Source organism: Bidens hawaiensis, unplaced genomic scaffold (genome assembly GCF_021521415.1).
Source record: "Bidens hawaiensis isolate Kalapana, Puna unplaced genomic scaffold, B.hawaiensis_p1.1 tig00025206_1, whole genome shotgun sequence".
Taxonomy (NCBI): Eukaryota; Viridiplantae; Streptophyta; class Magnoliopsida; order Asterales; family Asteraceae; genus Bidens; species Bidens hawaiensis.
The window spans coordinates 251,278-315,076 of record NW_027494021.1 but is presented as its reverse complement, the minus strand read 5'-3'; the positions used below and the strand labels follow the sequence as shown (position 1 = coordinate 315,076).

Below are 63,799 nucleotides of genomic sequence, written 5' to 3'. Positions count from 1 at the left end.
TGTTTTCAGGAGAGAGAAAATGTTATATTTATATTTACATTTTTTATTCACTTTAATTGTGCACCACAAGATTTAAACATTAATTAAAAACATATGGTTAAGAATGGGTTTCTAGAGTTTTTACAACTCAAGTGGGTTTTTATTTTATACTTAGCCTAATATATATATATATATATATATATATATATATATATATATATATATATATTGTCATACATGTTACGTAGAAGAAATAACATACCACGGATATATAGGTATATTCCTTTAGTATTCTAGTCTTCATATTCAAGCTAAAGAAAACGAAATCGACTTCAAAATGTTTTTTACGGATAACGATTGTTATAATTCAACACAGTAGTAATATTTTCTATGTTATAGCAATAAACTATTGGAAGTTAACCCTAAAAACGAGCTTAAAATAAAGTGAAAGGGTTTAAGTGAAAAGTTTATTTTATTTTATTTTATTTTTTTTTGTTTATTTGGGTTGGAGTTAGAATATAAGTTTATTATTTAAGGGTTTCAGTCATAGTAGGATTAGATTTTTGTTACGTGTTAATCAAGTTTTTATTAGTATAAATAGAGGTAGAGGGTTTAGGGTAATTGTAATTTGTGGTTTTGATTATTAGTAAAAGAAAAGAGTCATGGGTTGTGTTTTCCCACAAAATATCGTGTTCTTGATCCATTTATTCCAAACTTCTTATTTGTGCTATTTTAGCAAACCATTAAGAGAACTCTTTACGGTAGTAATATTTTCTTTTATTTGCTACAGATCGATATAACTTTTCATTTTTGTATTATAGTACTCACGGGGTTGTAAAGGTGCTAAAACCGTGCTGAACCAGTAACGATCAATAGACATGTACAAAATTGTCTTTTATCTCAAACCGGTTGAGGTTTAAAAGCGGTTCGGTTTGGTTAACCCATGGTCAAAACCAGTTTAGATTACAAAACGGGCCAGGTTGGATACCGGTTTACCAGGCCCAAATCGTTTTTTCTTTTTTACATTAACAATCAAACTAGAGCAACATACTGGGTTTACCTCACTAAACTTTGAATGGGGTGGATCGGCCCGACTTCTTGTATAAGGCTGAAAATCATGGGCCAGGTGAATCAGTTGTAGGAACTTGGAACGGACCCTTGTTGCTTGCCTATTTAAATTTAGTAATTTAGTCATTTTTTTGTCTTTACGCTAGAAAGTTATGCTCTTGTGGTAGCACAACGACTGTCAAGTGGTAGTCGAATAGTCGAATGTATGGTTTCCCTGTTGGACGCCTAAGCCAAAACACTTAAACCGGCATGGGCCTGGTTAAAACAGCCTAGTCTGGTCGAAGTGGGGTAACGGAGCTCTCCAAAATTGGAAAGTGCGGTGACCTAACACACAAGAAAGTCGTTCCAACAAAAAAAATAAACTTTAACCTTTTCAATATGCTGAAATTAACCTTATTAATTAGTAAACTTATAAAACTATTGAAAATTGAAATTAACCGGTTCCTATGTGATAATCTCTAATGGTACCTAATCTACAGTTAATATCGTTACAAATCGGTTTCTATTATAACGATTATTAACCGTTTTTGTTTAGGTCGGTTTCGATTCAGCTAATCTATTTGGATTTGCATTTCGATATGCAGCCATCCAAATGGTTTTGAAAACAATCATAAATGAACGCTTTTTTATGTGAAGCAGAAATGGCGAGGGCAAAAATGGGGCCTGGTTGGATACTAGTTTACCAAACCCAAATATGAACGCATTTAGTGAAATAATCTTGATGGTCGTACTATCCCGTAGCTAATTTTGTGATGAATGGAACTAAACAAAAACTTTTAGATAGTTTTTTAAAAGTTATCGTTCGCAATTTGATGAAAATTTTTGTAAAGTTTTCTAAAACAATAACCATACGGTTTCGGTTAATTTGGTTCGGTTATCAACCGTTATACCCAAACTTTTAACACGGACAAAATTTTTGTTCACCTATGTTAAGAATTTTACTAAAATCATAATCATAACCATTATAAACAATTAGTTCTAAAATATACATAAAGGGTTACTCATAAACTTATTTTTAAGTTTTAAGAGGTGAAGAGCTACCATCAAAGTCATTGTATAAAAGAATAAATGCAATTGTCATTCAAAAAGAATCAATATATGTTACTAATTGAATGAGATATCCAAGATCAATAATACAATGGTCAAAGAAAGTTTGATAAATATCATTGTGAAGTATTGGAACATAATACTATTAGAACAAGATGATTGCTACGGATAAAAGTATTAGTTAATCGGTTCGATTATTAAAAAGGGTTAACCGAAAAAATCGGTTATTCAAAATATCAAAAGATTAAGCGCTGGTTAATGCTTTGATTTAGTTTTTTTGTTTAATTTGGTTTCAGTTCGATTATTTGGTTTTATGCTCACTCATAATATTCATCAAAATCTTATCTTATTTGTTTTCCGTTAATACTTTATAATTTAAAAAAACAACTAGAAGAAGATCTATTGGCATAATAAGACAATGTGTAGTGGGCTATAAATTTAAGTGATATTTTAAGGGAACCTCCCCCTCCCCCCAGGCGATAAGAGGGGCAACAAGGGGTGAAGGCAACGAGAATTTGTCGTCGGGTTTGTTTGTTGATTTAATACTATTAAATTAAGTATGTGTGTAATATATATATATATGTGTGTGTGTATGTATGTATGTATGTATATATATATGTGTGTGTGTGACGGGGCTATAACATCATTGCACCCAAAAATAAAAATCGCCTCTCTGCTGACGTGACGTCACGTGTCGAAAATCACCCCAATTTTATAGTTCTGTCCTATACATAGCCTAAGGGTGGTGCTTTTGCACTTCAGGCTTTGCTATATCACCATCCTTGTTGTAGCCTCGCCGACCTTTACGTCCCTTCACACACGAGATTCACCTAAGGTTTCCAAAGTAAAGTAGGTTAAGCGGCATCCCCACCGGCTTCAATGCCACAGTTGCCTCTCTGATCCCGTAATCTTCTCCACACTTTACACCTTAATGATTATAGACAATTAACTTGATAAATATTTTAATATTTATACATGAAAACATCGTGGGGTGGGGTGGGGTGTGGGGGGGGGAGGGATGGGGTTGGTATTGATACTACTCCTTATACATTAAAAGTTTTGAGTAAAAGTAAGAGACTTAATTAATTGATTTAGTAGTAGTTATATATTTTTAGTAAAAATTATATGAATGTGATATGTTTTAAATAACTGAAAATTAAAAATGAATCATAGGTTCATAGGAAATAAATTTATGCCCCTTAAATCAACATAGACGTCACATCACCTACTTTACCCCATTTTACTCCATCTCTGATGTTCGGTTTATTGTACATATTTTAGTTCGTTAACTTAGTTGTTTATTCGTTCAGTTTAGGAACTTTGGTACTTCATACGTATTTATTGTGGTTTAGATAACAGATACTTAGAGCGCTTAATTTGGACCTGTACGAGCACGGGATGAAGACCCGAGATGTCCAACACGCGAATCGAGAAAGAAAAATAGGCTGCTGACTGAAGCCACCCATCACGCTACGCGATGGGTGTGGAAGGCAGGGCATTGCGCTACACGATGCCTTTTAATATTTTAAAAGGCTTTGATTTATGGTCCATCGCACTACGTGATGGACCAGAGAGGAAACCATCGAGCTACGCGATGGTCCCCGAAATCGGGAAAGTTAGGGTTTGATTTTATATTATGTTTTGACGACCTTAAACACCCCTCCCCTCTGTTTTCAGGCAGTTTCTAGAGCAGCAAGGAGGAGAACCATTGATTTCAATCATCTCAAGGCCTTGTACATTCATCCGTATCAAAGCCCGAGAGATGCCGAAACGCGACTAGATCCTTTGAATTATACCCGGGATGTATAGTTTGTAATCTTTCAGTTTATTTCTCATGTACCAGAACAACTAATTGTAATTATCTTGATGTTAATCTATGAGTATTGATGTTTAGTATATCCGTTCATTCAGTCGGTTTAGGTTTTTATCGATCAGAACGATTAGTTTGTCGATTGCTATAAAAATTGCTTGTAGAATTATATTGACCAGTTATTTGCGAGAAAGCATACGTTTGCCCTTAGTTGAGTCAAACTGACAGGGACCGTTTGATAACCAGTGTCGTGTGTTATCAATCGTGGATGCCTAAGGTTTAACCTGTTAGTCAGTCTGTAGTTGACACAAGATAGTTAATCTATTAAGATGCATTAGCTTACTGTTAGTTTGCTTACTTGAATTCTCGGGTGTGATTTGCTTGTTTAATTGATTAACTCTTTGATTACTTGTTTGTTAATTATAAAACCAAATCAATTGCTAGTGTGATCAACACTTTGAACTAGTTCATTTCATAATAGGAATCGATTTCACTCTACACTGACCACATACTTCTCATGGTTCGACACTCTACTTACCCTAGCTTGCTTAGGTGATTAGGACACTGATTTAATAGTTTTTTACTAGATAGCGACAGTCTGGCATCAATATCATCTAAAGAAAATCGTTTAACCCCGCTTAGTTTAATTTAAAAATAATTCTTAAATTATTGTTTGTGAGTGTAAAGGATTTTAAAACTTATGAATACTTTTACCCAGCTTGTCTTTAACGCCCCTTAACCCATGAAGAGAGTGATGTCCCACTCTTTAACCTTTACCAAATTAGATTTAACGCCTAGACATTAAAATATATCCGGGATATAATTATATATTATATAATTAGTAATAACGGAAATAACCTCAAATTGAAACTGATATATAATTATATTATATTATATTATATCACATGTTTTCAGTAAGACAAGACGCCCGTGACATAAATTGTTGAGTGAAGTGAGAGAAAAAGAAATGAATCAAAAGTTATAATTTGTCTATACATGCAAGACACGTTGTTAAGGGCTTTAATTTGACATCTTTAAATGTTATGACTCATATGTCACTTTATTTATAATATTTAATTTTAATGGAGTCGACCCTACACCTACCTCAACTTTTCTTTTGATATTTGTTATTTAGGTTTTCTTTAAAGGAATGTTTTACTTTAATGAAATTGAATCTTTGATATTTTATTGAAAAAATTCGTAACACGTTCTTTACATGTCGTGAAAAACGCGTTGAGTCATAACACGTAGTTAAAGATATGTTTGTAGGGGACATTTCTAAATACTTTTATTTAAACAGATAGAAATAGAATCTCTCTATATTAGACCATTCCCATCCTATCCTCTAAATTTGTGTGAGGAAGCTTTGTAAATTATAGGGTAGAGTTTTGAGTGACTGTGTGTGTAAATTATAGGGTAGAGAGAGAAAATGTAGTAATTTTTTGTAAATTTGAGGAAAATGTAGTAGGGTGAGGATAGAAAACTGTAATGATTAAAGAACAAAAAAAATATTATTTAATTAAACATAATAGAGAAATATAGTGTGTTTTGTATAATTATAAAAATATGAATAGAGAATAGGTTAGGAATACTATTATGAGATATTTTAAGAATTTTCCCATTTTTATTTTATAGCTACATTACAACCCAATTATAATGATTGCTCGTGCATCAATTCTTGAACTTGTCACTGTAGTAATATTTATTTAAATATTATAGTTAACAGTTTTGCATATTTTAAAGTAAAAAAATAAAAATCTTGATTTAATGTTTTTAGTTAGGGGGGCATTTACATATATAGTTAACAATTTTACATTTTTAAAAGTTTTTTTTTCTTTCTTTTCTTACTATGATTTGCCAATTTCAAATTTTACTCTTCCAACATTCTCGTATCCCAACTCCTTTTTAAAGTAAAGAAAATATCTTTATGCTAAAAAAGTTGTTATTGAAATATTATTATCAAAATATATTATTTTATATTCATTAATCAGAAATTCATATATTTCAATGTTTACAAGAAGTTCAGGGAAGTGGTTAGCATACTCCATAGTACTTAATTTTTACTTATAATTTCTACCTCAAGTTTCTGTTTGTTAAATACAATTTAAACCTTTTGTTTTGTTTTTTATTTGTCTTTTTACAGTCTTTTATAATAATAATGGTTATAACAATGATTATAATTATTGTTGGCGGTGATGGTGTTAATGTTGTTGTTGCTGTTATCAAATTCATTTATAAGGACGGGCCTAACCTTTAAGCTTGAGTTTAATTATAGGAGAAACTCTACAGAAAGATTTTCCTTGCTTGCTTTCCTATGGTAATTCAGTTTAATTAATATAATAGGGTTTTACTTGAGTCAAGTTACTCTTCAAAAAGGGATAAAAATGAGAAGGACGAGAAGGATTAATAGTCACACAAAAAACCCATAAAAAATCATAACTCAAAATTTAATTAAAAAAATAAAAACACAAAAATATTTCCACCGTCTTCCTTGTTAAAAAAAACACATATACACACAATGTTTTTTGTTTATTTTCGTTATTGATTGTGTATTTTTTCCTAGACATTATGCATTTTTTTCTTGAAATTGTGTTATATTTTGTTCTGCATTGTGTTATATTTTGCGATTTATTGTGTTAGTTATAAGTGTGTCTTTTGTTTATTTTCATCATTGTGTCTTTTTTTTCTCGTCATTGTGTCTTTTCATCGTTTTTTTAACGAGAATGACGGAGGAAACATTTGAGTGTTTAAATTTTTTTTCAATTTTTATTTCTATTTTGTGTTATGATTTTTTTTTTATTATTTCTTTGAATTTTTTGTTGAGTGGGTTGTTGTCTGGCCACAAATCCTTCTCACACTTCTCATTTTTATCTTTCTTTGTATTTTAACATTTCTCTCAGCAAATGCCCTTTGGAAGTCTTGTGTAATTTACTTGCAATATGTAACTTCTCGGATTTTTTGAACCCGTATTCGTTTGCATAAAACCGATTCGGGAACTTATTTGGATCTTTATTATTATTAATATCAAGTATTAGTATATAAAATTAGTATTTTCATTTTATACCCTTTACATTTTTCATAATGTCCATTTCTTGTTTTAATCATAAAATATTCAATATTGAGCCTTTTTAGGAAGTTCAGGGACCAAAATTGTCAAAAAATGAAACTCCTCCTCCCCCTCCCCGGAGCGCTGCGCGACGGCAACCACCCATGGTGGCCACGTGACGCTATGGGTGGTCTGAACAGATTCGTTTGTTGATTTCGTTTCCTAGTTCGTTTTTGGCCTGAAATCGCATATTTTAGGACCTAATCTAGTGTTTTAAGCCCCAAGAAAACTAATTAAGCTTAGATGCATGTCCATATACATTACTGCTTGTTCAAGAACGAATTTTAATAATTATAATATTGATTTTTCCTTAAAAGCTTATTCGGTTTCCTAAACGAGTAAATTAACTAAATATAGTTCTTTTAGTGTTTCCTATATAAACAGCTCTTATTTTCTCTGCCATAAACTTTACCTAAACCCTATTGAAGCATTATCAGCCGTCACCCCTCTCTGTGCCTCATAAAATACTTCGGTTTTTGCATTATTGTTGAAGATGCACGCTTAATCGGTTGACTTTGCTTATGCACCGACCTTTGATTTCATCTCTTGATCGATCCTTTCACTTTCCGGGTAAGTTGTAAGCTGTGAAATCGTTTGTACATATTCCTAGTTAATTACCTTCAATGAGTTTCAGTGGTTGAAGGGTGTTGACCGTTCAATTCGTTTAAAACTCGTTAAAGGGCAAAACAGTCAACAAGTTTGACTATGCGTTTTCTCATGCTTCTAGTCGGATTTAATATTCGGTTCATAAGACTTTTATTCTCGTAACGAAATTTTAAGGCTATTGACAAAAACCCGACTTTCAACTCGCTGTTTGGATTCTGGTCAGTACCAGCTCACTTAAATCTTTAATTTAACATAACCGGAGATCTAAACATCTGTTTGGATCGATTCCCGCGGCATTGAGTTCGTTTTTACATATATTATCTTATCTCAAAGTTTCAGGTTCTGGTTGTTTATCTCGTTCGACGCATTGTGGACGACTCGCTTAATTATAAACTCGCTTAACATTAAATTATTTACTTGCCTTCGAATTAAGGTGAATTTTATCATTTCCCTATTTTACTAATTTTTCACAAGTTTTAGGGACATATGCGTACATATTCGTATTTCGTATTATATATATCTAAAAAATAGCAAACGTGTGATTGTGTGTGATTGATTAAATTTTTGTTACATGCTTACTTGTTTATGTGCACATTCGTATTCGGAGAGGTCCAACATATTCCCTTGTATAGGGTTCTCATATTATTTACCCGCGCCCGATTCATTTGGCAACGGTGTTATTATTATTTGCTCATGGTTAATTTCCAACACCCGATTCGCTTGGCAATGGTTAATCGACACCTTATTTGCTCACAGTTTGATTTACTTACCGCATTTATTACGTTTTGCTTATTTCTTTTTTTATTATATTAACATTATTTTATTACAAAAACTGGTGCTAAACTCACTCAACATGTGTTGTTGACAAACTCCATTTTCTACTCATATGCAGGTTGCCATTGAATTGAAGTTGAAGTATGGATACTTAGAAAGACCTTAGGGTTCTAATGAAGAAAATTATTACTTAAGACTTATTTGGTGTACATGTTTTAAACTATTCATTTGTATTTTGAATATTTATGCACTGTATTAGGAAATAATTAACTTGATAGATATTGTCACATTTTATTTATGATAGCATCTTCGAGCTGTGAGCAATCGGTTTGCACCCCGGCATTTCCTTCTTAGGTTTGGGTGTGACAGATTGGTATCAGAGCCGAAGGTTTTAAGATAGGTCGTTAGAAATTGTCCTAGACATATGCTTAGGACCCGAGATACTCCAACTACTTATATTTGATTTGTTGATTTGATATTTAGTTGGGTCAGTTAAATTCCATGTAACGCTCATGGTCCGACCAACTCCATTGACTTGATAATTCGTTAATTACTTTGGTCAGTTAAATGCCATGCAAACGCTCATGGGCTGACCAACTCAATTGTTTGTTGTTAGTTATTTTAATTGGGCCAATAAATTGCCATTGAATGCTCATGGGAGGCCCAATTCACAAAATTTATGTCGCTTTATTAAGTTGGTCCATTCAAATTGCCATGGAAAAGTTCATGGGAGGCCAACTCATTGAACATGTTTCGTTATTTAATTTGGGTTCACAAGCTACCATGGAAAGCCCAACCCAATAACATTTTATTTTTGAATTTTTTATAAACATTATTTATTTAATTAAAATGACTCAAAAATTATTCACATTATTTTAAATCTCGACTCGTCCTCGAGTCATCACTAGCACACTTTTATTACACTTCTCTATTATCTCACATCAACTTATTCACACAACTTACCCATCATCTCTTGAAATTTCATCTTTGGTCCTCATAGAATGTTTTCCTTTGAGTTCATCATTGTGATCAATGTCGTTCATCTGCTTCACACGATCGCCGTCTGACTACTAGAATCGCCAAGGAATTTGCTGCTGCTCTCTCAGATGACCATGTTAGGATGAACATTTTCTCGGAAAGATTCTATACCTACCTCTGAAAACTCCAAAACCAAAACCTCAACCGATGCTAAGGCCGAACCTAAACCCACTCCGCACAATAGTAGCCCTTCTCACCACAAACGTAAACCCAACTACCAAAAAAATGCTGCTAACCAAACCAACCCTCAACCCTCCAACCAAAATGCTCCTAACAAGAAACCCTATTCCGGACCTTTCTCGTTATGTTCTATTTGTAACTACCATTATCCGCCCCAATCTCCATGTCGCGTATACACCAACTGCGACCATTATGGTCACCTTGCTACCACTTGCCGTGTACCGCTCGGTACACAAAGCTGCTCCACAACAATCTGATTCGCCTACCACTAGAACCACTACTACCCCATATGCTCAAACCGGTGTTCCTAATACCCATACCTGCTACCATGTGGTGATCCTAGTCATCTTCGCAATATGTGCCCTCAACTAATCCATGTTCACCAAGTTCAAACTAGGAATGCACCCTACTACACTACTAATGCTTATCAAGTCCAAACCCATTTGTCTTACGTTCTCCAAGCTCTTCCCGTCAATCAAGATCTTTTTTACTTAGCTCAAATTTATCAAATCCCGTACCCGCAAGCCCAAATCTACCAAGCTTACACCACTCAAACCTCACTAGTGCCATCCTTTCGAGCTCAACATACTCAAACTATTCCAAATCCATCCACCTCGACTGCTTCAGTTACGGAAGATTCTCGAAGACCCTGAAGACTCTTGTTGCTTTCGCTACATCTATCTTAAATTATCCGGTCTTTTTTGTTTATGCATTGTATCGACTCTTTAGTTATTGTGGTAATGGATGATTTTAATTTGGAATATTTTGAGCGTTTCCTCTCGTGAATAAAGTTTCTTTCATCAAGGTTAATATATTAGAATCTTGTACCTCTATCTTGTCTCCTTTTTCTCGATTATCATGATTCATAACAACGTCTGCTTCAAGAAATTGTTTCCTTTGAATCTCCAAAGTTTTACTTTTATAAGCAAAAAGTGTTTTATAAATTTCACGATTTTCTCAATCCCACTCGAACATTTATTAATTATCTTCTGAATTTATATTTAAAATTTTTAAAACATTTGATGTCTCTTAAAATTTTGTTTAAATGTTTTATAACCCACATTATGGAACGGATTATGTGGACCATCCAACGATGAGAGTAATTATGGTCGCGAACATAATTATCCAAGTCCTCGCATGAAAATCATGATATGTAAAATTGTGTGTCATAATCTAGAACCGAAAGTAGTTTAAGTAACGATACAAATGTTGAGATGATAAGGACATGATGGATACGCCGCTGGTACATCCTTTATATAAGCGCCCTTATCAGATTGTCATTTGAAGCGTTGCTTCGATTATTAGAAGTTCTATGTTATGATATTTTCCTTAAAAAGTTTAATTATTTTCAAAACGATTATGTTTTAGTTTCCCTTAATTTCGGGACGAAATTCCCTAAAGTAGGGGTGACTGTAATAATGTCCATTTCTTGTTTTAATCATAAATTCATAAAATATTCAATATTTAGCCTTTTTAGGAAGTTCAGGGACCAAAATTGTCAAAAAATGAAACTTCTCCTCCGCCTTCCTGGAGCACCGCGCGACGGCAGCCACCCATGGTGGCCACGCGGCGCTATGGGTGGTCTGAATAGATTCGTTTGTTGATTTCGTTTCCTAGTTCGTTTTTGGCCCGAAATCACTTATTTTAGGACATAATCGAGTGTTTTAAGCCCCAAGAAAACTAATATAGCTTAGATGCATGTCCATATACATTACCTCTTGTTCAAGAACGAATTTTAATGATTATAATATTGATTTTGTCCTTAAAAGCTTATTCGGTTTCCTAAATGAGTAAATTAACTAAATATAGTTCTTTTTAGTGTTTCCTATATAAACAACTCTTATTTTCTCTGTCATAAACTTTAGCTAAACCCTATTGAAGCATTCTCAGCCGTCACCCCTCTCTGTGTCTCATAAAATCCTTCGGTTATTGCATTACTGTTGAAGATGCACGCTTAATCGGTTGACTTTGCTTATGCACCAACCTTTGACTTCATCTCTTGATCGATCCTTTCACTTTCCGGGTAAGTTGTAAACTGTAAAATCCTTTGTACATATTACCAGTTAATAACTTTATCAATTTCGGTGGTTCAGGGTGTTGACTGGTCAATTCTTTTAAAACTCGTTAAAGGGCAAAACAGTCAACAAGTTTGACTATGTGTTTTCTCATGCTTCTAGTCAGATTTAATGTTCGGTCCATAAGAATTTTATTCTCGTAACATAGTTTTAAGGCTACTGACCAAAACCCGAATTCCGACTCGCTGTTCGAATTCTGGTCAGTACCAGCTCACTTAAATCTTTTATTTAACATAAACGGATATCTAAACATCTGTTTGGGTCAATTCCAGCGGCATTAAGTTTGTTTTTACTTATATATTTTCTCAACGTTTCAGGTTCTGATTGTTTATCTCGTTCGACGCGTTGTGGACGACTAGCTTAATTATTAACTCGCTTAACATTAATTTATTTACTTGCCTTCGAATTAATGTGAGTTTTATCATTCCCCTATTTTACTAAGTTTTCACAAGTTTTGGGGACATATGCATACATATTCGTATTTCGTATTATCTATATATCTCAAAAATAGCAAGCGTGTAATTGTGTGCGATTGATCAAATTTACTTGTTACGTGCTTACTTGTTTATGTTCGCATTCGTATTCGGAGAGGTCCCACATATTACCATTAATAAAAAATATTATCACTATAACAGTTATAACATTTAAGGATCCTCCATAGTGTTTTCATAAGACACAACCTGACATAAAATATTGTACGCTAAAAGGTCTTACAAAGCTTCGCAAACTTTAGTACTTACTAAATGTTTCTTTGCAAAATTATTATTATTATTTTTCTTTTTCCTTGAGTTATAAAAAAAACATCACATTTTTACAATTGATTTTCACAAATTTAAACGAAGCTCAACAATCACTTCTTTTCCTCTTCCTTTTCAACGCCAACGAGCTTCGACTTAATAAGTCATACAATCGCCCCATAATACTTTTCATACCGCAATCCATCTTCAAGAAGACAAGCATTGCAAGCTACCTTTTTTTTTTCTTCCTTTCTTCTTCATATAGATATATTGTTATATATACTATTTCGTTTGGACATTATCGAAATAAGTTTTTGCATCGATTTCTTTCGAAGATTTGTTTACGAATTTCATATTGAGTTGGTTATTCGTTAATTAGTGAACTATTTTCATTCATGGTTGCATTTTGAATCAGTTTACTTTGTTATTTCAATCTCGTGGTCTATAACCAATTTTTCATAAACGTAATTGTTTAGTGGAAGTTAGGACTATGAGCATGTTATTATACATGTTGAGTTTGTTATTATTACACAAATTGTTTTGATTGCTTGATTTATTCTAGCTTAGCTCAGTGTTTTATTCAAATCATTTTGCACTCTTGACCTCAATGTTTCATCAATTGACCAAGGTTTTACTGTGATCTTTAAAGTTTCAATTATTTTATCTTCAATGTTTTATCAAATTGAGGCCAAAGTTTTACTTTGACCTCGAAGTTATAATTATTTATCCTTAATTTCAATGTTGCCTTTATTCACATAGATATTTTATTGGAAACTTTTAATTGATTAACGAGTCATTATTGGTTCCAAGAACTTACATTATTATGATATTTTGATATTAAAATTTCGTTCACCTATCATATTCTCGAACCCAATGCTTTACCGACTTTCGTGTTGGCATTTATTGGCTCAATGCCACATTAATTTACTATGTTATTCTGGCTTCCAATGTTTCGTTTAATTATGTTGATGTTGACTATAACGTTGCCATTCATTAGTATTATTATTTTTCTAGGTTACCCTAGAATCCCTCTTATTTAGATTTGGTAATTAACAACTAATTTATCTTTTGGATTACATCGAAACAGAAGGCAAGCGGCAACAAGCTGCGCCGCTACCCCCTTTTTGAATCGCAAAACCCAATCTTTTAAAAACTATATTTGCTGATCTTGGAGCCATAACATTACTATGCATGACCCGCTGAACACGGGTAAGTAGCTCCACAGCTTCAGGCATGAGGAAACCAAAAGTGTCAAAAGCAAAAGGAATAAATACATGTTGGTTGTCAAGACACGCCTTTTCATGTTTTGCCACCTTACCTGAAGCAGCTTTTAATGCGGCTTGACCGACCGCGAAACCACTACTCCCTAAGCCCACCAAAGGAGAAACCCCTGTTAAATCCACAAACACGTGTTTCCCTCCTATCCAACCAAACACCAAAATGTCAGCCGGTCGTAGAGATGATCTTCCCTCTGACGGGTCAGTCAGGAAATTCACAGGTGCTTCTTTCTTAACAGAAATTCCAGCTCGCCTGAATATATCAAAGAGCACATCCCTAACCAGATCGTGTCGGTACTTGAACCCCGGGAGCTCTTTACAGTGCACCGCGTGCTCCCCATATGAGTCTAAACACGCCTTACGACAAACAGGACATATCTCATCAACCGGAAATAGAGGAATCATAAGGCGATACTTAAGGATACTACGATACTCCACTGGAGAAATATGCTGGCCTAACCCATCTATAGGGATAGCAAGAAGAAAATCTTGAGCATGTGGTGCTTGTAGACACTCAAAAATGGCTTTTTGTCTGCTTGTCATGTTAAAGTGTGACTCCATGTCATGAACAATTTTACTAAAAAGAGTGCTCCCCAATACATGCTGGGCTTTAGAGGGGGCGGTCTCTTTGTTAGAGAAACTGTTAAAATCGACGCTTGGAATCATATCACGAAGACAAGCCAGAGCACAAGAATAATCAGAATCCATCCCACATATACCACTGTCTCGCAAAATGTGATCCTGAAGCACCCACGATTGGGCTCTCGAGGCCACAAACGCATAAGAAGAAGCCTCTACTGCCAAATACAACCCCAAACCCCCATTCTTAATGGTAAGGAAGCAAGTCGCCATTGGAGGTCTCCAAAGAAAGGACCTCCACAAACTACAATGTCCTCGACCGCCTCACGCAATCCCTTGTCAAAAAACACCGCTGCCTCCATCATGTGTACAGGTTGGCATGTTCTCAAACCGAAGAAAAGTTTAGCAATACCCATACATGATCGAAGCAAAAGTAACTCACTCTGCGGGTCACCAAATTTTGGGAGAAGACGCATCAAATCAACAGCATTAGTAGCTCTCTTCTTTGCCAAACCCTTAATAAACCCGGTGTCTTTACTAACAGCTCCCCCAAGAAGCTTCACCCCTAATAATGGTCTCCCGATGTCAGCGGGGAATAAACCGTCACGAGACTTCGTACAATCACAAGAAGGCCAAAATAGCTCAGTTTTCTTAATATTCAATTCAAGACCCAAAGTTGGACCTGTCACCTTAATGATATCCAGCACTTTAGCCACCTCCATTGAATCTCTAATGACTGTCCCATCATCAAGATACCAGGATGAAGAAAAAGCTTGCAATTGTCTCGAATCTGATATCCAGCACTTTAGCCACCTCCATTGAACCTCTTATTTCATTAAGACTTCAATAACATCGTTTATTTTGTTTAAACTTCAATGATTTCATTAGTTTTAACCTAATTTTACGCTTATCCTTGACCTCAAGGACTTGTTTATATTTGTTTTCCTTATAGTTATCGATCTTGATTTAAAAGTTTTCATATTAGAATTTATTTTATCTTGAAACCCACACAATGGGACGTAGTACGTGGACCATCCGACGATAAAGGTAATTATGGGTCGACACGTAATTACCCAAGTCGATAATATTCATGTTCATAAACAATATAAATTTTACCAACTTCCATCCAAGAATCCAAACCTTTCTCATTTTTCATTAAGTTCGTAAAACACGAAATATTATATTAAATACCTGTTCGTTAAATGATATTTCGTTAATCTAACAATCGTTTTCGAGATAAAATCCCGATGAAATCAATGCTTCTTAATTTATCCATATTAGTAATACTTTGTTAATTAAAAATATTAAAATAATAATAAATCATTAAAATCTCGTTAAGCATAAAAATATATATTATAATACAAAAATGCCTTAAAATATTAAAATCAGGCAAGGCTCCCAAAACCAAATCATTAATTAACTTTAATAATCCCGTTAGTCTAGTCTTTAAACATTCGTATTTATTTTACTTATAGTTCGAGAAGTCCAATCGTTTCGGATTCTTTAAAGTACTTTCGGTTGCTTCGGTGTCGTTATTGTGCTTACGGTTTATATTTCAAGTTATCTTCGATTTCGAGGTGAGTTTCTCACAACCCCTTTAAAACGTTTTCATATTTTGGGGTAGCATATGTATCCATTATAAAATTCAAGTATTATTATTTCGATTACAAACTACAATTCGTATATGGACTTGTGTGTTATTAGAATTACTTGCTCGAACTTTACTTGCACGTGGTGGTAGCCTCATTAAGTATGATCATACGCTCCCCTTTGCACTCCGGTCCATTTGTACCGAGTGGAAAAGGGCCTCATTATCCAAGTACGTTGGTTGTTACCAACTGGAAACGACCTTACTTGCGCACCCAAGTACGTTGGTTGATACCAACTGGAAAGGACTTTACTTGCTCGTTTATCACTTGTCCATAAATTGTATGATTTTTATGTATGTATATAAAACTGTGGGAACTCACAAGCTATGTTCATAGCTGACTTTATTTTATACATATGTTACAGGTGTAAAGATATGAGGATGAAAGTTAGAAGACACATAGCATGGCTATAGGATATTCGAAGAACAATTATCATTTATTTATTTATTGTTTCAACTTGTATTTGATAAACTTGTGCATGATGATATAAATGAAATAATGTTATTATGGTCACCTAATAGTGTCACGTGTGTTAATCTATACGTCACACTCAGACGTTTCCGCTTTAGCCGGGGTGTTACATCAAGCAACTTTAATGTCATCAATGGTTTGATTTACTTTGTGAAATTTTATCCACCAATCCTAGCAATTGAAAATATAACCATTGTCGTGAATTGCTGGACATTAGCTAATCACGGAGAGAATGGATTTTTAGAACATATAATAAAGTCCAACACCAATGGCTTTAATAACTTTATTATCGACGCTGGACTTGGGGAATGTCACATGGGCGGTCACAAATTCATTTAGCTAAGTGGGATATGAAGAAGATTACTAAACACGATAGATTTTAGGATTCTAACGAATTCATGAACTTAAGAACGATCACCATTATGATCGTTCTTGGTGTTTACAAATCGGAATAGTAAAACCCTTGGAATCCCCAAAGTCAAGTTTATAATTTATAAAAAAGGTAATTGCTGATATACGGCACACACATCTATCGTATATATGGTGTAGTGTTGGTAAGAACCATATATCATCCTCAGGACCCAAGACTTCGCAACTCCGAATACTAAACCATTACCAATAGTTGGTCCATATGCATTTTCATTGTTGTTAGGTTTATAGATAGAATACTAGCATATGTAAGCAAAAGAAAGCAAATAAACAAATGAGAAGTGTAGAACAATTAGAGTAGGGGTTGCATACTTTTCTTTTAAAACTTCTTTGAATCATTTAGTGAGTTGATTCATGACTTATGTATGGAAGACGCTTATTGTGTATGCTACTCATAAATAAACAAGTATGTAAATAGATTAAGTAAAGAGACACACAACCGATATATAGAGGTTCAAGTGGATGTTAATTAACCCACCCTACATCCTCTCCCAAATCCTCCATTCGAGAGTTTTCTTTACTAGTCCCCCCTCCCTCCCCCCCCCCCCCCCCAAACAGTAGGGATCACCGGTAAAAACATCTCACTATTCAAAGGAAGAGATCACATTGTTCAACACGCTATTTCAAAAGAGTGTGCCCTTTATAATCTCCTCAAATCAAAGGTAATGAGCACATTCTTTACTAGTTAAACCAAGTACCTGGCTTTACACTTCTTTACTAGTCCAAGGTAGTGAACACTTTCCTCAACACACTATATTAAGATATGGCCTTCACATTTCTTCAAACCTAAATATTTCAAGATAGTGAGTCTTCACAACACTATGTCAAGATAGTGTTATCGCTTCAACAATCAACATTATATCAAGATAGAGTTTCCCAATCAATACAATAACACTATGTCAATATATTGTTCCACTCTCAAATCATCAACAAAAGATGCTTATCTTACTTGTCAAGTCACTAGAACAACCTCTAGTAATGAGACCTCAAAAATATAAGTAATAATCAATAATAAGATGAATAACTTTAAGCTTTTTTTTTCTTGTTTTTGGATCATGATATTCTCTTCAATTAAGTGCTTGATTGATGCTTTGAATTAAGAGAGAGATCTTCTATGTGTATTGTATGTGTAAGTTGTAGAGTAAAGGGGTGAAGAGTTGTGAACGCATAAATCTTATATTATAGCCAAGAAAGAGAAACTTTGGCCTGGGTCTCGATGGTTGAGTGTTATGTGCCTTATGTCCAAGGCTTGATGCAAAACCACTATCGAGTCGGGGGTTTCACTGGAAGCAGCCTCTCTATTCCTATGGGGTAGAGGTAAGGCTACCTACATCTTACCCTCCTCAGACCCTACCATAGCTTTTCTATTGGTGGGATTTACTGAGTACGATGATGATGATGATGATTATGATGATGATGATGAGAAACATTAATAATGTTGCTAATGGTCTCGACATTCGATCTATTGACCGTGGACAACCAGTCCACTTCACCTTGGTTTTGTGAATGTGAGCGTTGTGTGAAGTTTTTGTCTTGCTTTTTTTTCATTCAAATACTTTGTCTTCACATGTAACATCCTAAAAAATCCCATAATTATTTTGGGTTAAAGATGTCAACTTTGAAAGATGAAGGATTAAAAATATTCTCAAGATAAGTCATGGGAAAAATGAGATAAGAAAAATAAGCATCTTATGTTAAGAAAGTAAGAAAATTCCATCCCACATGGAAAGATGGAAAAAGGTGGAAGCATTCCACATGGGTTTTGGGTATAAATAAGAAAGAAAACTTTCATTTCACATGGAAACAAGGAAGAAAATGGAAGCTCTTTATAAGGAAGTGAGTTTCCATAGTAATATTTTTATGTGGCTAACCACTATCCCTAGTCCTAGCGGAAGGTGCTTCGCACCCGACTCGCATGCGCACGGGCTCGAACACATGCATGGACTCAGGCGATAGGCGCAATGTGGTGCTTTGATGGCGCACTTTGCACTTCGCACGCTCGCATCGCCGCAAAAGGGCCGCTTTAGTATTTTTGGATAGTACAATGACTGAAAATGAAAATATGAATTTATTTCCTTCGCGCTACGCGAACGGATCAGGTTTCAAGTCTTCACGCTATGCGAAAGACAAAATACATAAACCTATTCTGCATGCGTGACACGTGTGGACACGTGGCGACCCTAACGATGACTTAGCAATCATTATTGTGGTTCGCGTCGCGCGAACGGCCAAAGCATTTGTCTTTCGCGCAACACGAAAGAGCAGAAAAGTTATTATAAGTAGGAAGACAAACGACACTCTCCAAATCAAACCAATCCATTACAATTCACACGCTTAGCATCGTTTTGCATGCCGGTTCTCGTAATACGTGCCAAGTTCCAAGGTTCTGACGGTTAAAGCCTCAATACGCGATAGAGAGTAGAAGTACTGTCCGTACAAGCTTAGGCATATAAAACACCAAATACCCGTATAAGATATGGGTTCTGCTTAAGTTATTATTTTATTATTTTATATGGCTTAGACCATAGTCAGGGGTATAACCCAAACCTTGATCATAATTATGTTTACAAAAGATTTATGCATACAAAGGTTATAGCTAAAATAATGTTTCTTTATGATTAAGAAATATAAGCTTTTACATATATGAAGATGTAGTCAAAAGTAGTTTCTTCACAATTATGAAACATTATATGCAAGAGATATAGTTAACATTTATGTTTCTTCATGATTAAGAAATATAATATTTTACATACAAAGGATTTAGTTAATTGGCGTTTCTTCTTGAAGAAGAAACCCATGAATAGATGTTTCTTTATGAAGAAGAAACTCAACACATGATTTGTAAATAAATGGAAAGACTACAGGTCTAAATATTTTATTCAAACAAATGATAAGTCAAGGTTTAAAGCTGTCAAAACCAGACTAAAGGTCTGAAGCTGGATCAAGAGACGATCCGGGTATTTATATAAACCTATTTTATTATAGGTTAATCATCATTCATTCACAAAGGTTTTCAAACGAGATCATCACATCATTTAGAAAAAGACAATCACATGTAAATACGTTAAACCTTTTATAGTCAGTCATTAAGATAAACGGATTGTTTATCTTAACAAGTCAGTCAAATATTTATATGAGATTACGTGATCTCTAAAGTTAAGGGATTACGTGATCCCTGAGTCACAAGGTAGAAAATAAAAGCAACTCAGACCGAGTACACATATGTCTGGATCCAAACATATTTGTTAACATATCAATCAAGGCTACCTGGTCGCAGGTTAAAAGATATAACGAAAGTTCTCCAATGGGCATCAGTTCTCAGAGAACCACAATTGTGTGTGTATGGCAGTGGCACAAGTTCCCAGAAATAAGAGACGTTTCTGCTGAGTTTGTTCAAGAAAACTATCTTGTTAATCAAATATTTTATAGATGTTTTTAGAGTCAACGATTCACCAGCATATCGCTGACGTATTTTCCCCCCACATTACAGGAAAGCAAGTATAGTACAGATAGCAAGGAATAATAGTCATTTATGGAGTTAGATGCTCGCTTATGGAGATGGCTCAGTTTTTAATCAAGAAAATATTGAAATCAAGATTTAACAAGGTTCGCAAATCAACTACTCGGATATTTATTATCCGAGAAATTTTCAAAATACATTAATATTTTATTTTAACCAAAGACTTCTGCTAATAACCCATAACTCTGATATATTTACAAAACAGGTACTAACTAACGGGTATCACCCCCAGGTCCTAAGTCGGGGTGTGACAGGTTGGTATCAGATCCGTCGGTCTTAACGAATTAGGTATTGACTATACCTAGGCTTTGATGAGAAATAAGATTATGCTGAAAACATTGGTATTCAGTTAAGAATATCAACAGATATAATTACTGAATGATTAAACAGGTTACGAATAGGATTTAATCCTATTATACAGGTATTGATTTAAATAAAATAGGTACTTAATTAAAAGTATCTAAATACAGTCATTGAAAAATAAAATTGTTACGGATAAGATAGTAACACAATCCTATTCCCAATCTAACATCGTACAGATGTCGGATCGTCAATCGAGCCAAGGATGATTTCAGCCTCCGTCAGGTAAAGAAAAAGGATGCATGTCAATCAACAACGGAGGGAGATTCAGACTCCTTCGATAGTAATATCCCGCAAGCTCATATCATTCAAAATCAGAATATGCATGGAGCAGGATCAAGTAGATCCAAGAAACCAACAATGCAAAAGGAAAGGAGTAATAACCAATCCGGAAGAAAATCCTCAAGGGCAGGAATATTTTAATTATCCAATAAATCAAGATCCTTATTTTGCCCATCCTCAAAAAGAACGCCAGAGCACGGATTGTAATCCCTCAGAAGGAATGTATAACATCATAGATGATTCAACTTGTTACGGAATCGATGTTACAAAAATAGTCGAAACAATGCTCAATGAAATAGAGATGGAAGAGAAGGAAAAAGAAAATGGAAAAGAAAAGGAGACGACCGAGAACACCAAGAAGGACAACAAGATCAAGACATTCCCAAGCTGGAATAATTATTTCATTTATCATTTTGAATTCAAATAATATATATTTAGAAAATTTTGTTTAAAATAATTTTTTAAAATTTTCTTATGATTATAAAACTTCACAACTTAATTCAAGTTGTTATTAATCTTTAATGAATGTTGTAATTCCACCATCTTCAATCTTAATGTATAATCTTCTTTTTAATTCTTTGATGATTAATCTTGTTAATTCCATCATTAAACACTAAATCATACTTCAATGAAATCGTAAACTTATTATATTATATTATTTTCTCGCTACATAAGGCCAAACGACATAGTTCATTCTCCCTCTCAGAGATGCAGACGTGACTCGCATGAGCTCAAGCAAACACTGTGCCGGCCATGACCACATCAAGCGTCACGGGGTCCAAATGACCATGGTCATTTGACTCACGCAACCTCTCTCCCTCTCTCATTCTCTCCCTCCCTCTCTATATAAACCCACTATCTTTGGGAGGAAGGTGGTAAGAGGTGGCGAGGTTTGGTGGTAGCCTAGTAGAAGATGTGGCATTTGTCAAATGTTTTATATGTATCCGAATCCATTTACCCGACTCAATTTGTATTTCAAATCTTTGTTGATTAATAAAGTGGAGTATTTATTAGTATTTATGCATGCTATGTTGTTGGGATGCTATATCATTGTTTACAAATCAAATTGCATGTATGTCGAACCATTATTGTGTTTAGAACAAAGACCAAGGACCAAAATGCGTCAAAAAAAACTTTGAATCTCCTGGACGGCTGCGTTCGCAATGGACGCCAGAGGTGCCCGTCGCATAGCGCGACGGAGTTGAGGATCCGTTGAAGACGTGTTAGGGTCGCGCTATGCGACGGAGCCTCCCTGGCTCGTTGCGATACGCAACCCAAAGGTTTGTTACGAGTTTTTTTTTGTAAAATCGAACATTCAATCCAGTTCATGGCCAAATTGATTCGTTTTCTGTTTTGACTAGCATTGTTATGTTCACATTAACTCTCCTTAATCATTATCTCCATGTTACAACTCCAAATTGATGAGCATTTTCTAAAATTAAAGACCTTTCTGTCTCAATTAATCATTAAACATCACTAGGCTAATTCCCTATAAATTAGACTCCTATAAATCGATGATAATGAATCATACCACATAATCTATCTAGGTTGTTTGTTCTTTGAAATAAATTTATATTATATCATTTCATAAGGAAAATTTTCAAAATAACTCTTTAGTGATGAAAGATTTCAAATATGTCCTTTTAAAATCGTTTTTTTAATTGATCACTCAAAAATACCATTTTAGGAATCTTTCTCATTTTGTGTCATAATTTTATATTATATTATATTGTATCATATTAACAGAATAATTGGTGAGTGTAAAAGGAAGAAAGAGAAAATTCTTAAAAGTTTTTATTTGTCCGTATCTGAAAACACGTGGACAAATTGACTTAGAAACATCTTTCCGTGTTTGCAATCCTCGGTGGAACATATTATATGATTATTAATATTTATACATAAAATATTACATCATTTTCAATTCAAGCTCCCTATAACTAAGGCTGAGGGGTGTGGAGCGCTAGGAAGGGCGCAAGAGGCCAGACGCTCGCGCCTCGGGGCGCGAGCACCACACCACCGAGGCGCGATAGGGGCGCGAGAGGGGCGCGAGAGCGGAAAACGAGGCAGGCGCCAGGGTGCTAGCGGCTGAGAATGGCGTGAAATTTTCTTGGAAAGCGTGAATAGAGCCGTTGGGGGGTGTTTTATTAAAAAAAAAAACTTTTTTTTTCCTATATATAATATCAAACCCATATCAAACCCATATCAAACCAATATCCAACTCGATTTTGTTTCTCTGTATTAAACATATATCAAACCCAAACCAATATCACATACCAATATCACATACCACACCCAAAACCCGAAATCACCCCATCTTCCAAACCTTTTTTTAAAAACATGGCTGGAAATTGGTACCCAAACCTAGAATCAGATTACAGTTACGACGATTTATGGTCGGCACCGGACCAACCGATGTTTTATTCGGGGTCGCAACAACCATCCGGCTTTCAACCATCCAACATACAACCGTCTCCTAACTTTGTAGTTCCGGAGACACAAGAACCAGAACCAGAAGGTGAAGCTGCGGGACAAAGAAGACGAGTCCACCGGAAAAAACAAGTTGCAACGGACGGGTCGGGTTCGGCATCGACCGGAAGGGCGAAACGGAAAATCACTCCGTGGTCATCGGATGAGAAGGAAGCCCTGTGTCGGGCTTGGATAGCCACTTCTGAGGATCGGCGTTGCGGTAATTGTTTTAACGTTTTTAAAAATGATTTTTAATAAAAAAGTTAAATAAAAAAGTTAAATGACATACAAATTTATTATGCATTTTGCAGCGGACTACCAAAAGAGCAAGGTCTTTTGGACAAAGGTTAGGGAGACGTTCTATTCGCTCGTTGGGAGTACAGAGCGGACCGCCGATATGATTTCGGGTCGGTGGACCGAAATCAGAAAATTTGTCGGCTTGTTTACTAATCTGTTCAACAGGAACGCCGGTCGTATGAGACCAAGTGGCAGTGACGATTTGGCGGTCTATAATTTCACTGTCGAAGAGTGGAAGCAGGAGTGCCTGCGGAGGTATGGGACGGTGAAGACGTGGGACGGTGTAAAGGTGTGGGAGAGGTTGAGAAGGTGTTCCAAGTGGGTTGAGCTGGTGGCGCCGGACCTTGATGCGGAAGTAGGGCCGAAACGGACTAAAACTAGTTCGTCTGGAGCGTACAGCACTTCCGCCGGGTCGGATTGCCGGGTTGGATTCGACCTAAACGTTGTGGGGGAGGAAACGTCTTCACCGCCGAGGAGGCGGCCATTGGGAAGGGACGCCAGGGGGAAAAAACCGGCTGAGGGGGAAGCCGTAAACATCAACGATCTTGTTGAATCCCTCAATAAATTCAACAAAACCATGGAGGTGGTCTCTATTGACAAAAAGGAAAAAAAAAGAATGAGAGATTTGGACTTCCTTGCAAGAGACTTCAGCCACCTAAATCCGGTCGACCAAATGCTGATGGAAAAACAAAAGGAACGTATCCGGAAGAGGTTGATCGAAGAAGACGAAGCCGAATAATAAGAATAATGTTTTTCTTTAGTACTTTAATTTTTTTTTATATATTAATGTGTTTTTTTAATTAATGTGTGTTTTTTTAAATAATTTCTTGTTTTTTTAATAATACGTTTTTTTAATACATTTATAAAAAAATAAAAAAATAAACCGCTCGCGCCCCCTCTCGCGCCCCTCCACACCATGGCCCGGGGCGCTATCACCACTACCAACACCCATCTTATCAAGTTTCTCTCTCTGCCACACGTCACAATATTATTGGCTGGCGCCCCCACTCACGCCCCCTCTCGCGCCCCCCACACCCCTCAGCCTAACATCAATAAACAAATATACAGCACTTTCTTTAAACAAAATATTTTTTTATCAACAAAGCTTTTATTTAATTGTAATGATTAAAACAAAACTTTACACTCTTTAATCTATAACATCCTTTTTAATATTAATATATTCTTATTTAATCACAACTTAGCGTAAAGTTTCAGCAAACTCATCTCGGATAGCTAAGTTGCTAACAACTTAACTTTTTTTCCTGTTCTTTTTAATTTGGAGCTACCATCAACTTCTGGGTTAGCATTTCTAAGACGGGATATAATCACCCATACTTATTTTAACGTCTCAAGTCTGACTCACTCAAAAACACTATTAAGGAGAAAACCTCTAAGTAAGATTTCGAATTTAGACCATAAAATCTCAAGTTTTAACCATCACATTCATGCTATTATACCATAATACCGGAAGGTTTCACTCATTTATACACACACACACTAGCTTTTATTCCTTGTATTACGGTGATTGTTTTACATTTTTCGTTTCTAATATTTATATCTTTTTTTGGATTTTAATTTTATTTATTGTAAGTAAGTTAATAATAAACTTAGGGTTTTACAAATAAATGAAATGTTATAGTTCGTTTAAAAGTTATCTGGGTTTGGTGAGACCAATGATGCACTTATTTTTTAATATAAATTTTTTTCTTAATTATAAATAATATTTTTTATTAAAAAAGTCGGATATTAATTTTTGTATATCCATATTTTATATTATTTTCATATTAAATATTTGGTGAGATTAATTTTTAATATAATGAGATGCTATAACTCGTTTAAAGGCTATCTAGTGAGACTCATAACCGTTAATTATGGTCAAATGCATGAGAAGCTTTCATTTACAAATAAAGCAATCCGGTATCTTGAGAGAGGGTGGGGAGCAACCAACGAGCTTTTAAAGGTTTCATATATATATATATATAATATTTAAGATTTGTATGAATTGATGTTTTCTAAATCACCATATAAAACAAAATCGATGCAATTTGTTTCGTTTTCTTACTTTTAAATTAATCTTTAACAAAGTTTCCACATTTTTAGTAATTTCCTAACGAAAATAAAACAACTTTTGTGAACTCTAATAGTCTAATTCTGTCGAAATTTAAAGTTTTCAAAAATGGACAACTAAAGTTTTGTTAAAAGTTAAAACGGTGTGTTGATGAACACGTGCAGTGTGCATGGTAAGATTTTGGCACGTGTTAATCCAGCCAAGATCCAAAGACTAAAGTAATTAAGCTCCTTATCTTCTCAATAAATGGTCCTGCCGACAAGAGTAAAGTACATTTGACCCGCTAGCTCTTTCAAAATTACTTTCAGTTTATAAAAAAAAGCTTCTTAAGTCGAAACAAAATAGTAGTTGGTCTTTTGGTTCAATGAGAATGGAGTGATGGTTAACTGATTACGGTATGAGATCGTAAGGTCTTAAGTTTGAAACCTAATTCAAACGAGTTTCTCACAGTTGCGAGTTTCTTTCTTATTGTTGTTCTTGGGCAGTGACGGAGCCACTTTCATCTTACCGATTTCGGCCAAACCCGGTCAATTTTTGGTTTTATATATAACTTATAGGTACAATTTAATGAGCAAACCTATTTTTTTTCAATGAATGAACCCAATATCACAAAATCTCCGGAAACATTTCACCGTTCCCCATCGAAAAAACAAAAACTTGAATTTTAAAGAGAGCCAGCGATGCCGTTTTCTTCATCTAGTCTGTCGCCGTTTTTGTGATATATTGGGAATTTGTTATAATAGTGATACTGTGTTTTATTTATTTGGCCGAATGACTAACCCGACCCATCGGGCTCGAAAATCTTGACGACAGAAAAAAACGAGTACCAAAAAATCCCAAACCCACATGAAAAAATTCCTAGTTCTACCACTGTTTTTGAGTGAGTCAAGTCTGAAGTGTCAAAATTGATATGAGTGGTTAACATCCCGTTTTAGAAAGACCCACTTGATATTGAAAGTGGTTCCAAATGTTGTTAAAGAAAAAGTCGAAACAAATGGCAGAGCTATTTTAGAAATGAGTATAGAAAGGCTGTGTTAACGTATGCTTCCAAAATCAAGTTGAACTTGTGAGTTACCTACAAAATTATCTAACTTAAAAAGATATAGTAAAAATCATTACAGTATATAAATGATAATATGATTAAAAGAAGGGAAAATTCTCAAAATAATCCATTTGATGAAAGAGATTCTCAAAATAATCCCTTTATAATCCTCATTTGTTGAATAGTCCCAAAAAGTTCATGCGAAATCCGTATGAGGCGACACATATGTAAACGAGCCGATAGATTTCAACAACCAATGAAAATATACCAACTAAATTTAATAAGGGAAAATTCTGAAAATAGCCCAAAAGAAGAGAGAGAGTATCATAATAGTCTTTTTGAAATTTTCAACTTAACAAAACAATCCAATGAAATATCGGCGCCGATATATTTGGTCTGAAATTTGTCCACCGCTAAATCATTGACACGTGTGAAGTGACTGACACAATCCGATAGTTTTGCTTTCAAATCTATCTGTCCCGATTATTTTGGTCTGAAATCCGTGTTCATGTGAAATTCGTCTGACCAGATGAATTTCACGTAAATTTCGTTGATCCTAAAATCTTCATCTTCTTCTTCATCTTCATTTTAATTTATCTTCACCTTTTTCATCTTCATCTTCGTCACATCCTCCCTTCGCCGCCGCCGCCCATCTCCTTCCCTGAAAAATTCCAAGAGCTCAACATTTTCTGGCGAGCTACTGCCATCACCGGAAATTCATATGGATTTGACCAGCGGTGGTGGTGGCTTGCGGAAAATATTGAGCTCTTGGAGTTCTTCGGGGAAAGAGATGGGTGGCGGCGGCGACGAAGGGAGGTTGTGACGAAGGTGAAGATGAAGATGAAGATGAAGAATATGAAGATGAAGTAAATGAAGATGATGAAGAAGATGAAGAAGAAGATGAAGATGATGATGAAGATGAAGATGGTGTTTTTTTAAAATTCGTCTCCAAATATGAAATTCATCTAGTCGGACGAATTTCAAAAAAACACGAATTTCGATGGAGATGATTTTCAAATAAAGATACTTTTTAAAGATGATTTTTAAACAAAAACAATCTGCTCCTATTTATTTGAAGGGAAAACCCACGTGGTAGGTAGGTTATGGGACACTTGTCACTTTATTAGTGAATACTGAAATCTATCGATGGATTACCTAGGCGGCGGCTCCGACGGATTTCATGGGACCATTCTTGGAAGTTGCTATTTTATGAGACTACTTGTACTCTCTCTCTCTCTCTCTCTCTCTCTCTCTCTCTCTCTCTCTCTTCTAAAAAGGACTATTTTCAGAATTTTCCCTTAAAAGAAATACATGTTAAAATACTTAAATAGTTAATAAACAAACGAAAATTCATTTATAAGTGTTTTTATTAAAGGAAAAATTCCCAAACTAACCCTTTTTTAGAGATAGAAATTAAAAATAGCCAAATTTTTGTTTAAAGTCCGAAAATAGCCCTTCAAATCTCATTTGGGGCGACACAGGAATCGATCCGACGAGATTCAAAATGATTTGAATCTCATCAGCTCCGTCCAAAATTTAAGTGATCTTGTCTTCCCCAACCAAAATTAGGAAATCCTGTCTGCTTCGTCCATTTTTAAGGAAAAAAGTTTTGTTTTTTTCTTTAACACTATTTCTCTCTCTCTCTTCCCACCTCTCTCTATCTCTTTATTCCCCAACCAAAATTAGAAAATCCTGTCTGCTTCATCCATTTTTAAGGAAAAAAGTTTTATTTTTTTCTTTAACACTATTTCTCTCTCGCTCTCTTCTCCCCTCTCTCTATCATCTTCATCATCTTCTTTAAAAAAACCTCAAACCATGTACACTGGATTGGGCTCCGGCGATGGTTGAACCGTTTCCGGCGAGCACAAATCAAAGCCCGATAAATCCATCCATTGGCTTCGATTTGTGCTCGCCAGAAATGATTCAAACGTCGTCGGAGCCCAATCCGGTTTACATGGTTGAAGTTTTTTTTTTTAAGAAAGATGACGCAGGAAGATGATAGAGATAAATTGGGGAGAGAGAGGTGAGAAGAGAGAGAAATAATGTTAAAGAAAAAGACAAAGCTTTTTTCCTTAAAAATGGACGAAGCACACGGGATTTCCTAAAATTTGGTCCGGGAAAATGAGATTCCTTAAAATTTAGACGAAGCTAACAAGATTCAAATCATTTTAAATCTCGTCGGATCGATTCTCAATGTGTCGCTCCAGACGAGATTTGAAAGACTATTTTCAAATTTTAAATAAAAGTTGAGTTATTTTTAATTTCTCTAAAAAGGATTAGTTTAGGAATTTTCTCTTTATTAAAAGCTAATTTATCAATTCAATATATAGTTTTAATGATATAAAATTTATTTACATTTAGAGTGGGTAGACCCTACAAATCAAATATGAACACACTTTGATTGAAAAAGGTGTACGTGGGTGGGGTCCTAGGGGTTGGTTATCACACAACACTTTAGCAGTGTGTACGAATATAATATGGGTGGGGTCCTAGGGGTTGGTTATCACACAACGCTTTAGCAGTGAAAGTGATGCATCAACAAATAACTGTTTTTTAAAATACCAGTTAAAGATCATCCTTATTCAATCATTACTCAATTATTATTTCATTTTATTTTTTATTTTAATTGACCGTATTTGAAACTATTCTAATATTCGAGTAAACCTTTCTGATACAAGATAATAATCGTTTATATTGATTTTAACGCTTCAAACTTGACTCATCCAAGAACATCATCAATAAAAAAAGCTACCACTATTGGAAAATCAAATTGAGTCAATTTTTAAACCAAAGACCTTAAAGATCCCCAAGCGCTAACCATTACGTCTATGCCATTGGACCAGAAAGTCAATTGCACAATATTTAAAACATAAAATATTTCATATACGTAATTAATAAAAAAAATTAAAAATACCTAAAAAATAAACCTAGATGCAATATTTGTCACACCCCGACCAATGAAGGCGGAAACGTCGAGGCGCGATATGATTGCTCATTGCACAACGACACTATAAAGTTACAATATTTAAACAACTCATTTAAATCCATATCATTATAAATAACACAACAATTGTTCATATAAAATGCCAAATAGATAGATAAACAAATAACTTGTTCTTTCATTTTCTATTATCCTAAAGCCAAGATGATAAGTTTCTTCAAGTAATCCAATCAAGCTAACATCAAACTTGTAACATTACATAAATTAGAGTTTGTCAACACAAAGGTTGGTGAGCAATTTTCATAGTTTTGGACAATAAGTATATAGTATGAAATCCACAACTAGTATATGAAAACAATAAATAATAGCAACAATTTAGATAATAAAACCGTCAATCAGAATACATTGACGAACCGTCAATAAGAATACATTGACGACAATAATGAAATCGTTAAAAAGAATACATTGACGACACCTTTCTATATGGGGATACCATATATACTCGGAATTAACGTATGATCATACTTTGATGAGGCTACCCTCCTTAGCATTCAAGAATTTTCACACAATCATATAAAGCATATAACACCAAATCGAGCATTTATTAAGTAAACATATACAATAAGTGTTGTGGTTTAAGACTCAAGTATAAATCATTTGAATTTGAATAAGTATGCAATGCCACCCCCAAAACGAAAGATGGAAAACGGGGGATGAAAAAGTACTCACATTAACAAGTAACTTGAAAGATAGTGTCGTGAATAATCGAAGAGATCGGTTTAACGAGCAAGATCTATATTAAACGGGTCTTGTGTTAGTAGGTAGTCTTGGAAGGGTTTAAAATAAAATACATGACAAATAAAGTAAATAAATAAAGTTTAGGATTTAAAATGTAAATATTTGAGAAATTAAAGAAACGAGTTTTGTAAAATAAGTTTACTCGAAACGGGGTCTCGGTATTCTATTTATTTTTTTTCTTTTTCTTTTACTCAACCTATGTTAAGTAATAATGTGGGTTAAAATGCAATATTGCAAAACCCTTGGTTATAAGAATACCAAAACGAGGTTTAAATGAGTGTTCGGGTTTGTCGGTTCGAGACTTGATAATTGACCAAGCTCAAAGTTAACTTCCCAAAATAATAAATATTATGAGATAACTCCATAAAAATCAAAATAGACTTAACCAAGTATGTAGTCCTATTGTGAAGAACCTTAACGTTCGTTAAGCGAGTATACGACTTTATCGGTCCGAACTTGTTATAAGATCAAGTTGGTTACCAACATGCCAAGTATGTTTAGAAATTAACTAAAATTGATTTAAAATATAATATTGAAGGAAAATATGAGTTTTGGTGGCTAAAAACACACTTGTGTGTCTTAAGCGAGTGAACTCGGTTTAGTTCGGTTTTTTTGGTTCGGTCCTTGACTCGGAATAAGACCGAGGATGGTTACCACATACCCAATTACCATGGAACTTGTAAAATAACTTATAAATAATAATACTCAAGTTTTACATTCAAAAATTAACAATAAAGCTTTTAAACAAAAGTTCGGTTTTTGGTTCGGTTCTCAACTCGGGATGAAACCGAGGCTAGTCACCACATATCCAATACCATGGAACTTGACAAATATGAACAATAAGATAAAATATGCAGAAGTTAAGCAAGTATAATAAATTATATGGTTAGATTTGTTAAATATATAAACAAGGACTACAAAGTCCTCCATGTAACCTTGCCTTACTAGCCCGACATTTCAACCGGCCGAGACCGGAGAAATGAAAGACCGAAGGTAAACAAGGAGTGTATATTATATATATGTTGTAACATCAAGCTTTAAGTATTGAGAAGTTAGTTAAAATGAAAGATTAGCTTATGAAGAACAACCTTAGAATTCAAGAATTTGAGAGAGAAATGAGGAAATGAGCAAGCACAAATGAAGAAGATGGGTGTGTATATATATGGTAAGTTGAATGGGTCATTCATAAAGAGTGTTGCATGAAAATGGGTTAGTTATAGACCCAAGAAAGCACAAACTACAAATGGGTCATTTAAGTCTCCATTTTGGTAGTTTTAGTCCCTGGAGTTCGTTTTGAGCGTTTTCGAGGCATTTTAAGAACCAAAAAGGGTGTTTTTTTAGATCCAACAAATATGTAACATAAAATTCATCATTTTGATAATATCGAAATGTTCGGGATACAAAACGGGTCGGGTTTACATTAAGAATACAAGTATAAAATAACCCGAAATTGACAAATGTCACAATATTTTTTCTAGATTTTTCGATGAATTCTTTCTGCTAGCTCACATTGCAGTCCGGTAAGACTATTGATGAGTTTCTTCAACATTTCCAAATCTATAGCCAGTGTTGATCCTTCTTAAGTTGAAGATGTTCTTGCCTATTCGCCTCCTATGTTTACTTAAGCTCTAGACGTCTTTGTTCAGTACTGCTTAAATCTCACAATCTTTGAGTCATTTCTTGAAACCTTTTATTGTAGTCGACACTGGACGAGGATACCATTCATTTTCCTATACCCCCTACTTTCGGGCGGAAATGATGTTCTTTATATGTTGGTTCTTCTTGTTCCTTATACTCAACCTTGGTCTCATTTAAGTCGATATCAACCCAAGAATCAGAACATTGAGTTGCAGATTTGACGGACGATGGTGTTTTCTAATTGACCCCATCTAGTCCTAGCTTCAATTAATCAGATATGATGCCACTTCGAGCTGCCTCGTAGAAGCTCCCAAATTTAGGCATATCCAAATGGGCATTTATTGTATTCCTCACACTTCACTCAGATATCCCTCCACTCGATCAGAATCCGATTTACCGATCATCTCGAAAAAGTTTTCCCGAACTCTTTGCCAAATTATATTAATATCTTAAAACAAAGTTTGCTAAAAATTATAATGTTAGCAAACAAAAAAAAGTATTAACTAAATATTTGAAAGAATATTAACCTAAATATTTGAAAGAATATTTACCAACTAGCGGGTACTTGGATACTTGATGTCCATGAAGTGTATTTTTTTTGCCATCGGCTCGTCTGTTATTTTTTCTTGTGTGAATGTTTCCGAGGTTGTGATGGCTCTGCTTGGGTTGGTTGTGGGTCGGGTTGTGTTTCGGACACAAATGCGGAATCTTGTAGCCTTTGAACATGCAGCGGTTGATAACATTGACGTTTTGTCGACAACCAAAAGAAGACATTGCCAAATTAGCTATCATGAGAAAAAGATCGACACTCGACATCTTATTTTTCTCAAAATACTCTACTTGAGTTGGCATAGTTGGCGTAGTTTGTGTGTTTGGTGCGGTTATTGGGTTTGGACGGGGTTGATTTTTACAACTTTGTCGGAGGGGTCGTTAATTTGGGTTGTATGGTTGTCTCCATGGAAACATTTTAACGATAGTATTTTCTGGGAGAATTTACAAAAAAATGAGAAGAGTAGAGAGTTGTAAAATATATGTGTGGTGTGGTGTGGTGTGGTGTGGTGTGGTGTGGTGTGGTGTTTATATAGGTAAAACTCAGAAATTGAAATAGTTGCGACATTAAAAAATTGTTTGGAAAGTTCTAAAAATTCGCCGTTCACCCACTAGCTTTTATCGCAACTAGCTTCACTTCAGCGTTTTTACAAAAATGCCACTACTCCATAATACCCATTTGATGGCGAGAGGGGCGGCTGTTGTGACGTTTACCGACGTGAGTTACTTTCCAAACATCAATTGCGCCCTGAATACTCTTTCAACTAGTAAGATATATGCCATCTATACCACCCGTTAAGTTGGATACTCTTTTAACTATTTCATTTGTGTTTAACGGCATTGACCGTTGAACTAGCGAACCAAATTATTTTTGTTTTTTTGTCGAATATTCTTAAATTATTCACAATTTCAGACTCCATGTCTTATTAACATTGTAAATTCATATCAAAAGAAAAATTAACTACATATTTTGTTTGAATTAGTTATGCACATTTTTAAATCAAATTAGTTATAACTTAATTCAGCCCTTTTGTAATCAATCCAACTAGTGATTAAATAAGACTATCTATTAGGTTAGAAACATGGTTAATGAAAACATCATATTGATAAAAAAAATAAAAAAGGAAATAGACGCTAAAATACTCAAATAGTTAACAAAGAAATAAAAGTTCAATCACAAATATGGTTTATTAAAAGCAATATTATAATAAAATTTAATTATTATTATTAATTTAATATATAACTTCAATTAAAAACAAATAATAATATATAAAAGTTATTTACGTTTAAGAAGCAGGTAGGCCCTACGAAATATATATCAACACCCTCCTTCAATCCCAAAAGGTGTATGAATATAATAAAATGGACGGGTCCTACGGGTTGGATAAATCACACACCACTTAAATGAAAGTGATGCCACAACACCAACCAACCAAACATAACTGTTTTTCAAAAACAACAGTTAATAATAGGATTTTGTTTATTGCTATAAACAAACTCCAAAACTTATAAATACTCAAGAGTTCGCGCAGCCTGTTTCCCGCAAACCCGAAACAAAGATCAACATATACCTCTGGAAAAAAGTAAGCAGCCATGAATAGACTTGTTCTACTTTATGCTCCTCACCTTCTCTCTATAATATTATCTCTCTCATTCTCTCTCTTCAAACAATTCCCAATTCCCAATATTCATATTAATATTAACTTCATCATCACCGACTGAATTAGATCTCCGATCTCCGATCACTCAGGTTATTAATCTCTTATTTACTTTTATTCCAGCTAGTAAATATTAATATTAATATTATATGAATATGATTTTTTTTTTAAATTGTATTCTAAGATCTGTAATTTAAATTTGTGGGTTTTGATTTAATTGTTTTAATTTGCATGAATTTGAATTAATTGGTGTAATTAGTTATTAATTTGGGGGAAACTTGTAATTTGTGTAGAATAATGTTTGGAAATGGAATTGATGGTGAATTAGAAAGTGGAGAAGGTGGAAAAGGTAATCAATTTACTCGAAATGAGGCGGGTTATGCTCCGGTGACACCCGATAAGCTGGGTCGGGTTGACCCGAGCTTGATGTATAAAACTTGGCTTGAAAGTCCGTTTGACGACGCGGTTTTTGGTAAATTCGGGTTGACGAGTAAGAGTTACGAGGCGTGGAGTGGTATATCGTGTACGGATCTGCTTGCGATGGCGAATGCGGGCGGTGGTGGTGCTGCTGCGGCCGCCCAAACGCAACCATGTAAGCGTTGCGTTGTCTTTTCGTTTTAGGTAAATGTGTTTTAAGTAACTTGGAATTTGTGTGTGGCGTTGCAGGTGGGCGGATGGACTTTGTATATGATCTTAATTTGCCCCCACAAATGACGGGGGACCCGCTAGTAAATACGGGTCTATCGTTGCAGTTCACGCCATTGACACCAGACCTGGGCAAAAGTATGAATCTTGCAGCGGGTAAAGATGTTGAAGAGACTAATAAAGACTCCAAGAAGGGATTGTGTGAACAAACCAATTTGAATGGAACACCACAACCGAAGCAGAAAAGACGAAAGCACCGACCGAAAGTGGTTACAGAAGGTACACCCAAACGAGCCCGAAAGCCCGCGACACCAAAGCCCGATGGTTCGACAACCGGGAAGAGGAAATATATTAGAAGAAAGGGGATTGAAAAATCACCAACAACGCCTGGTGTGGATGAAACAGGTGGGGGCGTACATCCGAGCCCGGACCAAGAAACCAAGAAAACGTGTAAAAGGAAGATTGACTTTGATGAATCTGAGAAACAGGAGGAAGTAACGGTTGATAAAACAAGCACGGTGACTAGCGAAGTGGTGGAAAATCACCAAAAAGTACATGAAACCGGGTCCCCGAGCCCGATCACTCCTACCAAACCCGAGCTGCCACCGAAGAGTGTGAAAAGGCAGTACACAAAAGCAAAATGTAAGATTACTTTTTTAGAAGAAACTCATGACAAAGTACCGAGTCATTTACCGAGTCCGAACGAGCCTGGATGCAGCACAAGTGTGTGCAATAAGGGAGACGAAGTACAGAGATCGATTGATGGAATTAAACTTTGGAATGGTCATAATGTGGGAATGTTCCGTGACAATTTGGAGTCGTTTTTGTCATTGTACACCGATTACAACTGTAACATGCAACCATATGCAAGCGATAATAATAAAGGAAAGACGCCTGAAATGCCAAAACGTGGGTATAATCAGGCACGAAGTCAGAATTCCAAAAATAAGAAAATAACCATGCAGGACATGGTTACATTCGGTGGATATCAACAGCAGCATACGTACATAGAATCCAATGTTGCAGGTTACCGAGTCAGTAATATAAAGAACAAGAAACAAGCCATGGCGGGTTCTTTTTATTATAACCACTTAGGTATTATATACTTCAATACTTCATATTGACTAGTGAATGTGTTGAATTCATTTTCAAAAACGAAAATAACATCTGTTTTAAAAATGCAGGTTATAATCAAAGCATATATGGTATCGATGCATTGATTAGACAATTTGAGCAGTTGCATATCAACCGTGATGCGGGTTACCATGAGAAGAATGCTCTTGTTGTATACCAACATGGCGGAAGCCTTGTTCCTTATGATGTGTTTAATCCAATTAAGAAAACCAAGCATCGTCCTAAAGTTGACCTTGACGATGAGACAAATAGAGTCTGGATGCTTTTATTGGAAGATATTAATGGCAAAGGAGTTGACGGGAATGACGAGGATAAGGCGAAATGGTGGGAAGAAGAACGCAGAGTGTTTCGTGGGCGTGCGGATTCGTTTATAGCAAGAATGCATCTTGTACAAGGTAAAGATTATAACTTTTTTTTAATGATTTTAGAGTTAAATATAGCATTTTTGTGAAAATGTAAGTTTTGCAGGGGATAGACGGTTCTCTCCATGGAAAGGATCGGTTTTAGATTCAGTGGTCGGGGTTTTCCTCACTCAAAATGTTTCAGACCACTTATCAAGGTAAGATACTCTACAATAAAATAAAATAAATTCAATCGTGATAAAAAAGCTAACTTTTTTAATCGCCAATGCAGTTCGGCTTTTATGTCACTTGCTGCGCGCTTTCCCCTCAAGGAAAACTCCAGAAGTGAACCAGTCAATGAAGGAGTTGTGAATAACGATGAGTTTTCTAAAAGCTGTCTCGTAAGTGTCGAATTGAACGAAAAATCAGAATGTGAAGTCGCAGAGTCGTTTGAAAAAATTGCAAATCACGCAGAAGTTGTTGAAATAGCCTCTTCACAGAATTCTGTAGTTACATGTTGTATGCATAAACCTGAGGAACAAAAAGATGAGTGTGAAGCTAATGTCGGTGGGCCCGTTTCCTTGATACTCCACATGCAAGAATCTACACGGGTTTATGAAAAATGTGGAAGTGAAGAAAGTGGAATATCAGTAGAATCAGCAAGTCATACTATGGGTCAAGTGGTCAACACAATAAGCTCACAAGAATCAGCAACCAGTCACTGCAGCATGGAGCAACAAGATCTTATAAAAATAAATCTCTCAACAGAGAGTTTTACAGTGGTTAAGGATAAAAACGCTGTTGAAGCCTTGGAAGAATCGGTGCAGAAAGTGGTTGACTTTCATAATCAAACTATTGGCCAAGTGGTCAACACAATAAGTTCACAAGAATCAGCAACCAGTCACTGCTGCATGGTGCAACAAGATCTTGAAACAATAAATCCTTCAACAGAAACTAGTAAAGCCACTAAGGATAAAAACATAGTTGAAGCCTCTGAAGAATCGGTGCAGAAAGTAGTTGACTTTCATGGTCAAACTATGGGTCAAGTGGTCAACACAATAAGTTCACAAGAATCAGCAAACGGTCACTGCTGCATGGTGCAACAAGATCTCGAAACAATAAATCCTTCAGCAGAAACTAGTAAAGCCACTAAGGATAAAAACATAGTTGAAGCCTCGGAAGAATCGGTGCAGAAAGTAGTTGACTTTAATAGTCAAACTATGTGTCAAGTGGTCAACACAATAAGTTCACAAGAATCAGCAACCAGTCACTGCTGCATGGTGCAGCAATATCATGAAAAAATAAATCTCTCAACAGAGAGTGTTACAGTCGGTAAGGATAAAAACGTTGTTGAAGCCTTGGAAGAATCGGTGCAGAAAGTAGTTGACTTTCATAGTCAAACTATGGGTCAAGTGGTCACCACAATAAGTTCACAAGAATCAGCAAACAGTCACTGCTGCAAGGTGCAACAAGATCTTGAAAATAAAAATCTCTCAACAGAGAATTTTACAGTCGGTAAGGATAAAAACACAGTTGAAGTCTCAGAAGAGTCGGTACAGAAAGTAGTTGACTTTAGTAATAATAAAACTAACGGTGCGGATGAAGGTTCTTCTAAAGTTAAAAAGAAGCAAACTGGAAAGTCAAAGAGTAATTTTGACTGGAGTAAGCTATTTGAAGGTGTAGTCAAACGAGAGAGGGAGAGATCACCGAACTCAATGGATTCAATGGACTATGAGGCAATAAGGGCAGCGAGTGTAAATGATGTTGCTGAGACAATTAAGGAAAGGGGTATGCATTTTAGGCTTGCTGAGAGAATTAAGGTACCGATTTTTCGTTCCATAATGAACATATATGAAGACCACATTAAGGTACAGGGGTCTAGTATAAATGTAATTACACATTAAGGTACCGATTTTTCGTTCCTTATGTTTTATGTCTGTAACTGTAACATATATGGGGTCTAGTATAAATGTAATTAGCTACAAGGGTAAATTGTCATTTTTAAAAATATAACAATTTTTTTTAATAAAAGTTAGTGTTAGATCCCAAACATGTTACAATATGAAGACCACATGTATAAAACCTGTTACTCTTATATGTGACGCATTTCAACTATTTAAAATTTTTCAAAAAGCAAATGCAGATGTTGATGTTGCTTATGTTACACAGGACATGCTTGACCGGCTAGTAAGAGACCATGGAAGCACTGATCTTGAATGGCTAAGAGATATTCCACCTGACAAAGCCAAGTAAGTCCATTGTTGAAATTAAGCATGCTAGTTACAAACATAATTAACTTTTTTTTAAAAATTATTTCTTTGATTTTAGGGAGTATCTGCTAAGCTTTGCAGGCTTGGGATTAAAAAGTGTCGAATGTATCCGACTTTTAACGCTTCATCATCTTGCTTTTCCGGTAAGCATTATACTTGAGAGATACTCATATCTTTTTAATATTTGGTGTTTAATTGTTTAGTTTTAAAAACTTAGGTCGACACGAATGTGGGCCGTATAGCTGTAAGGCTTGGATGGGTACCCCTGCAAGCACTTCCCGAGTCTCTCCAGTTGCATCTTTTAGAACTGTAAGCACTAAAACTTATGCAAAGTTTCTGACTTATGATGTGGTTTATAAATGGCTAAACATTATGGTGTGTACACAGGTATCCGGTTCAGGAGACAATTCAAAAGTATTTGTGGCCAAGACTCTGCAAACTTGACCAGAAAACTTTGTATGTCAACAGCTTTCATGCATTTATCACATTCAGGTTTCATAACAATAAAACCTTTATTACACTTTATAATAATATTTCGTTATTGACAGGTATGAGTTGCATTACCAGATGATAACATTTGGAAAGGTAAGACTATATAAATAAGGAATATATGAGGCATCTCGTTAACTGATGCTAACGTGACTTTGTAACTTTTGCAGGTTTTCTGTACAAAGACCAAACCAAATTGCAATGCTTGTCCTATGAGAGGAGAATGCAGACATTTTGCTAGTGCTTTTGCAAGGTTTTAGCAACATATTCTTTAATAATTCCCAATTATCTATCTGACAACATTGTTTCAAATAACACATTAATTATTAATTATTTATTGAAAATTGCAGTGCCAGGCTGGCACTACCCGCACCAGAAAACAAAACCGGTCAAAATCCAATTGCGATGATAGATTTACCTTCAACCCGTGGACAACCGGAACAACCGAAACAACCGTCAGAAGCCCAAAACTGCAACGCGGTTATTGAAGAACCAACAACACCAGGGCCAATAGTTGAAGTACCAGCAACGCCAGGGCGTGTCGTTGAAGTACCTGCAACACAAGCACCGATAGTTGAGATGCCAGCATCACCAGAGCCAGAACAAATACAACAAGAGGTGTTAGATATAGAGGACTTCAATGGAGATGATGAAGAAGAAATCCCGATGATTAAACTCAACATTGAAGAGTTCACTCAGAACTTGCAAACTTACATGGAAAGCCACATGGAGCTTGGAGAATGTGACTTGTCAAAGGCGTTGGTTGCACTAACACCGGAAGCTGCTTCAATTCCTACACCAAAACTTAAAAATGTCAGCCAGCTAAGAACCGAGCACCAAGTGTAAGTTACTGTTAATTTGATATTATATGTCCATTTGCTCATGATTTTGATGCTTTCCATATTATTTATGCAGATATGAGCTTCCAGATTCGCATCCTCTTTTGGAAGGGGTAAGACAAGAACACCTTAAGATTAATATATATAATTTGAACCTATATTGAATTTTAGTTTTTTAATAAACGGGTCACAATTTTCAGCTGGACAAACGGGAAACTGATGATCCTTGCCCATACCTTTTAGCAGTTTGGACGCCTGGTAAGCAGGAAGTCGAGAATTGAATATGACATGATTATATAATATATAATTGCTTTTCTGATTGTTGATTAAGTTAATTGTGTTCCTTTTTACTAGGTGAAACCGCGGATTCTATTCAGCCACCTGAGGGACAATGTTGCTCTCAAGAATCTGGAATAATGTGCAACCAAGAAACATGCTTCTTTTGCATCAGCACTCGTGAGGCTAATTCGCAAACCATTCGTGGGACCCTCTTGGTAAGTAATCATCTATAACACCCTAAAATTTCTTTTAAAATGCATATTTTATTAAAACAGGAAAGTCGATCTTGTTGTCTTTCAAAACATCTGTCTGTATAAGCTAAAGTCTTCAAAATAACTATATATTATGGAACTCTTTTATATTCAAAGTTACAAAAGTATTGATTTAAAAAATATCAATAACATAGTTCAACAAAATACAAGGTACTTTTTTTCCTTTTCGAAAATGGAGTGTTGAACATTGTTCCATCACACACACTTACATATCTTTATTAATTTCCAACATTATAATCTAAAATGTTATATCTTCTTTTCAAGATGTTACAAGATCTTATTACGTGATCTAAATATTGAATGCATATCATAAACAGATACCATGTCGAACAGCGAATAGAGGGAGCTTTCCTCTCAACGGTACATATTTTCAAGTGAATGAGGTAGCATTTCTTTTGATCTTTTTGACTTTTTAAAGTTGCCAAAAATATTATCATCCTGAATTAAACAAAAACGCATCCATTGTATTACAGGTGTTTGCAGACCACGAGTCAAGCCTTAACCCAATCGATGTACCGAGAGCTTGGTTATGGAACTTACCAAAAAGAACAGTGTATTTCGGAACATCCGTACCATCAATATTTAAAGGTAAAAAGTCAAACTTTTGACTTACACCAACTTTAATGTATACTAAACTTACCACATTATTAATGGTTATATGTCAGGCCTGACAACCGAGGGAAACTCAAATGTGCTTCTGGAGAGGTATGCATAGACAGACATAAATACTAATTTTAGATATTAACTCGTATAAATCATGATTTTAACAAACATTAATCTGAGGGTTTCCTACATTTGTCAGGGTTTGTTTGTGTCAGAGGATATGACCGGAAGGAACGAGCACCCCGCCCGCTTAGGGCCAGGCTACACTTTCCCGCTAGCAGGTTAAAACAACAACCGAAGCCAAAGACCGATCAAACGAGAAGTTAAAGCAATAGCGACGTACAGATTTGGGTATCCGTGTTTTGGTAGTATTAGTGACAGCAGTTAACTTTGATGACCTAAAGATACAAGTAAGGTGTTTTGTTATGTAGTTCTCTTCTAGAGTATGCCGTGTTATATATGATATAAATAATATTATGTTATTTTAGAATGGTCTAGTTAGTTGTATTTTCAGCTGTATCTTCTGTTACTAGCTTAGTTTAGCAGCAGTTTGGTTAGTTGTTATAAGTAGGTGTTATGCTTCTTTTGCATCACAATATGCTTCATTTGTATTAACATAAGAACCTAGTATAAAATATTATTCATGAACATCTTTATTTTATAAAATTAATACAATCTGACTACACAAGACAATTTATTTATATATTTCTTTTATATTTATCCATATATTTCTAACATCATTTAGCCAAAATTTAGATATAAATAAACACGCCTCAAGATTGCGCCTAATGTCGGTGCACATATTGTAGACACTGCGTCTCATTGTGTCAGCAGTGCGCGGTCTATGTTTTTGAAACTTCTTGGTTTTCGGTTCAGTCGTCAACTTGTGATCAGCCCTAGAAGCACCAAACAAGTAACACAACACAAAATAATATTGTTTTATTTACTGAAACAAATAATCATATTTATGATACATGATTACAAAATTACACTCAAAAACAATAAAAACAAAACATGATACATGAGTAGTATCAAAACATACCATTAGTTTTCACATAGTAAACAAGAAAAGATTTTTTTAGAAAAGATTTTGACAATTTCTTTGGAACTATAGCTGCTTCCTCTAAACAAACTATGTGAGACTCATCTTTGCCATCCTCTTGGCTTGTTCACAATCATCACAAAACTTCTTGAACGCGTCTTGCACGTATTGTGTACCCTCGGCTACAGTCATATTCTCAACTAATTTATGAGGAAATTCATCTCGTTTATGGTCGCCTTTCAAGACCGCGCCTAGTTGAACCAACTCTTGTTGAAACTCACTCAGTTTGTCGTTTTCATCTGGGTCCGTCTCTCTCATTTTCTTGGGGTCTGGTAAGGTAACTGTAACACAAGTATAAGCAGTGAGTAGGGGTGTAAACGAGCCGAGCTCGAGCTTGTTTAAGATGGATGCATGTACCTGGACAGTCAGTTCTTGGTGTGGACCTGCTTGCAACACCTTCGAATGTGCCAGCCCACTCGTCTCGTTTTGTTAGATGTGATTTTAGTCCAAAATTCTTCTTAACAGTTGCGGGAATGGATGAATGTTCAAACTCGGACATAGGGTAGGCCTGATGGCTTATGCAATACTGTAAATTCATATTAATTAGTAGCTGATGAGGATTCATGTTAGATAAATCCTTTGCAGTTTTGAGTTGTAAAATAAATATATTTATTTTAAGGTTTAAAATAGCGGTGTCAATTGTCCCAGGTTGATGAACAAGCCATTGAACTTGAACACGACCATTATACTTATTCATGTAAAAGACATCAACCATACATAACCCATACTCTCGTAAAATCATGTAATCCAAAACCATGATCCGCTTAAGTCGTTCATCTGAACAAGTCAAATGAGTTAATGGGTTATAATCAAATTGTAAACGTGTTGACAGATCAACATATCTAGTTAAATGGGTTGAAGGGTAGATTCGCATATTCAAACGAGTTAGACAAGTCAACGGATGTAACAATCCAAAACCATATTATTTTCGTGTCATGTCACAAATTTAATTTAGACTAAAGTGCTTAAAAATTCTTATAACTTTACTTACCGGTCCCACGTTCAATCCACGGGGAAACAAGGATGGCTGGAACCCTAACACCGAGCCGATCAAACTGGAAATTGTAAGGCGGAGGACCAGCAAGCCCATCGGGATTTGGAATACCAACATGAGGTGTCGGGACATGGTCATAAAAACCACCATGCTCATCATACACGATTACAAATAATATTTCGTTCCATTGTGGGCTTGATCTCAATGCTTCATAAACTTCTTTCACAAACTTTTGACCGTCAGACACATCATGCGATGGGTGATCATCGTTTCCCGGCACGGCTTTGATCCCAAAATACCTTTGTTCGACAACGACGTAGTTTGGTAGTTTCCCTTCCTTGCAATGCCGCTTGAAGTGTAGATCAAACTGATGGAAGTTGTCTATGTACTTTAGCTTTCGTAGGTTTCTGTATGTAATAAAATATTTTAAGTTGAAATTGTTGAGATTAGAAGAACATGAGTAAATGTTAATTTGAAAAGGTTCAGATCATACAACCATAAAAGAGTTTTGTAAAATTTATGCATGGGTGTGACAGAGACCCGTAGAATGGGTTAGGCTCCTAGAACAAGAGAGTAGAAGAGACGAACTTTGAAACAATTTTCTTATTATTTTTCTTTGTCATTTTCTTAAACGTAGTTACAATATATAAGAAAACAATACATGAAAATAGGAAACGTAAATAACAAGGAAACCTAATTAGAGTATAGAAAGGAAACTAAATAATAGATAAACATATATAATTAATATATTATATTGTATCAGGGTGTTTGCAGGTTGATTCATCCAGTTTTGATGAAAATTTTAAGTCAAAGAGCTAACCATATATGGTTTCAGTATGACAAACTAAAACGGGTTTAGTTGATTAGGTCAGTCAAACCGGCCATTTCATGGGCTGGCAGGTTCATTTGACAATTTCCATTATACTACGCACATAGTTACATTCCTAAAAACTTTTATGGATGGATCAAAAATATAATTCAACTGTAAAGCCATCAACTATCTCAAATCGGCCAAACCAATCGACTTGATTTGATTTATGAGGTTCAAGATATTTATGAATATTTGATATTCCTTTACACTACTCCGTGACTTTTATCCCTAGGATTACTAATAAAAATATCGTCTTCAACAAATTAAATAATTTATAACTTAAAAGAGGAAGAAGTATTACTATAATGGAGTTGTTGGGATACTAACAATGTCAATTGTCGTTTAATGGACCATGTGTTACCTAAACTTTTGAATTATCAAATATTTCTGTAATTAGCCGAGCAGATAATAGTTTAATGGCTTTTATTGTTATAGCTTTTTTACATAAATTTAATTAATTGCAATCTTGAATCATTTTTAATAATATTTGGCAATTTAGATCACATAATTAGATTATATGATATTTATAAATTAATTTAATTTTTATACCATTTTATATGTTCTTTACTTTCTGTTAATAGGATTACCTATTTTATTTTGAATATTAGTGGAGATTGGCATTATTTAATTACTACCAAAAAGAAAAGGTAGGTAGGGCCAAAATTTGAGACACGCTGCCAAAATTGCTCGTAATTTGTTTCCGGCATAATTAAGGTAGCGTTTGGTATGTAGGAATGATAGGGGGAATGGAATGATTCATTGAATAGGAATGAAAAAAATGATGTTTGGTTGCTCAATGAAATGGAATCATCCATTACACATGAAATTCCATTTCATCAAAACCATTCATTCCCACCTTTCTTCTTTTTTTTTTCATTCCATTCCTTTTACACCCTACTTTCTCAACATCACCACTACCTAACAACAACAACCACCACTACCATCGTCACCACCAACACCTAACCGCCACCGTCACCACCACCTCCGCCACCACCACCCTACCACCAATGCAACCACCCTCACCGCCGCCGCCACCATTGTCACTGTAACCACCGTAAACAATTTCACCGCCGCGCCTAACCATCACCGCCACCACCACTTTCACTGCCTGACCACCACCACCGTCGCCACCATCACTACCAATGTTATCACCACCACCTCGCCGCCACTGCCACCACCATTTTCGTCGCCAGAGCTAACCCCACCACAGTCGTCATTGATTTTTTATTTTATAATTTTTTTTGCTAAAAAATATTTTTGGATATGAGTATTTTTATTATTTTTATTTCATTCATACAATTTTTTTGGATACCAAACAAAATTAAGTAATAATTCATTTAATTCACATAGGTTAACAAAACAAGACAAAGTAATGGAATGATCCATTTCATTCCATTCTTCATTCCATTCCTTCTCCCATTTCATTTCCTCTTCATTCCATTACCTCCAACCAAACATACCCTAAAAGAATAAAGAGGCATTTACATATTTCTCCTTTCTAAACTTTGAAATTACATATTTCCTTAAATCATAATCATGTTTAAAAAGCATTGTATATTTGGCATTAAAAACTTGTATTTTAGGAAAATATGTAATTTCAAAGGTTTAGGAAGAGAAAATATGTAAAAATCCCAAGATAAAAGCTATTTTTGAGTTTAAAATATCCGAATCCCTAAATTAAAAGCAGCCATGATCTCTTGTTAATATGATAGTACCTTTTTTTTTAACATCGAGTTTATTTTATTTGGAAGACTTAAACAAAATACCTTTCAACTTTTTGATGTTAAAACTTTTTTTTTTACTAATAGCATTATGTTATTCTACATGTTTGTTCAATTTTAATATTATCAATTATTAAAGACGTTCACAGTGATTTGGTGCAAACTGCAAAGATGATTTACCGTTAAAATAATGGCCAGAGATTTGACTTCTGCAACCAGGGATAGTTTGTAAATATTATATTTAACTGTTAAAAAAGATAAATAAGTTAAAAGACGTTATAAAATAGTACACTATTATTTTAAATAGGTAATACCATAAATTACAATATTTACTTTAAAAAATAAAATAAACATGTAGGATGTTCACACCACATACGTGTTTTTTTGGGTATTATACTATATATAAATGCAAACCTGTATTTATTATAGTAGAAAGTATGATGGTTCAATCAGTGGCTGTCATGTAGCAGCCACTAAGTTTATTTTTTTTAATATTTTAAAATCTATTTAAGTATTTATTCATTTAAAAGTAATTAAATTAACAAAAAAAATGAAGCTATTGTAGTGGTGTTGCTATAATGTTGTAACCCAAATGTTCTGGGTTCAAGCCTTATCTAAGCTAGTTTTTTGTATATATTTTTTTATGGTTTTCTTTTGTTTTTTCTAAATAAATTTCATACAACGAAAAAGTAAGGTGGTGTGCTGTTTCGTTTTTTACTTTGTTTTATTTTGAGGAGTTATTTTTGGGCTTTAGTTTTGCTAACGTGAAGAACGTAGCTGATACCAACCAAATCGCGGCAACTTACGGAAACGACGCCCGACCAACATAACAGCCTGGCGCAACGCGCCGAGTAACAACCTAGTTGTTATTATTGGAACCCTAAGGGGAAGACGTTGACGAAAACAAAGACTTGTTAATATAATTCAAACAAAACAAACGCTTGACTTATAAGATATATGCAAGTAATTTTTCAAGCAATAATATTATAATTAGGGTTAAGTGGTGTCTTTTCTATAAATAGTAACATTTCCTAGTTTTTTTTTTTTTTTTGGTCAAAAATTGGGTTCCAATACGTAAAAACATAGATATTACATCAATATAGCAGGTAGGCGGGCAACAAGTTGCGCCGCCACCCCTTTCTGAATTGCAAACCCTAACCTGCTAAAGACATACCCCTGCCCGTTTGGAGTCGACACATTGCTATGCACAACCTGTTGGACCCTGGTTAGAAAACGGATAGCTTCCGGTGCCAAGGAGCCAAATGTATCAAAAGCCAGAGGGACAAAAACATGTTGGTTCTCTTCGCAGGCTTTAGCATGTTTCTCCACCTTCTTCGTTTCAGCCCTTTTCATTGCTTGCCCAGCTACAAACCCATTATCCCTCAAACCAGCTAAGGGAGATACCCCTGTGAGGTCAACACAAGCGTGTTTTCCCCCGGCCCAACCAAAGACGAGCAAATCTGCCGGTCGTAGAGTGGATCTCCCTTCCGTGGGGTCTGTAAGGAAGTTTACGGGGGCTTCCTTTTTAGTTGATATCCCAGCTCGCATTAAGATGTCCCAAAGAACGTCCCGCACCCAATCATGTCGGTATTTGAACCCAGGCATCTCCTTGCAATGAACCACATGCTCTCCGAATTTATCCAGGCAGGCCTTACGGCAGATCGGACATGTTTCGTCTTCTGGGTACATTGGGACCATCAAACGGTACTTAAGAATGGCCCTATACTCGACTGCAGACATGCTTTGGCTCAAGCCATCAATCGGGATAACGGTCAGAAAATCTTGGGCATGAGGACCTTGTAAGCATTCAAAAACCGCCTTCTGTCGAGGGGACAATCCAAAAACTTCTCCCAGGCTCTGAGCGATTTTTCCAAAAAGGGCATTCGCCAAAGTTTTTTGAGGCTTTGGTGGGGCGGTGTCCATATTAGAGAAACCGCCAATGTCAAAGTCTGGGAGAGCGCCATTTAGGCGTTCCAGGGCCTGCACGTAGTCTGGGTCCAGGTCGACAACTCCGCTATTCCTTAAGATGTGATTCTGTAGCTTCCAAGACTGAGCCCTCGACGCTACAAAAGCGTAAACCCCAACATCATGAGCCGAAAGAAGGCCTAAACCTCCTAAGCGCATCGGTAAAGATGCAAGTCGCCACTGAAGATCACCAAAGAACGGGCCTCCACATACAACTATGTATTCGATGGCTTCTCGTAGCCCCTTATCAAAACAGGATACCGCATCATCCATCATATGGGGGTGGCATGTTCGTAACCCAAAAAGCAACTTAGCAACCCCCATGCAAGACCTAAGCAGGAGGAGTTCGCTCTGGGGATCCCTAAGGCAAGGTAAGAGTTTCATAAGATCAACCGCACGAGATGCTCTCCGCCTCGCCAACTCCTTAATAAAGTAGGGATCTCGACTAACAGCCCCTCCAAGGAGCTTTACCCCTCTCTCTGGTCTACCAATCCCACTAGGGAAGAGCCCATCTTTGACTTTCACCCCATTACACGCTGGCCAAAAAACCTCGGTTTTCTTAATATTAAGTTGCAGCCCCAATGATGGCCCTTCCGAGTTGATAATGTCTAGGGCTTTAGCGACTTCGTTGGTACCACCAATAATAGTCCCATCATCCAAGTACCAAGCATGAAATGGGAGGTTACAGTCATTTTGTACCCGGAGAACAAGAGGGTGTAATGCTAAGGCAAAGAGGAGGGGCCCAAGGGGGTCTCCCTGCTGAACCCCAGTAGTAGCCCCTATACAGTCATCATCAACGTACAACCTAGCCGGCTGGGCATAAAGGAACTGGACCCATAGATAGATAGACGGGCAATGATGATGAACCTCTCGGAGAAGGGCTGTGCGGTCGACCATATTGAAGGCGTTGGAGAAGTCCACGGTAAGCATAGCTAAAGAGCCGTCCGCGTGAAAGGAGTTAAGAAACCGGTTCGCGCTGTGAAGCACCGCCTCTGCCCCATTAGGTGTCCCCACCCCAAACTGAAAGTCCCCTAAATACTGAGTCATTTCCTTCCCAACCATCTTCATAGCCACTTTAGAAACCAACCTACGCCAGATAGCCCCCACAGCAATGGGCCGAATTCCATTATCCGGCTTTAATAAAGGGGTAAGGGGGGCCGAAGCAATAAACTCAGCGAGCACCTTGGGGCACAGACCCCCTAGCCATAAGTTGACGACTTCAGTGATGGCTGAGAGCAGACCCATGGAAGTCACTGATCCCTCACCACTAAGAGCGTCCAACAAGTGTTGCGCCCGCATCCCGTCTCTCCCGCATGAGGTCCCTTTAGGAAATGATCGGATACATCTAAGCACACAGTCCCTAGTTGAATTATTAACCAATTATATATACGTATACAAAATAAGAAATTAAATTACCTGTAGAAAAGAGTTGAAGGAGGTAACTGATAGTAAATTCCAAAAGAAAAACCACCATCTTCCACAGATTCAAATATGGTCTTCTGAGGATATCCTTCTATCATCATCTTGTTATCATTTGTGGTTGCACCATATGAAGTTGCGGAATGAACATACAGTCTGTCACATCATGACATGTAAAAGAAAAATAAATTACTAATTAAAACTATACTCAAAAAAAGTAAACCACATTTTCAAAATAATGTGATATATAGCTAGCATCGCATCATTAAATAATACGTTTAATCATAAACATAATTAACGTTTGGATCATTTTTCAATTCAACTTATAAATGAGTAGTAAGAATTAGGTCTGTGCAATTTCTTTTTAAAATGAAACTTTTTTTTTGTTTACAAGAGAGTTGTATTTCTCATAGATATACAAATTAATAATAATAATACTTTACTAAAATGAGCATTCGTCAAATAATATGTGCAAACCTGTTGGGTTGGGTCAAAGTGGGAACGGAAGAAAACCACCTATCACAAACAGCAAACTCCGAGATCAACTCTTTGTAAACCGGTAAAGAATCCGGTTCAAACCCACTCATGACCACTTCGGACAAACCTTCTTGGACCTTTTCGGCTTGTTGCGCGAACCCATCCATTGTAGGGGTTAGACCACGAGCTGACTCGGACCATTCCACACCAAATATTTGTTCATAAGTGGCTTCGAAAGAGTGACCAGGGTCGGGTTGGATGAACCTGGCCTTGTTGGTGTGGAACAACCGTTTCGACTCGTGGTTGCTGGTGGACAAAAGGTTGGATTCTTTACCCGTGACACCGTCAATTTCGGGGTTGATAGATTTCATATATCCTAACATGTGATCAAAAGATCGGTTTTCTTGAACAAGAATCACAATTGTTTTTATTGGGGATGCCATTGAAATGGCTAAAGATCTAGCTAGTGGTATGGTTTGATGGAGTGTTGCGATATTTGTTATGGGTTAGATGAGGCTCATCTTTTTTTAAAGTTGAATGAAGGCTGTCAAAGTTCAAACAAATATTTTAAGACAAGAGGGTCAATAATTGTTTCTCTCTATATATAAATGTTTAAAACACGAGTCAAAAAAATGGTTTCTCTTTCCATATATATGTATGTATATACTATATACAGCTCAGATTAATAACTCAAAATCATTAAAAATTAGGAACTAAAAAAAGGGAAAATTTCCAAAATAGTCCATTTTAGAGAGAGAAGTCTCAAAATAGCCCAAAAGTCTTGATTATTCTCAAAAAATTTGGACTTAGAAGACACATTGGGAGAAGATCTTTATTATAAAGGAGCAGACCAAACTCTTAAAAATATGGAGGGAGCAGACAAAATATGGGAATAATGTTGATGGACAAGGCAAATTTTTTGAAAATATTGAGAGATCATGTCATATTTCTTTCTTATTTTTTCTTCTCAAAAGACAGTTTTTAGATGGTTTTATTATGTTTCCTATCTGGGCCGTACAAATTTTCAAATTCTTGGAAAATTTGTCTCTTTAGTTTCGTTTTGGAAGACGCATTTCAAAGAAATTTGTTCTAAGAAAACGAGAATTTTCTTTTCTTCAAAATCATCATCTACTTCTTCCATTCTTTATGTTATATATATATAGGTTTAAGATTAGGAAAGAAATGAGATTACTGAGAGAAATGCAAGAAACGAATATGGGCCAATAGCTTTATTTTAGCTTTTAAATGTTTAAAAATAAATGAAAAAAATGTAAATGTAACAATAAATACATTATATCTCTTCAATTAATACAACTAATATAATCACAATAAATCCATCTCTAACTAATATACCTAACTAATTTAACTATATTAATTAAAAAGATAAAAACACTAATTTATTTTTTCACTTGTTTTAGGCAATAAAAACGTACAACATACAAAAAAGTATACAACTTACATATGCAATTCGACATCAATAATTATATAAACTAGACAAAGATACACATATCTTATACGTGTGTAGGTTATATGTTTTCTTATTCTTAGAACATGTGTATGTTATATGTTTTTATATAGGTTGTATATATTTTATTGACATTTAATGCTAACATATGTAAGATAGTTTTTGTATTATTAATCACAATGTACATACGTGTTGATGAATATTGATATATTGAGTTGGAAGAAATTAGTATTGGATAGAAAAAAATTTAATGTATGAATAAATTGTATTTGTATAGGATAAAATTTTCGAGTGTAGGTTATATGTTTTTCGTGTGTAGGTTATACGTTTTCGTGTGCGTGTGTAGTTTATTGATGCTGAATTTTGTGTAGGTTATACGTTTTCGTGTGCATGTGTAGTTTATTGATGCTGAATTTTGTGTGTCGGCTATATGTTTTTCATATATAGGTTATATGTTTTCTTATTCTTAGAACAAGTGTATGTTATATGTTTTTATGTAGGTTGTGTACTTTTTTGTTGATATTTAATGCAAACACGTGTAAGATAGTTTTTTATACTATTCATCACAATGTAACTACGTGTTAATGGATATTAATATATTGAGTTGGAATAAATTGGTTTTGGATAGAAATAAATTTTAATGCATGACTAAATTTTACTTGTGTATGATAAAATTCAAGAGAGAAAAAATAACTTATAAAAATAAATGACTTCTTAATATTTTCCAATTATAATAATTTGATTAGTTATATTAATTGAATAGATAACTATTATATTTATTAGTTATATTAATTGAATAGATAGCATGCATTAATACTTTCCTCATTTATCTTTAAGCATTAAAACCTAAAATAAAACTAGTGGCCCATATTCATTTCTTGCAGTAATCTCATTTCTCTCCTGAACCATCCCCTACACACACACACACACATATAAAAGGTTTCTTACGGATCAGGTTTCTTATGGAATATATATATATATAACATGAAGAATGGAAGAAGATGATGATTTTGAAGAAAATAAAAATCTCGTCTCCTTAGACAAAATTTATTTGAAATGCGTCTTCCAAGACGAAATTAAAAAGACACATTTTCCAAGAATTTGAAAATTTGTACGGCCCAGGTAGGAAACATACTAAAACCTTCTGGGGAGGCTGCCTTTTGAGAAGAAAAGTTAAGAAAAAAAGAAATATGACATGCTCTCTCAATATTTTCAAAAATTTAGCCTTGTCCATCAACATTATTCCCATATTTGGTCTACTCCCTCCATATTTTTAAGAGTTTGGCATGCTCCCTCATAATAAAGATCTTCTCCCAATGTGTCTCCTCAGTTCAAATTCTTTGGAGTAATCAAGACTTTTGGGCTATTTTGAGACTTCTCTCTCTAGAATGGCTATTTTGGGAATTTTCCCATTAAACAAACACACATGTTGGGAAGACGGATCTTGACAGTTTGATAACACAAGATCGATAAATTACACGAATTTGATAAATCAATAATTTCTGTATTAATCGAATATGTGGGTTCGTTACTATCTGAATGCTACAGACATCGTTGTTTATATAGACGATACATAGATACAACTTTACAATAATAACATGTTTGACCCTTGTAGTTTGTTTACATTAACACACTAACTAAAACATAAAATAAATATAAATGACTATATTGCCCTTCCGAGTTGAGAGTGATTATTTGCAACAATCACCCCCTTAATCATGATCAACTTGTAGTAGGTCTTTGGCGCCGAGTAGTTCCCTCATTGTGATGAACTTGATTCTTGGTAGCTCATCTGTTAAGATGTCAGCCTTTTGTAATTCTCCAGTAATGTGTTCCACAGTTATTTGTTCATTTTCAATGCATTCTCGTATGAAGTGATAACGAGTATCCATGGGCTTGCTTCTACCATGAAATACGGGATTCTTCATTAAGGCTATTGCTGATCAGTTGTCAACCATCAAGGTTACTCTTTCTTCTTTCCATCTAGTTAAAGCACTAAGTAAACTCTTTACCATAATGCTTGACATACTACTGCGGTTGCTGCCATGAATTCTGATTCACATGATGATAATGCTACAGTAGGTTGCTTTTGAGTGCACCAACTGATAGGTGAGTTTACAAAGTAAAAAATTATTCCTGTTGTGCCTTTTCTTTCTTCAGTGTTGATTCCATAACTACTATCACTATAACCAATTAACTTGCATCCTCCATTGCTTTGATAAGTTATACCATAATCTTTTGTTCCTTTGATATAGCGAATAACTTGCTTGATTACTTTTAGAAGATGCAATTTTGCTTCTTTCATGAAACGGATAATTAATTCTAAAGAATAACTTAAATATGGTCTCGTGTGAAGGATATATCTTGGGCATCCTATTAGACTTCTATACTTAGTGGGACAACTGGTTCTCCACCTTCAACTTTTGTTAGTCTAAGTCCTGGATCCATTGGTATCTTTGTATCATTGCTCTCAAGCATTTCAGAGTCCTTGAGAATTTTGTTCACATAACCAGTTTGTTTAATTGAGATATCACCCTCTATTTGGGTGACTTCTATACCCAACTAATAGGCTAATAAACCTAAGTCGCTTATTTCGAATTTTCCTTCCATTTGTGATTTGAACTTGTCAATTTCTTTATTCGGTGATCCGGAAACAATCAAATCATCAACATAAACTCCAGCTATCATATTAGAGTTTGAACTTGCCTTGATATAGATTGCTTGTTCTAACAAACACTTTTGAAATCCTAGTGACTTCAACGTGTTGTCTAACTTTAGATTCCATGCATGTGGTGCTTGTCGTAGTCCATACAAAGCTTTTGAAAGTTTGTGAACTTTCCCTTTGTCTTGTGGTTTCACAAAGCCTTTAGGTTTAGAAACATACACTTCTTCTTCTCCATGTAAAAATGTTGATTTTACATCTATATGGTGTACTTCCCATTTGTTATAAGCAGCTAAGGCTAATATTAAACGTACTGTCTCTATTCATACTACCGAGGCAAAGACTTATTCAAAATCTATCCCATGTTGTTGTGCATTGATTCGATTTAAATACAAGGATTATTGGTTTCTCATTTCATTATATTCATAAAGAGGAATACAACCATTATATAGGAGATTACAAAGCTCTTGATTTAGAAATAACAATAATATGTGGCTGTCATTTTTAAGAAAGGAAACCGAATATCTTGTTTTGATGAAAAAGATGCAATTGTTCCACCAATCATGCTGATCCAATATTTTTCAATCCTTTCCTTTTAACACTCTCCCTCAAGTTGAACGGTAGGATTTCCGAAGTTCAACTTGCTCAAACAGTGGTGTAGTTTTTTTTTCATTAACAGCCTTTGTTAAGATATCAGCAAGTTGGTCTCTCGATCGGACAAACGGAAGTGAAATGATTTGTGCTTCCAATTTTTCTTTAATGAAATGTCGATCCACTTCTATATGTTTTGTTCGATCATGTTGTACCGGGTTTTCTGAAATCTGAATGGCTGCTTTATTATCGCTCCAAATTTTGCTCGTTCCTTGTGGAGGATATCCTATCTCTGTCAGGAGCCTTCGGACCCAAAGGACCTCAGTTAGCCCTCTTGCGATTCCTCGAAATTCAGCTTCTGCACTTGAAAGGGCAACCACCTTTTGTTTCTTGCTTCTCCACGTAACGAGATTCCCACCAACCATGGTGAAATAGCCAGCCGTGGATCTGCGGTCACTTCTATCTCCTGCCCAATCTGCATCAGTGTATATTTGAGTTTCTAGATCTCCATTTGGTTTGAACAAGATCCCGTGCCCTGCTGTCCCCTTGAGATACCTTATAATTCTTAAGACTGCTTCCATGTGAGCTTCCTGGGGTTGATGCATAAATTGACTGACTGCTCCCACAGCATACGCTATATCAGGTCGGGTGTGGGATAGATAAATTAGTTTCCCCACAAGTCGTTGGTATCTTCCTTTGTCGATTAGACATGCTTTTTCTTCCATGAATAATTTTTGGTTTGGAATCATCGGAGTGCTTGTCGGTTTGCAATCAACCATGCCAGTTTCAGCTAATAGATCAAGAACATACTTTTTCTGGTACATAAAGATTCCATGTTTTGATCTCAGAACTTCAATCCCAAGGAAATATTTGAGTCTCCCTAGGTCTTTCATCTCAAATTCTGTGAACAAGTTTTCTTTTAGTTTAGACATTTCTTCATTATCATCCCCTGTAATAATCATATCGTCAACATAGATTATTAGACAAGTTGTGAGGTTGCCTCTTCTTTTGAAAAACAATGTATGATCTGAGTTACTCTGTGTGAACCCATAACTTTTCATGGCTAGCGTGAATTTACCAAACCATGCTCTAGGTGATTGCTTCAAACCGTAGAGTGATTTTTTTAGAAGACACACTTCTCCTTTCCTGAAATCCTTTGTGAATCCGTGGGGAGCTTCCATATAAACTTCTTCTTTTAGTTCCCCGTGTAAAAACGCATTTTTTACATCAAACTGATATAAGGGCCATTCTTTATTTGCTGCTATGGAACAAAGAACCCTGACTGTATTGATCTTTGCAACTGGGGAAAAAGTTTCAGAGTAATCAACTCCGTATGTTTGTGTATAGCCTTTAGCTACCAGTCTTGCTTTGTATCTTTCAATCTTTCCATCAGGCTTGTATTTAATTGTAAACACCCAACGACAACCGACAGTTTTAGTTCCGGGTGGAAGAACACATTTCTCCCATGTTTTGTTTTTTTCAAGAGCTTTCATTTCTTCCTCCATTGCATCTTTCCAATGTCTTGACTTTAAAGCTTGTTCTGTATTCGTAGGGATCTCATCAAAGCATATTGATGCAGCAAAAGCTTTGGCCTCCTCGGATAGTTTTCCTTTGGCTATGTTAGCCATCGGATATCTACTCCCTCTAGACTTCTTTTCTGGGGAGTATCTCTTTGGTGGGACTCCCCGATTTGCTCTTGGCGGCAGTACATACGTTTCTATTGTTTCCTCTTGTGGAGGAGAATTGTCCTGTGAGTTTTCCTGCACATTTTCATTGTTTTCATGGTCTTCTTGTGTAGTACCCATCTCTTGTTCCCGTACATTCTCATCTTGCCTTGATGTGTCAGTTTCAACCAAATTAGGTATAGGCGGATAACAAGTATTACTTACCTCGGATATCAGGTTGGGAGCAGTTGGGGTGGCACTGACGTTTGGATCTTCAGATTGTGACTCAACTGGGGTATATGTAACATACTTTAACCAACTCAGTGTGTCAAGATCCTCCATCCCCCCCGGACTACTGTGTTGGGAGGCATAGTAGTATTCAGTTTCAAGGAAATCACAGTTCATTGTTGTGAAGATGTGACGGGTTTTTGGGTTGTAACATCGGTATCCTTTCTGATTTATTCCATATCCAATGAAGACACATTTTTCAGCACATGGACCGAGTTTATCTCTGTGTGGTTTGGGAATGTGAGCAAAGACGGTGCATCCAAAGATTCGTGGTTCAAGAGTGAGAACAGAGGGGGGGTTGGTGTGTTCGGTGAGAACTTGTAATGGGGTTTTTGATTTTAGAATATGAGTGGGAAGCCGATTAATGAGATACGCAGCCGTAGCAAGCGCTTCTGGCCAAAAAGACTTTGGAACCTGGGATTCTATTAGAAGGGCTCGAGTTATCTCTAGTAGAATACGGTTTTTCCGTTCAGCTACACCATTTTGTTCTGGACTATGGGGACAGGTAGTTTGGTGAATTATTCCTTTGTTTTGGAAAAAACCTTTCATCTTAGAGTTAACAAATTCTCCCCCATTGTCAGATCTAAAAACCTGAATGTTTTTACGAAATTGAGTTTGGATCATGGTGTAGAAAGTGATGAATTTATCAAGGACTTCTGATTTATGTTTTAACAAATACACCCATGTCATTCGAGTGCAATCATCCACGAATATAACAAAAAAACGAAAGTCCTGACCCCCAAGAATTGGAGCAGGGCCCCATACATCTGAGTGGATTAATGAAAAAGGTGAGTCCACCCTTGTACTATTAGGTTTGAATGTTTTACGATGACTTTTGGCTAACACGCAAGTTTCACAGAATGACTTACAATTAGAAGGAAATAACTTAGGAAACAAGATATGTAAATAACTCATAGATGGATGCCCGAGTCTTCGATGCCACAACCATGCCTCTCGTTCTATTGTCCCATGAGAAAGCATTACAGCACCATTTTGAGTCACCTCATCTACGTAATACAATCCTTGCCTTTCAGTGCCACGCCCAATTATCGCTCCCGTTCGGATATCCTGCAAGATACAAAAAGTGGGCTGCATAAGGACGGAGCAGTTTAACTCCTTTGTAACATGGCTTATTGACAGGAGTTTGTGTGATAGGGCAGGTACATAAAGACAATTTGAGAGTTTAAGTGTCGGTGAAATTTCAATAGTTCCCCCGTTTTTTACAATCATCGTTTCCCCATTAGCCGCTGTTATACACGACTTTGTTGGCTTGGTTGAGGTGGCGAAATCTGATAAATCATAGGTCATGGTATCGGTTGCTCCGCAATCAAATATCCATGACACTTCGGATTTCTGATTATTATTGTGGGCCATATTTGCCATACCACCTACAATGGGTTTCTTTTTGCAATTTTTGTAACTTGCTTTTATAAAGCTAGTAAATGAGGTAGATTGCCAATTTTTGAAAACTATGGGGTTTGTTTTAAAATTTCCAAACAAATAAGATGGGGGTTTTGAGACTTTTTGTCTTTCACCCCCTGTACCTATATCCATCGAAAAACCCTCTTCTCCATCTTCATCAGAGACCGCCGCCGCTGCTATCCCACCAAATCCGGTGGTGTTTTTCCGATCGCCATGATTTTTCCGGTCGCCACTAGTATCGACGTTCTTCTTTTGAGTACCGGTAACAGATGCTTTGCTTCTTTCTGGTTCGGAGTTCAAGGTGCCTTTTTTATGGCCATCGGCCCACCAGTCGGGGTAGCCGACGATACGAAAGCACTGCTCTTTCGTGTGTCTGGTCATTCCGCAGTGGTCACACTTCAGGTGTGTTTTATCGTCCTTACCGGCTTTCCTTGATTCCGATCGGCGACCTTTAGTTACGAGACCCAACCGTTCTGTTTCGATGGCACTTAAACCGACCGCTATGCCTTGTGATTCGCTGGTGGTTGCTCCCAGAATGTTCTGGTGAGCGGTTTCTTTACGAACCACGGCATAGGCCGCCTCTACAGACGGAAGGGGGTCCAACCGGAGTATTTCCCGTTTAATGGGTTCGTACCTCCGGTCGAGGGCATTTAGAAACTGGAAAAGTTTCTGTTCTGATCGGATTCTTGCGTAGGTCTTGATGTCTTCAGGGCATTTCATGGGATTTGGATCGATTCTATTGATCTCTCCCCATACCCCTTGTAACACAATCCAGAAGTCTTCAAGGGGTCTGTCATTTTGCTTGATGTCATTAGCTTTGACATGAAGGTTGAAAGTTTGTAACTTGTCTCGTCCGCTACTGTAGGTGACCACCAGAGCATCCCACAGCATTTTCGCGGTAGGATACTCGGTTAGGTTGCCTGCGAGTATTGGCTCGATATTCTGAATGAGCCAAGAAAATACTATGAGATCTTCTTGTTCCCATTTCTCATAATCTTCACTTGTCGGTTTTGGGGGATCTGAATTCAGGTGTGACAACAGGGCTTTGGATCTTCCGCCTATGGCAACTCGGATCATACGGGTCCATAGTCCGTAGTTCTGGTTGTTCAGCTTGAGGTTAATCTGGAGATTATCGGATAGTTTTGGATTTTGAGGCTGTTGGTTGAGATTGTTTCTTAGCAGATTCTTGATTTGAAGTGACAAATCAGAACCTTCGTTGCCGTCTCCGGACATGGTGGCTTGGGTTTATTGATTTGGGGCTGAAAAAAAAAATCAATCGGTATGTGATGAGCAAGCCTGCTCTGATACCATGATTCGATTTGAATACAAGGATTATTGGTTTCTCATTTCATTATATTCATAAAGAGGAATACAACCATTATATAGGAGATTACAAAGCTCTTGATTTAGAAATAACAATAATATGTGGCTGTCATTTTTAAGAAAGGAAACCGAATATCTTGTTTTGATGAAAAAGATGCAATTGTTCCACCAATTATGCTGATCCAATATTTTTCAATCCTTTCCTTTTAACATGCATAACCTTTTGCTACCAAGCGAGCTTTGCGTTTTATTATATTTCCACTTTCATCTCTTTTGGTCTTGAATACACATTTCAAACCTATTGCTTTATGATCCTTAGGTAAATTGGTCAAGATCCAAGTCTTATTCCTATTGATTGAATCTAACTCAACTTTCATAGCTTCAATCCATTTTTCATCTACTACTGCCTCCTTATACGTTCTAGGTTATTCTTCAACTAGTAATAATTCATTTCCATCTAAATCTACTTCTGTTGCTTGAGCATAAATATCTTCGAAACTTTGAAAGCGTAACGGTGTATGATCATATGGTCTAGAGGAGCTTGCAGATGTTTCAGAGTTTGGCTCGTGGGTGTACAAATATGGAGTGACGGGTGAATTTTATTGATTCACGGGTGAATGAGGTGCTTCTTCATCTTCATCATGATTTTTAACTTCAATGTGTTCAAATTGAGGTTCAGAATTATCGAGTAGAATCGTAATGGGAACATCTTTAAGTATGAATTTTGTCCACTCATTTTCTTCTATATTATTACCTCTAGTATCCTCCTTCCAATACCAAAACTCATTTTCTTTAAAATGTACATCCCTACTAATACAAATTCTATTTGTTCTAGGATCAAATAGTCAATAAGATTTTGATCCTGGTTCACTACCTAAATATACCATTTCAGTGCTTCTATCATCCAACTTCTTTGAGTGTGGTAGTAACACTTTTGCATATGCCTTACAACCAAAAACTTTAAGATACTTAAAATTTGGCTTATTTCCTTTAAGCGCTTCGAAAGGTGTGCTATTAACTAAAGCTCTGGTCGGTGTTTAGTTCAGGATGTAGCCAACATGTCTTACTGCTTCTGCCCAAAAAATCTTTGACGTATTACTTGCCTTTAGCATACTCCTTGTAGCAGATAGAATTGTTCTATTTCTTCGTTCTACCATGCCATTCTGTTACGAGGAATATTGTGCAGTAAGTTGTCTTGTTATTCCATGTTCTTTACAGAACTTGGAGAAATCTTTGGACGTGAATTCTCCACTCCTGTCAGTTCTAAACATCTTCAATTTGGTTCCTAACTCTATTTCTATCACCAACTTAAATTATTTAAACGTCTCAAATGCTTGATCTTTTGATTCGAGAAAGTATACCCACATGTACCTTGTACAGTCGTCGACTAATAAGAATATATATATCTTGCCTGAATGAGTTGATGGAGAGATAGGACCACAGAGATCTTCTGAAACTAGATCCAACAGTTTAGTTGATCTTGATTTGTCTTGTCTTGGAAATGGAGATCTACTATGCGTTCCAAGAAGACATGCATCACAGACTTGTGAGGAGTGTGTAATTCGATGTACTCCGTTAACTAACTTATTTCGTGTCATGCCTTTAATCGTGTTAAAGTTCATATGACAAAGTCGTGCGTGCCATAGCGAGATATCGGTCATATGGTTACTTGCACCATTGTCGAGATACCACATACTTTCATCAGTTAACCTATAGTTACTAAGCTTGATCTCCTTTTCGTTTAAGAAAACTACTTAGAGTATCAATACGGTCTTCACAGATTGCCATTAAAAGGGTCGGCTCTTCGTCATCTAGCACCAGATTGGCCTAATCTTGTGCATGATCCTTTTGAGGACAATTTGAAGAATAATGTGCAAGCTTGCTACTTTGTAACATCTAACCTTACTTGTGTCACCAGTGAACTTTCTTCTATTTTGGTTAGAATCTTTGGATGGGTCTTGAGTGGAATCTTCCCGGGATGATGATGGTGTAAACCGTCCACGGTCTCGGCCTCGCGGATTGAACCTCCTACTTCCTCATCTTGCATTTGATTGTCCACAGCCGTGATTACCGTCATGCTGTGAGAACAACTTATCCTGGTTTTCAACTAGTTTACTTTTCTTTAACTTGATTCGTTCCTCAAGTTTTAAGTCTTCTGATGGCTTTGTCTAAAGTCATTTCATCTAAATCGGAGTATTGTTCAATTGATGCTACTATTTGGATGAACTTTTCTGGCATAGAGTTAAGTAACTTACGTACTAGGGTTGATTCATCAAAAGTTGATCCTAAACCATTTGCTCTAGAAACTATGGTGTTCAACTTAGCGGTGAATGAATCAATAGATTACTCTTCTTTCATTTGCAACAATTCGAATTCGGATTTTAGGGTTTGTAGTCATGCCTTTTGCACACGATCTACTCCTATGTGTCTAGTTTTTCAACCTGTTCCATATTTCTTTTGTACTTTGCAACTTGCAACACCAAATCTTTGGGTAATGATTGAAAAAGATAGGCGGTGGTCGTCTTATCTTTCTTCACATCAGGTTATGTGGTTTCAAGCGGTTCAATCATTTCCCAAAGGCAATTTTCCTCTAATATTGCCTTGATAAGTATTGCCCAAACCGTACAATTTGTCGGTTTAAAATAGGGCATTGGAAATTTGAAAGTGTTGTCACTTCCTTGTATTGTACAATAGTATTCTGATTTGTGTCTGCCATACTAACAATTTTCATCAATTCGGTTCTAAACGGGGAATCCTTAAAATCACTATGTTCTCAACAAACTTACGGTTTTCAACAATAATCCAATACTAGCGGAATCCTATTGTCTAATGCAATTGTTTGACACGAGAATTTAAAGTATGGATTTATAAAACCTGGGTATTTGCGGGTTTTGGAAAAATCAGATTCTAATTACTCGGACTCCAGATTTGCCTTCAACAAATTTGGAATCCGATTTCTGATTATGTGTGATCTTTAACCAGCGATGAACACATAACAATGCCTGGTCTGGTCTTCGCTTCTTCTGGGTTTTAATTGATGTTTCCTTATTCCAATTCCGATTTCTAAAAGTAAACCATGATGAATACAGAAAAATAAATCCACTAATGCGGATTTCCAATTCTGAATTGTTTTTGTTTCTGGATTCTGATTCTTCACTAGTATTGGATTCTTGCCAATCTTCTTCTAATTAATCTTATTTCAATCAACCGTTATTGCAAGGAATTAATCCATGCAATAAATTGAAATGAATTCTTCTGAATGTGACTTTAATTGATTTTCAAATAAATCTGAAATGGATTGAATCAATCAATTCAATTTGTTAGGGATTCCGGATTTGACGGGAATTCCAATTAAACTGATGAATTTCTGATTGATGATTGGTGGGACAATTGAACGATCTTCAATCCAATATGTTTTGTGCGTGATAACCAATTTGTGATAATTCTTTTGCTCTGATGCCAATTCTTGGTTGGATTGATAATACAAGATCGATAGATTACACGAATTTGATCAAACAATAATTTATGTATTGATTGAATATGTGGGTTCGTTGGTATCTAAATGTTACAGGCATCGTTGTTTATATAGAAGATACATACAACTTTACAACAATGACGTGTGTGACCCTTGTAGTTTGTTTACACTAACACACTAACTAAACCATAAAATAAATATAAATGACTATATTATCCTTCCGAGTTGATAGTGATTATTTGCAACAACGGATTCAATAAATTTAGTTTTCTGGGTTGCATAGGTAAATTCTAGTAGTTGATGGATCATGAATTTTTTTAAATAAATATTAGAAATTTTCAAGAGTTGGTTATTTATCGCTAAATTTTCAGTTTTTTTAATCCAATTTGAGTGGAATAATAAGATAAAACTAAATTAAATATCAAATAAATAATAAAATATGTCAATCGTCTTTAGGTATAAATAAAATATCCCTGCAAATCTACAATGGCTCATATTAGGGCTGTCACTTTTACCCGAAACCCGACCCCAAAAAACCCGTACCCGAACCTGAACTAACCCGAACCGAAGAACCCGAACCTGAGAAAAGACTAACCCGAACTCGAACCGAAGTAATTTGGGTTGGTTCTCGGGTTTGATTTATAAGTTTCGGGTCAACCCGAAAAACCCGAATAAACTTCTGGTTTTAAAATTAAATATATTTTTATGAATAATAAACTAAGTCTTAGCCACTAAAGTTATTATAATCTAGCTCTAATCGACTGTTGTCATTCTAACCATTATGGATCGATTGTTTATTATTAATTTATTTTTTTCCATTTATTACTAATAGCAACCGAAATCGAACAAACAAATCACGCCTGATTGAATACGATTAAGGCTCGAGTTAGTTTTACTCTTCTTTTGAATTGTTTTATCAAGTTATGTTGGTTTGTTATTTGATGATTTGTGTTATAAGCGAAGAAGAATATGTTGTTTTAATTTTGGCATTGTGGTTTTTAATTTTTTTTTTGTTTTTATGTTTTTTTTTCTTTTGTTTGTTTG

At 35.7% G+C, this 63,799-nt stretch overlaps 1 protein-coding gene and 1 pseudogene across 2 annotated transcripts; one reads left to right on the top strand and one right to left on the bottom strand.

Annotated features, from left to right (window-relative positions):
* Positions 1-35,142: 35,142 nt before the first annotated feature.
* On the top strand, positions 35,143-41,647 carry LOC143571186 (DNA glycosylase/AP lyase ROS1-like). Its single transcript, XM_077056677.1, has 18 exons — positions 35,143-36,184; positions 36,274-36,618; positions 36,692-36,782; positions 36,857-38,384; positions 38,734-38,813; positions 38,893-38,977; positions 39,052-39,143; positions 39,222-39,290; positions 39,383-39,419; positions 39,494-39,576; positions 39,674-40,165; positions 40,239-40,275; positions 40,363-40,420; positions 40,517-40,656; positions 41,031-41,096; positions 41,187-41,308; positions 41,393-41,418; positions 41,516-41,647. Exons 1-18 carry the CDS (start codon positions 35,155-35,157, stop codon positions 41,641-41,643), a joined length of 4,509 nt encoding a protein of 1,502 aa, XP_076912792.1. The 5' UTR covers positions 35,143-35,154; the 3' UTR covers positions 41,644-41,647.
* Positions 41,648-42,347: 700 nt separating this feature from the next.
* On the bottom strand, positions 42,348-50,397 carry LOC143571190 (non-specific phospholipase C3-like; annotated as a pseudogene). Its single transcript, XR_013142055.1, has 5 exons — positions 49,866-50,397; positions 49,386-49,544; positions 43,410-43,819; positions 42,776-42,944; positions 42,348-42,699 (listed from the first exon to the last, which is right to left on the bottom strand). The product of XR_013142055.1 is annotated as a non-specific phospholipase C3-like (transcript).
* Positions 50,398-63,799: the final 13,402 nt, after the last annotated feature.

Excerpts from the sequence above, each read along its gene's own strand:
- LOC143571186 (XM_077056677.1), top strand. The coding sequence starts at position 35,155 with ATGACGGGGGACCCGCTAGTAAATACGGGTCTATCGTTGCAGTTCACG. Across the intron at positions 38,978-39,051 it reads TTCATCATCTTGCTTTTCCG|GTCGACACGAATGTGGGCCG; the intron begins GTAAGCATTATA and ends TTAAAAACTTAG. Across the intron at positions 39,577-39,673 it reads TTTGCTAGTGCTTTTGCAAG|TGCCAGGCTGGCACTACCCG; the intron begins GTTTTAGCAACA and ends TGAAAATTGCAG.